A 72,089-nucleotide genomic window follows, 5' to 3' on the forward strand; every position below is an offset into this window, starting at 1 on the left:
ATCTCTGCAAGACTCGATCAAGGTTGTTGAGGCAATCATCAAAGGAAGACCCGTAAACGGAGAAGTCATCCATGAAAACCTCAACAATCTTTTCACAAAAGTCAGAGAATATAGCCATCATACATCTTTGAAAGGTGGAGGTGCATTGCATAAGCCAAAAGGCATACGTCTATAAGCAAAGGGACCGAAAGGGCAGGTGAAAGTGGTTTTCTCCTGATCAGCTTGTGCAACAGGTATTTGGGAGAAACCAGAATAACCGTCTAGAAAGGAGAAGTGTGTATGTTTAGATAGTCTTTCTAGCATTTGGTCGATAAAAGGCAAAGGGTAATGATATTTCCTAGTGGCTTTATTCAATTTCCTAAAATCTATCACCATCCTATAGCCAGTGATAATCCTCTGTGGAATCAGTTCATCCTTATCATTGGGGACAACGGTAATACCTCCCTTCTTAGGGACGCAATGCACCAGACTCACCCAATCACTATGAGCAACAGGATAGATAATACCAGCCTCCAGGAGTTTTCGGATTTCGTTTCTTACTACCTCTTTCATCTTAGGATTTAATCTCCTTTGATGATCGGCAACTAGTTTGGAATCAAGATCAGTCTGAATCTTGTGCTAGCATAGAGTGGGACTAATGCCCTTAAGATCATCAAGAGTATATCCAATAGCAGCACGGTGCTTCCTCAGAGTTTTTAGTAACTTCTTTTCTTCATGCCCTCAGAGGCTAGCACTAATTATAACAGGATATATCTCTTTTTCATCAAGATAAGCATACTTAAGGGTATATGGCAACTGTTTAAGCTCGAACACAGGATCACCTTTGGGTGGGGGTGGATCCTCAAGAAGTTCAACAAGCAAATTATTCTTAAGGATAGGATATTGTTCTAGGACAACTCTATCTATCTCATTCCTTTCATCCATATGCATATCATTTTCATGCTCAAGCAAGTATTGCTCTAAGGGATTGATACGTCCATTTTGCATCATCCTTTTATGTTGATATTTATCGCTTCTTGGGCTGTTACTTCACTTCACGGTACAATTCTTATGCCTTTTCTCTCTTATTTTGCAAGGTTTACATGAAGAGGGAGAATGCCGGCAGCTGGAATTCTGGCCTGAAATTGGACCAAGTTTGAGACACCTATTCTGCGCAACTCCAAACGCCGTAAAAATCAACGAGGATTTTTTCTGGATTTAGAAAATATACTGGGTAGAAGAAGTGCCAGAGGAGCTCAACTAGGGAGCCACAAGCCAGGTAGGCGCGGCCACCCCTTGGCCGCGCCTAGGGGGCTTGTGGGCTCCTTGCTGGCCCACTGCCCCCCCCCCCTCTTCTACTATATGAAGGGTTTCGTCCGGAAAAAAAATCAAGAGGAGGCTTTTTCATGGATTCGCCGCGGCCACGAGGCGGAACTTGAGCAAGACCAATCTAGAGCTCCGGCAGGACGATCCTGCCGGGGAAACTTCCCTCCCAGAGGGAGAAATCGTCGCCATCGTCATCACCAACACTCCTCTCATCGGAGGGGACTCATCACCATCAACATCTTCATCAGCCCCATCTCATCTCCAAACCCTAGTTCATCTCTTGTAACTAATCTCCGTCTCGCGACTCCGATTGGTACTTGTAAGGTTTCTAGTAGTGTTAATTACTCTTCGTAGTTGATGCTAGTTGGATTATTTGGTGGAAGAGTTTATGTTCAGATCCTTGATGCTACTCATTACCTCTCTGGTCATGAATATGATTATGCTTTGTGAGTAGTTACTTTTGTTCCTGAGGACATGTGAATTTGGTATTCGTTCGATATTTTGATGCGTGGTATGTAGTTTTTCCTCTAGTGGTGTTATGTGAACGTCGACTACATAACACTTCACCATTATTTGGGCCTAGAGGAAGGCATTGGGAAGTAGTAAGTAGATGATGGGCTGCTAGAGTGACAGAAGCTTAACCCTAGTTTATACGTTGCTTCGTAAGGGGCTGATTTGGATCCACTAGTTTAATGCTATGGTTAGACTTTGTCTTAATTCTTCTTACGTAATTGTGGATGCTTGCGAGAGGGGTTAATCATAAGTGGGATGCTTGTCCAAGTAAGGGTAGTACCCAAGCGCCGGTCCACCCACATATCAAACTATCAAAGTAACGAACGCGAATCATATGAACATGATGAAAACTAGCATGACAGAAATTCCCGTGTGTCCTCGGGAGCGTTTTTCCTCCTATAAGACTTTGTCCAGGCTTGTCCGTTGCTACTTTTGTTACTTGTTGCTTGCTATAAATCATCTCACCACACAATCACTTGTTAACGATAATTTCAGGGCTTGCAGATATTTCCTTGCTGAAAACCACTTGTCAGATCCTTCTGCTCCTCGTTGGGTTCGACATTCTTACTTATCGAAAGGACTACGATAGATCCCCTATACTTGTGGGTCATCAAGACTCTTTTTTGGCGCCGGGGAGTGAAGCGCTTTTGGTAAGTGGAACTTGGTAAGGAAACATTCATATAGTGTGCTGAAATTTATTGTCACTTATCACTATGGATACTAATCCTTTAAGGGGCTTGTTCGGGGTATCTTCACCTCGAACGGAAGCACAAATAGTTGCTCCTCAACCTGCTGCACCTACTGAAAATATTTTCTTTGAATTTCCTTTGGGTATGCTTCAAAAACTGCTGGCTAATCCTTTTACAAGAGATGGAACATCACATCCAGACTTGCATCTAATCTATGTAGATGAAGTTTGTGGTTTATTTAAGCTTGCAGGTTTGCCCGAGGATGAGGTCAAGAGGAAGGTCTTTCCTTTATCTTTGAAGGATAAGGCTTTTACATGGTATAGGCTATGTGATGATACTAGATCATGGAACTACAATCGGTTGAAATTGGAATTTCATCAAAAGTTTTATCCTATACATTTAGTACATCGTGATCGGAATTACATTTATAATTTTTGGCCTCGTGTCAGAGAAAGCATCGCTCAAGCTTGGGGGAGGCTTAAATCAATGTTATATTCATGCCCCAACCATGAGCTCTCGAGAGATATTATCATTCAGAACTTCTATGCTCGGCTTTCTCATGATGATCGCACCATGCTTGACACTTCTTGTACCGGTTCTTTTATGAAGAGAGATATTGACTTCAAATGGAATTTATTGGAGAGAATTAAACGCAACTCTGAGATAGTAACTTCATTGTGTGAATCATTTGCTTCTCATATTGATCTCCCCAAAGAGAAGTGGTTTAAATATCATCCTCCTTTAGAAGTCAATGTAGTTAAACCCAATCCAGTTGAAGAGAAAGTCATTGCCTATAATGATTCTATTGTTCCCAGTGCTTACATTGAGAAACCACCTTTCCCTGTTAGGATAAAGGATCATTCTAAAGCTTCAACTGTGATACGTAGAGGCTACATTAGAACACCTACACCCCCTGAGCAAATTAGAGTTGAACCTAGCATTGCTATTATCAAAGATCTTCTGTCCGACCATGTTGAGGGACATAATATTCACTTCTGTGAAGATGCTGCTAGAATTGTTAAATCTCACGCTAGAGACAAACATAGGCGTGTTGTTGGCACGCGTGTTGTTTCTGTTAAGATAGGAGATCATTGCTATCATGGTTTATGTGATGTGGGTGCTAGTGTTAGTGCAATACCTCAATCCTTATATGATGAAATTAAAGATGAGATTGCACCTATTGAGATAGAGCATATTGATGTCACTATTCAGCTTGCCAATAGAGATACTATCTGCCCTGTGGGAATTGTTAGGGATGTTGAAGTCTTGTGTGGTAAAATGAAGTATCCTGCTGATTTCCTCGTTCTTGCTACCGCACAAGATAGCTTTTGTCTCATCATTTTTGGCAGACCTTTTCTCAGTACCGCCAATGCTCATATTGACTGTGAGAAGCAAACTGTCATTGTTGGCTTTGAAGGTGTGTCACATGAGTTCAATTTCTCCAAGTTTGGTAGACAACCTCATGAAAAAGAGCTGCCTAGTAAGGATGAAACTATTGCCTTAGCTTCTATTGTCGTGCCTCCTACTGATCCCTTAGAGCAATACTTGCTTGAGCATGAAAATGATATGCATATGGATGAAAGGGATGAGATAGATAGAGTTGTCTTAGAACAATATCCTATCCTTAAGAATAACTTGCATGTTGAATTGCTTGGGGATCCACCCCCACCAAAGGGTGATCCTGTATTCGAGCTTAAACAGTTGTCTGATACTCTTAAGTATGCTTATCTTGATGAAAAAGAGATATATCCTCTTATTATTAGTGCTAGCCTCTCAGAGCATGAAGAAAAGAAGTTACTAAAAACTCTGAGAAAGCACCGTGCTGCTATTGGATATACTCTTGATGATCTTAAGGGCATTAGTCCCACTCTATGCCAGCACAAGATTAAAATTGATCCTGATTTCAAACCAGTTGCTGATCATCAAAGGAGATTAAATCCTAAGATGAAAGAGGTAGTAAGAAAAGAAATACTAAAGCTCCTCGAAGCGGGAATTATCTATCATGTTGCTCGTAGTGATTGGGTGAGTCTGGTGCATTGCGTCCCTAAGAAGGGAGGCATTACCGTTGTCCGTAATGATAAGGATGAATTGATCCCACAGAGGATTATTACTAGCTATATGATGGTGATCGATTTTAGGAAATCGAATAAAGCCACTAGGAAAGATCATTACCCTTTGCCTTTCATCGACCAAATGCTAGAAAGACTGTCTAAACACACACACTTCTGCTTTCTAGACAGTTATTCTGGTTTCTCCCAAATACCGGTTGCACAATCTGATCAGGAGAAAACAACTTTCACCTGCCCTTTCGGTACCTTTGCTTATAGACATATGCCTTTTGGCTTATGTAATGCACCTGCCACCTTTCAAAGATGTATGATGGCTATATTCTGTGACTTTTGTGAAAAGATTGTTGAGGTTTTCATGGATGACTTCTCCGTTTATGGGTCTTCCTTTGATGATTGCCTCAGCAACCTTGATCGAGTATTGCAGAGATGTAAAGACACCAATCTTGTCTTGAATTGGGAGAAGTGCCACTTTATGGTTAATGAAGGCATCGTCTTAGGACATAAAATTTCTGAAAGAGGTATTGAAGTCGATAAGGCTAAGGTTGATGCGATCGAGAAAATGCCATACCCCACAGATATCAAAGGTATAAGAAGTTTCCTTGGTCATGCTGGTTTCTATAAAAGGTTCATTAAAGACTTCTCTAAGATTTCTAGGCCTCTTACCAATCTCTTGCAAAAGGATATTCCTTTTGTCTTCGATGATGATTGTGAGGAAGCGTTCGAAATACTTAAGAGGGCTTTGATAACTGCACCTATTGTTCAACCACCTGATTGGAACTTACCTTTTGAGATCATGTGTGATGCTAGTGATTATGTTGTTGGAGCTGTCCTAGGGCAAAGAGTTGATAAGAAGTTGAATGTTATTCACTATGCTAGTAAAACTCTAGACAGTGCCCAAATAAACTATGCTACTACGGAAAATGAGTTTTTAGCAGTCGTGTTTGCATGTGAAAAGTTCAGGTCTTACATAGTTGATTCCAAAGTCACTATTCACACTGATCACGCTGCTATTAAGTACCTCATGGAGAAGAAAGACGCTAAACCTAGACTTATCAGATGGGTTCTCTTGCTACAAGAGTTTGATTTGCACGTTGTCGACGGGAAGGGTGCTGATAATCCCGTAGGAGATAACTTGTCTAGGTTGGAGAACGTTCTTGATGACCCACAACCTATTGATGATAGCTTTCCCGATGAGCAATTGAATGTCATCAATGCTTCACGTAGTGCACCGTGGTATGCTGATTATGCAAACAATATCGTTGCCCAATATATACCACCTAGTTTCACATACCAGCAAAAGAAGAAATTCTTCTTTGACTTGAGACCTTACTTTTGGGATGATACTCACCTTTATAAGGAAGGAGTAGATGGTGCTATTAGACTTTGTGTACCTGAACATGAACAGGGACAGATCCTACAGAAGTGTCACTCCGAGGCCTATGGAGGACACCATGTGGGAGATAGATCTGCACACAAGGTATTGCAATCAGGTTTCTATTGGCCCACTCTCTTCAAGGATGCCCGTAAGTTTGTCTTGTCTTGTGACAAATTTCAAAGAGTAGGTAATATCCGTAAACGTCAGGAAATGCCTATGAACTATTCACTTGTCATTGAACCATTTGATGTTTGGGGCTTTGATTATATGGGACCTTTTCCAAAATCAAACGGGTATACTCACATCTTAGTTGTTGTTGATTACGTCACTAAGTGGGTAGAAGCTATCCCCACTAGTAGTGCTGATCACAACACCTCTATCATGATGCTTAAAGAAGTTATTATCCCTAGATTTGGAGTCCCTAGATATCTAATGACCGGCGGTGGTTCAAATTTCATTCATGAAGCTTTCCGTAAAACGCTTGCTAAGTACGATGTCAACCATAGAATTGCGTCTCCCTATCACCCTCAGTCCAGTGGTCAAGTAGAGCTAAGAAACATATAGATTAAACTGATTCTGCAAAATACTATCAACAGGTCTAGAAAGAATTGGTCTAAGAAGCTCGATGATGCACTTTGGGCTTATAGAACTGCCTATAAGAATCCCATGGCCATGTCTCCGTACAAAATGGTGTACGGTAAGCATGTCATTTACCTCTTGAGCTAGAGCATAAAGCTTATTGGGCAATCAAAGAGATCAACTTTGATTTCAATCTGGCTGGTGAGAAGAGGTTATTTGACATTAGCTCGCTTGATGAATGGAGAACTCAGGCATATGAGAATGCCAAGTTGTTCAAAGAGAAGGTTAAGAGGCGGCATGATAAGAGGATACAAAAGCGTGAGTTCAATGTAGGTGATTATGTCTTGCTATATAATTCTCGTTAAAGATTTTTTGCTGGCAAGCTTCTCTCTAAATAGGAAGGTCCCTATATTGTTGAGGAAGTATATCATTCCGGTGCTATCAAGATCAACAACACGGAAGGTAATTGTCCGAGAGTTGTAAATGGGCAGAGAATCAAGCATTATATCTCACACACTCCCATAAATGTTGAAAGCAATATTATCAATACCATAACTCCGGAAGAATACCTAAGGGATATTTATCAGCCTATTTCAGACTCCGAAAATGAAGAGGTATGTGATTCGGTAAGAAAACAGACTCCAAAACTTTTCCAATAGGAATTTTTCTCCGTTTTGGAATATTTGAAAAAATAGAAAAATTGGAAGTAGTCCGGAAAGCGCGCGAGGAGGCGACAAGCCTGCCAGGCGTGGGCCCACCCCCTGGCCGCGCGTGGGGGGCTTGTGGCCACCTCGTGTGCATCCCGGACTCCGTTTTTGTGCAGAGTACTCCTTCTGGTCTAGAAAAAAATCATTATATATTCTCCCGAAAGGTCTGACCCTCGTATCACGCAGATTTCCTCTGTTTTCGTTTCGAGCCTGTTTTCTGCCGCAGATTTAGAGCAAGATGTCGTCCCAGGAATCTGTAGGGGAGAACAATCTCCCTCAAGTGTATGGAGAAGTACATGCTGATCTGAAAAGGATGGAGGTCATGGAGGCTAAGGAAAGGCTACCTAAAGAAACCAAGGGCAAAGCTAAGGAGAAGAATCACGCATGGGATGAAGTGCAATCTGTGCTCAACAAGGAAGAAGTTGAAGAAGTGAATTTCCTCCAACCCTACCTCCACCTACTGCCTCCATCCTTGACTGAACTCTTGAGGTTTTGTGAAACAACTCGTGCTCGCAATACTTATCTCACTCGTGAAGTTGTTTTGCTCGAGAAACATATCACATATCTCCAATGTATAAATCAAAGATTGATGGCCCTCTTGGAATCAAAGGTTGCAACAACTCCACCACCATCACCTCCAAAGGAAGACAACTAAGTGTGGGTATGGGCAATCCCCTTGGCTTGTGCCAAGCTTGGGGGAGTTGCCCCGGTATCGTATCACCATCACATCTTTTGCCTTTACCTTTGTTTTAGTTTGTTCCTTTTAAGTTTTCTTTTTCTCTAGTAGATTAAAAGTCTTAGTGTTTTAGTCTTGAGTTTTGCTTTGTGTCACCCCCGATGTATTTGAGCTCGTGAGCCATATAATAAAGAGTGTCTTAGTTGAAGGGCTTTGCCTCTTGTCATGATCAAAAGAGTGAAAAAAGAACAAAAGCATGAAAGATCATGTAATGATCTTATGGGAAGTGATGGCTTCACATATAAAAAGAATGTTGATTGAAACTTGTTGAGGGTAGACAAATGTAGACCTTGGTCATTGTTGCAATTAATAGGAAGTGATAAAGAAGGAGAGGTTCACATATAAATATATCATCTTTGACACCATCTATGATTGTGAACACTCACTAAACTATTGCATGCCTAGAAGTAGATGTTGGACAAGGAAGACAACATAATGAATTGTGTTTGCTTGGTTCCAAACAATGTTATATGATTAGAGATCCCTTAGCATGTGACAATTGCTTCCACTTCATATTAGCCAAAACTCCCGCACCAAGTAGAGATACTACTTGTGCATCCACAAACCTTCAACCTAGTTTTGCCATGATAGTCCACCATACCTACATATGGATTGAATAAGATCCCTCAAGTAAGTTGTCATCGGTGCAAGCAATAAAAATTGCCCTCTAATATGTATGATCTATTAGTGTGTGGAAAATAAGCTTTGTACGAACCTGTGATGAGGAAGACATAAAAGCGACAGACTGCATAATAAAGATCTTTATCACAGGAGGCAATATAAAGTGACGTTCCTCCACACTAAGAGGACACGCATCCAAACCTCAAAAGCGCATGACAACCTCTGCTTCCCTCTGCGAAGGGCCTATCTGGTACCTTTAATTTCTGCCCTTGAAAGAGTCATGGTGATCTTCACCAATTCCTTTTTTTCGCCTTTATCTTGGCTAATGTCATATGCTAGGGAAAGATCTATATTCATATGTCAACTTGGAGGTAAGAATTAATGAATTATTATTGTTGACATTACCTTTGAGGTAAGCAGTTGGGAGGCAAAACTATAAGCCCCTATCTTTCTCTATGTCCAGCTCAAACTTTGATCTCATGAGTACCACGTGAGTTGTAGCAATTGTAGAGAACGAAAGGATGATTGAGTATGCGGATTTGCTTTACAAGCTCTTATTGACTCTTTCTGATGTTGTGATAAATTGCAATTGCTTCAATGACTAAAGGCTATCAGTTGTTACTTCTCGGTAAGGTTCTTGATCCATGGTTTACTTTGTGAAGGATTTGTCACTTTCGCATGAGAGATTATATGGTCATGATGCATGCATGTTCGTATCTTGTTTTGTCGACACCTCTCTCCCTAAACATGTGGACATATTTATTGAGCTAGGCTTTCGCTTGAGGACAAGCGAGGTCTAAGCTTGGGGGGTTGATACGTTGCTACTGCAACAAAAGACCTTCCAACCGCGCCATAAATAGGAGTGTTGCTTGATACTCCTCAGCAACGGCACCAGGAATCCTTCTCCTACGGCTACGCCTTAAGGGACTTCCTAGGCAAATATGCAAAGGATTTCCCCCCGTGGCCTTGGAGCCTTGCGTTGGTGTTCCCTCGAAGCGGAAAGGGTGATGTAGCATAGCGGTGGTAAGTATTTCCCTCAGTTTGAGAACCAAGGTATCAATTCAGTGGAGGAGTATCACAAGATCCCGCACAAACACAAAAGCTTGCTCCCAACGCTATGAAGGGGTTGTCATTCCCTTATAGATTGTTTGCCAAGTGAGAACTGAAAGCAACAAAGTAACAAAGCAAAGTAAAAGCGGAGGTGTAAACGATGGATGTGAATAGACCCGGGGGTCGTAGTGTTTACTAGTGGCTTCTCTCATGAAAGCAAGTAGACGGTGGGTGAACAAATTACTGTCGAGAAATTGATAGAACCGCGCAAAGTCGTGACGATATCTATGGCAATGATTATATCTATAGGCATCACCTCCAAAACAAGTAGACCGATACTTTGTGCATCTACTACTATTACTCCACACGTCGACCGCTATCCAGCATGCATCTAGTGTATTAAGTCCAAAAGAACAGAGTAACGCCTTAAGCAAGATGACATGATGTAGACGGACAATCTCATATCAACGACAGAGCCCATCTTGTTACCCTTGATGGCAACTACTTAATGTGTGCCTTGCTGCCCCTACTGTCACTGGGAAAGGTCACCACATGGTAGAACCCAAAACCAAGCACTTCTCCCATTGCAAGAATCATAGATCTAGTTGGCCAAACAAAACCCAAGACTCGGAGAGACTTACAAGGATATCAAATCATGCATATAAGAAATCAGCAAAGACTCAAATATATATCATAGATAATCTGATCACAAATCCACAATTCATCACATCTCGACAAACACACCGCCAAAGAAGATTACATTGGATGGATCTCCATGAAGATCATGAAGAACTTTGTATTGAAGATCCAAGAGAGAGAAGAAGCCATCTGGCTACTAACTACGGACTCGTAGGTCTGAAGTGAACTACTCACAAGTCATTGGAGGGGCGATGATGATGATGAAGAAGCCCTCCAAATCCAAAGTCCCCTCCGGCAGGGTGCCGGGAACGGTCTCGAGATGAGATCTCGCGGAAACGGAAGCTTGCTGCGGCGGAAAAGTATTTTCGAGGCTCCCCTGATTTTTTGCTGAATTTTTGGGAATATATAGGCCAAGGATCTAGGTCACGGGGCGGCCAGGGAGGCCACAAGACCTGACACCGCCGCCTCCCCCTGGTGGCGGAGTGGGAGCTTGTGGGCTCCCTGGAGCCCACCTGGCTTGGCCCAGAGGCCCCCTGATCTTCTTCCGTTCGGGAAAAATCATTTCAGGATTTTTATTCCGTTTGGACTCCGTTCCAAAATCAGATCTGAAAAGAGTCAAAAACACAAAAAAATAGGAATTGGCACTCGGCACTGAATTAATAAGTTAGTCCCAAAAAAAGATATAAAAGGTACATAAAACATCCAAAGATGACAAGATAACAGCGTGAAACCATCAAAAATTATAGATACGTTTGAGACGTATCATACGTCCATTTTGCATCATGCTTTTATGTTGATATTTATCGCTTCTTGGGTTGTTACTTCACTTCACGGTACAATTCTTATGCCTTTTCTCTCTTATTTTGCAAGGTTTACATGAAGAGGGAGAATGCCGGCAGCTGGAATTCTGGCCTCAAATTGGAGCAAGTTTGAGATACCTATTCTGCGCAACTCCAAACGCCGTAAAAATCAACGAGGATTTTTTTCCGAATTTATAAAAAATACTGGGCCGAAGAAGTGCGAGAGGAGCGCAACCAGGGATCCACAAGCCTGGTAGGCGCGGCCACCCCCGCTGGCCGCGCCTAGGGGGCTTGTGGGCTCCCTGCTGGCCCACTTGCCCCCCTCTTCTGCTATATGAAGGGTTTAGTCCAGAAAAAAATCAAGAGGAGGCTTTTTTGTGGATTCGCCGCCGCCACGAGGCGGAACTTGAGCAGAACCAATGTAGAGCTCCGATAGGACGATCCAGCCGGGGAAACTTCCCTCCCGGAAGGGGAAATCGTCGCCATCGTCATCACCAACACTCCTCTCATCGGAGGGGACTCATCACCATCAACATTTTCAGCAGCACCATCTCATCTCCAAACCCTAGTTCATCTCTTGTAACCAATCTCCGTCCCGCGACTCCGATTGGTACTTGTAATGTTGCTAGTAGTGTTAATTACTCTTTGTAGTTGATGCTAGTTGGATTATTTGGTGAAATAGTTTATGTTCAGATCCTTGATGCTACTCATTACCTCTCTGGTCATGAATATGATTATGCTTTGTGAGTAGTTACTTGTGTTCCTGAGGACATGGGATAAGTCATACTAATAATAGTCATGTGAATTTGGTATTAGTTCGATATTTTGATGTTATGTGTGTTGTTTTTACTCTAGTGGTGTTATGTGAACGTCGACTACATAACACTTCACCATTATTTGGGCCTAGAGGAAGGCATTGGGAAGTAGTAAGTAGATGATGGGTTGCTAGAGCGACAGAAGCTTAAACCCTAGTTTATGTGTTGCTTCGTAAGGGGCTGATTTGGATCCACTAGTTTAATGTTATGGTTATACTTTGTCTTAATTTTTCTTTCGTAGTTGCGGATGCTTGCGAGAGGGGTTAATCATAAGTGGGATGCTTGTCCAAGTAAAGGCAGTACCCAAGCGCCGGTCCACCCACATAACAAACTATCAAAGTAACAAACGCGAATCATATGAACATGATGAAAACTAGCATGACAGAAATTCCCGTGTGTCCTCGGGAGCGTTTTTCCTCCTATAAGACTTTGTCCAGGCTTGTCCCTTGCAACAAAAGGGATTGGGCCACTTTGCTGCACCGTTGCTACTTTTTTTACTTGTTGCTTGCTAAGAATCATCTCACCACACAATCACTTGTTACCGATAATTTCAGTGCTTGCAGATATTTCCTTGTTGAAAACCACTTGTCAGATCCTTCTGCTCCTCGTTGGGTTCGACACTCTTACTTATCGAAAGGACTATGATTGATCCCCTATACTTGTGGGTCATCAGGGTTCAGTAGGAGGCACGACAATAGAAGCTAAGGCAATAGTTTCATCCTTACTAGGCAACTCTTTTTCATGAGGTTGTCTACCAAACTTGGAGAAATTGAACTCGTGTGACACACCTTCAAAGCCAAGAGTGACAGTTTGCTTCTCACAGTCAATATGAGCATTGACGGTATTGAGGAAGGGTTTGCCAAATATGATGGGACAAAAGCTATCTTGGGTGGTAGCAAGAACGAGGAAATCAGCAGGATACTTCGTTTTACCACACAAGACTTCAACATCCCTAACAATTCCCACAGGGCAGATAGTATCTCTATTGGCAAGCTGAATAGTGACATCAATAGGTTCTATCTCAACAGGTGCAATCTCGTCTTTGATTTCATCGTATAAGGATTGAGGTATTGCACTAACACTAGCACCCACGTCACATAAACCATGATAGCAATGATCTCCTATCTTAACAGAAACAACAGGCGTGCCAACAACATGCCTATGTTTGTCTCTAGCGTGAGGTTTAGCAATCCTAGCAGCATCTTCACAGAAGTGAATATTATGTCCCTCAACATCGTCGGACAGGAGATCTTTGATAATAGCAATGCTAGGTTCAACTCTAATTTGCTCAGGGGGTGTAGGTGTTCTAATGTAGCCTCTACGTATCACAGTTGAAGCTTTAGAATGATCCTTTATCCTAACAGGGAAAGGTGGTTTCTCAATGTAAGCACTGGGAACAATAGGATCATTATAGGCAATGACTTTCTCTTCAAATGGATTGCGTTTAACTACATTAACTTCTAAGGGAGGATGATATTTAAACCACTTCTCTTTGGGTACATCAATATGAGCAGCAAATGATTCACACAATGAAGCTACTATCTCAGAGTCAAGTCCATACTTAGCACTAAAATCACAAAAGGTATTTGTTTCAACAAAGGATTTAACGCAATCAACCTTGAAATTCACACCTGACTCCTTACCTTCTTCAAGCTCCCAATCTTCAAAGTTGCGTTTAATTCTCTCCAATAAATTCCATTTGAAGTCAATATCTCTCTTCATAAAAGAACCGGTACAAGAAGTGTCAAGCATGGTGCGATCATCATGAGAAAGCCGAGCATAGAAGTTATGAATGATAATTTCTCTCGAGAGCTCATGATTGGGGCATGAATATAACATTGACTTAAGCCTCCCCCAAGCTTGAGCGATGCTTTCTCTGTCACGAGGCCAAAAATTGTAAATATAATTCCGATCACAATGTACTAAATGCATAGGATAAAACTTTTGATGAAATTCCAATTTCAACCGATTGTAGTTCCATGATCGAGTATCATCACATAGCCTATACCATGTCAACGCCTTATCCCTCAAAGATAAGGGAAAGACCTTCTTGTTTACCTCATCCTCGGGCAAACCTGCAAGCTTAAATAAACCACAAACTTCATCTACATAGATTAGATGCAAGTCTGGATGTGATGTTCCATCTCCTGTAAAAGGATTAGCCAACAGTTTCTCAAGCATACCCGAAGGAAATTCAAAGCAAAAAATTTCATTAGGTGCAGCAGATTGAGGAACAACTATTTGTGCTTCCGTTCGAGGTGAAGATACCCCAAACAAGCCCCTCAAAGGATTAGTTTCCATAGTGACAAGTGACAATAAATTTCAGCACACTATATGAACGTTTCCTTACCAAGTTCTACTTACCAAAGGCGCTTCACTCCTCGGCAACGGCGCCAGAAAAGAGTCTTGATGACCCACAAGTATAGGGGATCTATCATAGTACTTTCAATAAGTAAGAGTGTCGAACCCAACGAGGAGCATAAGGATCTGACAAGTGGTTTTCAGCAAGGTAATATCTGCACGCACTGAAATTATCAGTAACAAGTGGTTGTGTGGTGAGATGATTCATAGCAAGCAACAAGTAACAAAAGTAACAACGGTGCAGCAAAGTGGCCCAATCCCTTTTGTAGCAAGGGACAAGCCTGGACAAACTCTTATAGGAGGAAAAACACTCCCGAGGACACACGGGAATTTCTGTCATGCTAGTTTTCATCATGTTCATATGAATCACGTTCGTTACTTTGATAGTTCGATATGTGGGTGGACCGGTGCTTCAGTACTGCCCTTACTTGGACAAGCATCCCACTTATGATTAACCCCTCTTGCAAGCATCCGCAACTACGAAAGAAGAATTAATACAAATTCTAACCATAGCATTAAACTAGTGGATCCAAATCAGCCCCTTACAAAGCAACACATAAACTAGGGTTTAAGCTTCTGTCACTCTAGCAACCCATCATCTACTTACTACTTCCCAATGCCTTCCTCTAGGCCCAAATAATGGTGAAGTGTTATGTAGTCGACGTTCACATAACATCACTAGAGGAAAAACAACATACAACACATCAAAATATCGAATGAATACCAAATTCACATGACTACTTATAGCATGACTTATCCCATGTCCCGAGGAACAAAAGTAACTACTCACAAAGCATAATCATATTCATGACCATAGATGTAATGAGTAGCATAAAGGATCTGAACATAAACTCTTCCACCAAGTAATCCAACTAGCATCAACTACAAAGAGTAATTAACACTACTAGCAACCTTACAAGTACCAATCGGAGTCGTGAGACGGAGATTGGTTACAAGTGATGAACTAGGGTTTGGAGATGAGATGGTGCTGATGAATATGTTGATGGTGATGAGTCCCCTCCGATGAGAGGAGTGGTGGTGATGATGATGGCGACGATTTCCCCCTCCGGGAGGGAAGTTTCCCCGACAGGATCGTCATGCCGGAGCTCTAGATTGGTTCTGCTCAAGTTCCGCCTCGTGGCGGCGGCGAATCCTCCGAAAAGCCTCCTCCTGAATTTTTTCGGAACGAAACCCTTCATATAGCAGAAGAGGGGGGCAGTGGGCCAACAGGGAGCCCACAAGCCCCCTAGGCGTGGCCAGGGGGTGGCCGCGCCTAGCAGGCTTGTGGCCACCTGCTGGCGCCCCTTTGGCACTTCTTCGGCCCAGTATTTTTTTATATTCCCAAAAAAATCCACGTTGATTTTCATAGCTTTTGGAGTCGCGCAGAATAGGCATCTCAAACTTTCTCCTTTTTCAGGCTAGAATTCCAGCTGCCGGCATTCTCCCTCTTCATGTAAACCTTGCAAAATAAGAGAGAAAAGGCATAAGTATTGTGCCGTGAAGTGAAATAACAGCCCAAGAAGTGATAAATATCAACATGAAAGCATGATGCAAAATGGACGTATCATTCTACGACATCTATTACCTTTTGGAGGGTGGTGCCTCCTAGATTGGTTAGGTGTTGCTTGGGAGCCTCCTACTTCATGTTGTGGAGTTGAACAAAGAAGTTTGTACGAGAAAGGAGATCGCCTACTTCGTGAGGCCATGAGTCAGGTTAGTCATGTGTGGACGTAAGCGATGGTGGAATAGAAAAGGCCGGTTCTTCATGGACCCCTTGTGGGTGGAGCCCTCCGTCGACTCTCGCAGCCGTTATCATGCGTGGGTTGAAGTCTCCACTAACGTGGACGTACGATAGGACCATCTATCGGAACCACGTCAAAAATCGTCGTGTCAACCTTTGTGTTTGACCTTTCTCCCCTACCCTCTACATTACATTTGCATGTCTTTACATTCCGATGCTACACTCTTAGATATACATATGTAGGGTGAACTTGACTAGTCACATTTGGTAAAACTGGCCCACAACTAAAATTGAGAAAAGGCTAAGTTTTTAGTTGGTCAAGTAATCTAATCACCCCCTCTATGCATACTTCGGATCCTAAAAATTGTGATAAGAGGATAAGCCAAACTTTCTGAGGGCATCCTCCTTGCACTTGAAATACTTATCGTACGCCACCCCCCCCCCCTCTCACATAGAATTGAACACATGCCTAGCCATCTGGAAACGGTGCCAGAATATCTCGTGTTTGAAGAGTGGGTCATCGGACTCGAAGTAGTCCTTCTAGAGTAGGCAATGGCCACTCTCTCTGTTACAATTCAATGCATGAGTATGCCCCAGGATCGAGCCCCTAAATATCGTCCACTGCCTACTAATATGGTCATGACGACCAAAGTAACAACCACAATCTCCTCATTGTCGTCCGCCGAATCATCCGAATCACAAAATGAAATTGTTCAAATAGTACTTATCGCCACTATCCATTTGTACTTCGCGGGCAAAACATCAAACACCGTGCGGGCGTGGGCGAAGAAGTTGGTCGATGAACCCGTGCCTCATGAGATCACGCAGCAGGCCTACGAGTATGGAGGCAATCTTGGAAACGACGAGGGAGCGAGGTGGCCGTGCTTGGAACTTTGCTCATGATGGCAGAGGCGAGATGGTGTCATGGACGTTGGGGTGCTTTGGTGGCGGCGAAAGCCGGCCACCAGCACCGGCAAGAACTACGGCAAAAACCGCCCAACAACGTTGGCAACGACGCTCGGGGGCACGGGCAGCAGTTGGACGTCAGGACTGGCCGACGGTGGGGAGGGAGGGTGGGTGGGGTGTAATGGCTAGCGATGGAAAAGGAAAGAAATGGCTGTTGTGCCACCGATTGACGGACGAGGGAGGTAAGGATGGGTGTCGCGAGCGTCCTCTCCATATCCGCGCGGACGGAAACCGATCCAAATTTAGATCCAATTACGAACAAAAAAACAGACGCTCATCGATTTGTATCGACCCATTGGATTGAGATTTATGTCTATTTCAATCAAACACACAAGCGTAGGCACATTTCTCTTGTAAGCACACCCCATATGACGAGGATTGCTACGGTGTCATCATTTTAGATCCAAGATGGCAGTACTACGCTACAAAGATAAGACCACTGCAGAGGAGCCCTGTTTACACGGATTCAAATTATTTCAAGATAATTGGGAGACAGCTTAGAATTCAAGAGCAAGTACACAAGTAAACGAGGGGTGGTGGAGTGGAGTACAGCCCAAATCATTCAAAGAAACACGAAAACCAGCCCCTTTATACATAAACAAAAAAAAAATAAACTGAAAGAAAAGGTGGCCTCCATGACCAATCCAGGAAGAAAAAGGTCCCATCTTTTTTAATGCTTCAATTATGGCAGCAGTTTTGCCGTGCAGGCCAAAATTATTTCCTCCTCTCGCCCCCTACCAGCTTTTGCTCAACCTGCCTCCCACATGCAATTATTAATAAATATCTCCCCATTTTTTCTACCATCAAGGATTCCCTTCTTTATATGGAGTATCAAAGAAAAGAAGAAGGAAAAAGAAAAACAATATTTGCCACTTGCTACGGGTAAGCTGTCCCCGTGTGGTTCCCCATTCGCTGGCTATTTAAGGCCTCCCATCCCCTCCTTCCCTTTCCTTCCTCCCATCGGCACGCCCATCCCGCTCCTCTCATAATCTTGAGATTTTCTTCTTTTGTTTTATTTTTCTTTCTTGGTAGGAGTAACAATAGTTTTGGCTCTCCTCCTTTCTCTCTCCCTGTATCCAAGGAGAGAAATCCAGAGGCGAAGCTTCAGGTGAACATCAACCTTCATCTCTCTATTTACCTCTCTCTCTCTCTCGATTGTTTCTCATCTTCTGTTGGGGATCCGTGGTGTGTAGTCTGGGGTAGAGGTGAGGTTCGTTCCTTTTTTGTTTTCTTGATAGATTTTTTTACAGATCCTGGGAAACCACCACATGTTCTTGCAAAAAAGAGAGGGGAAAACCGAGGGGATTTGTTCATCTGTGACAAATCTTGTGGAAAGTTCCGGTTCATTTTGATTTCTTTCTCTGTGGGTGGCAAAAAGATACTAGTGGTATCAGATTTGTTAGCAGTTTTTCTGCGTGTCTCGTTTCATGCAAATTTTGTTGTGAAGATTCAACTTGGAACTGAGCAGTTTCTTTGGCTGTTGTTCTTGTTCTTGCAGGGTTTGTAAATTTTCCGGATCTAATCAACTAACCCAAAAAAGCAAAAAAAGAAACCATGAGCCACTTCGCCGCCATGAAGAGCCCCGTCCCGGTCGCCGCCGCCGCCGCCACCGACGCGAAGAGCCCACTCTTCTGCCCCAAGCCGCGCCGCCCGGTCGCACCCCTCCGGTGCCACCAGAGCAGCAACTCCGACGCGGGCGCCGGCATGGATCTGCTCGACCTACTCCTGTCAAAGGTGAGTTCTTTCTCTGCCTCGGCCCAAGATCCATGAGTTTTTCGCGTGGCTTTCTTCCAACGGGTCGCTGATGTTTCTGCTCCGGCTTTTGCAGGGCGACGAGAGCAATCTTTCGGCGGCGTCCCCGCAGCCGCCTCTGTTCTGCGGCTCGCCTCCGCGGCGGGCCTCGAACCCGGTGGTGCACGACAGCCGGTTCGGCATGGACTGTCCGTCCAGTCCCCTGCCGTGGTGGCCGGTGATGTCGCCAGCCACCCCAGCGCCGGTGGTGGTCCGTCCTACCCCACGCCCGGCGGGACCGCCGATGTCGCCCCGTTCCGCAGCAGGGTGCGCTCGCGTGTTCCAGCCAGCCGTCCGCGTTGAGGGTTTTGACTGCCTCGACGGCGGCCGTAGCGGCCGTGGCCATGGCATCGCCGCCATGGTCTAGATGCACATACAACATCGAATAACCAGGAAATCTTCTCCCCTCGGTAGTGGCAAAAAGCTTTGGAGGGAGAGAGATGAGAGTGAGGAGATGAGTGAGAGGAGCAAGCTTAAGTCCGAAATTTAACCCCTAAAAACTATATAATCCATCAATCAAATCCCATAAGTATAATGAGTCTAGGTAATTTTACCACAAATCTTTTTGTATGTAAATAAATTTCAGGTTCAGATGCAGGTGCCCTTCTTGTAAATTTGGGAGCTCTAGTTTGGGGGGATGGGGTAGAAATCTAGAGGGTTGGATGAGGGACACAGAGGGCACAAGAAACACAAAAGTTTAGCCCTCTTGTATGAATCAATTTTTTCATGAGTCCCTTTGCCTTCCTTGTGGATTAGTCAATTCAATTAGGTTGGAGGGAGGGGTTGGGAATTAGTTAGGTACCTGTCCTAGTTCATCTGTCATCATGCTTATTTTTGGTTTATGATGGAATTGTTTTTGTCCATGCAACCAAGAAATCCATGGCCAAGCAAAGGCCATGGAGATGTGTACAAAAGAGTGGCCACAAGAAGAGAAGAGAAGTGAAGAGAGAGCAGCTAGGTTTTAAGTCAAGTCAATGAGTGAGTTGTGTGAGAGGCATGAATGAATGATGTATCGTTTTCTCTGTATATGTAATATATCGTTTCATTGAAGCAATATGTGTAATATCTCACGCCATGATTATCGCCAGCCCTTGTGGTACCTTTCATTTTTGGATTTTTTTCTCACCTCTCAATCTCTTGGTGGTTGGTTGGTTGAATTGTATGTGTAGCCCCCATCACAACACATGGTTTCCATGTGCCCAAGCAACACGTAGGCGATAAGGATGGTGACTAGCCAATGACTCATGCTGAAGAGCCTGCCTGAGAGGCTGATAATCTCAACCTGGCTCATGTGGATTTGAAGGGCCGAAAATAAAATACACAATGTCTTTTTGGCCTTCTACCCATATGTCCTTTTCTTTGAGATGTAGATGTACTACCACTGAATCTTTTGAGTTTGAATCCACTGGATTTATTGTGTCAGTCAATCAATCCACCAAATTGTTGACGCAGATGCTCTGCCTGCTCCAACGGTGAACAAGCTGTACTATTTACCACCAGTAAAATACAGGAAGGAAAAAAGCAGCACACGTTGTTATCTTTACCACCTGCTGCGAGTCAAAACCCACATGCTTTGTGGCGTCTTGTGCCTGCCACAAGGTGAGACGTAGATGCAGTGATGATCTCACCTCAAAAGGCGTGAAGCCGAGAAGGAAAAGGAGACAGGGGGATGGATGGATGCGAGCAACGGGCATGGCAACTTGAGTGCGCTTGAGGACAGATTCAAACGTAGGGTTTCACTGGAAATAAAGTAATCTTTGTTTGGATCTCAGGCCATGTCTTTTCAAAAGGGAGAATATATAGTAGACCGTCAAGATGCTTGGGAAATTTTGTTTATGCCTCACCATTACTCAAATACAAAAATTAAAGGAGATGAAAACTCATTGACACGTATATTTTTGAACTTTTTTCTGTCTGTTTACTCTTCCCAGTTACTGCTAGTCTGATTTTTCCTCGCCATGTTTAAAGTAGGACACAGCATAAGATCCCGACTCTTGATAGCTACATTTTGCGCCCTAGTAGTTTTGTCAAATTGGTTGTCAACCTCACACTTTCGGCTGGAATTGGAGCACAATCAGTGGAGCAAGAACTAACCTAAAAGCACATGTCGACCCCACCCGTCAGTGCTGGTCTCTCCTTTTCAACAAAACAAGATTGTTTTTGCTTTGAAAATGCATGATGACCGTTCAGCCGTCCAACTGGCAAGCTCCAATGCGGGAGCAAAGGAAAAGGACTGCTACCCACACATCTGTATCAGTCCTCCTTTGATTTAGACGGTTGAGAAATTATAGGAATAGAGATGTCAGGGAAAATGAGATGACATGTATCTCAAATTCAATGAGTAAGAATGAAAAAAAGATGTTCCTTGATTCACATCATAGGATTTTATTTTTTTCATTGAGTCTAAACCAATGTCTATTTTCCTTTGAAGAATTCCTTCATAGGAATAAGATAAGCATTCTATGAAATTCCTCCAAACCAAAGGGGCCTAAAGGGCTCTAAAGGAATTTCTTCTATAAAACCCCTATCTTATGGAATTCTACTCCAAACCAAAGGGCTCTAAAGAAATTTCTCCAACAAAAATCATATCCTGTAGGATTCTATAAAATTCCTCCAAACCAAAGGAGGCCTTACTCCCTCCGGTCTTTTTTAATCTACATATAAGACTTTTCTTAAGATAAACTTCATAAAGTTTGGCTTATTTATATGAAAAATATCAACATCTATACAATACTAAAGTTAGAAGAAATGCATTTTAAATTCATGACGCATCACCGCGCATCCCTTGGCTAGTGGAACAGAAGACACTCAGTTAGGGTTCCCTTGCCTTCCGTCGGCGTTACCGTCGGTCTGCCTCATCCCCTTGTGTTCCTAGGACCATGGAGGTGCGGTGGATCTCGACCCTTCCTCGCGGGACGGCTCCGTTTTTGATGTTTTTTTGAATTTTGTTAGGGTTTGTGTCATGCTTAGAAAGACGAGACGACGACGGTTTCTTGAATATGAAATAAGGTTCTCCCCGCCTAGCCCTTGTCCCGATGGTGCTTCTAGTGTTGTCGAAGGGCGTGTTGAGGTGTGTATCCGACGGATCTCCTGGGATCCGGTTGCCGTTTGTCTTGGTGGATCCGCTTGGATGCGATCTCCTTCATCCGCGTCTATCTTTGTGTGTCTATAGGTCAGATCCTTTTAGTCTACACTTCTCTTCATCAGTGGTGGTTGTTGTTCTAGCGCGCTGGTCCAACAAGGCCTTAGTGGAAGGACGTGGATGTCACATAGAGAGGGGTGGGTGGGAAAGGCGCTTTAAATAATTAAGGTTTAGGATTGAACAAATGCGGAATAAAACTAGCATTTAATTTGTCAAGCACTGAACTAAAAACAATTAGGCTCACATATGTGCACCAACAACTTATGCTAAGCAAGATAAACAACTAAGTGATAGCAAGATATATAACATGAAACGATATGGCTATTATAAAGTAAAGTGCATAAGTAAAGGGCTCACGTAAGAGATAATCGAGGCACGCGGTGACGATGATGTATCCCGAAGTTCACACCCTTGTAGATGATAATCTCTGTTTGGAGCGGTGTGAAGGCACAATGCTCCCCAAAAAGCCACTAGGGACACCGTAATCTCCTCATGCCTCGCACAATGCAAGATGTCATGATTCCACTAAGCGACCCATGAGGACGGTCACTGAATCCGTACGAATGGAAACCCTTGGGGCGGTCACCGAACCCGTACACTTTGGCAACCCTTGGGGAAGGTCATGGGAACCCGTATAGATTGCTCGTTACAATCATCACAACCTAATTGAAGACCCCAATGCTTCCCCGAAGCTTTACACCACAATGATTAAGCTCCAAGGCACCACCAATTGTCTAGGGCACCAATGCACCCAAGAAGCACAAGCTCTAGAGTGCCTAAACACCCAAAAGTAATAAGCTTCTCAAACTTCACATTTCATGTATCACCGTGGAGAAGTCAAACCAATGCAACTAATGCAATGTAAAGAACACACAAAGTGGTCAAGTCCCTCACTCTCAAATCCCACCACAACAACAAAAGCTATGAAGGAATATGAGAGAAAGAACAAGGAGCTCACTAAGAACTCGAAATCTAGACCTAAGGGGCTCCCCTCGTATAAAGGAGTAAGTGATTGGTGGAAACATAGATTTAGATCTCCTCTCTCTCTTCCCTCAAGAACTAGCAAGAATCATTGGAGGGATTGAGAGTTAGCAATCTTGAAGAAGGTTAACAATGGGGGAAAACACGAGCTCCAAGGATATGGTTCATTGGGGAAGAAGACCCCCTTTTATAGGCCCCCCTAAATCCAACTGTTATGCGCACTCGACGCGCACAAGCTAGGGCGGAAGTTCCCAGAGTATAGTGCAACGGAGGAGCACCTTGAGGCGGGAGTGCCGTCGGAGGGGTACTATCGCTCGACCGAGCGATACTACTGTTGCGGTTGCAAAATACTAGGGAGAAGCGGAGGTAGAGCACAGTACGATGGCAATACCGCTTATAAGCAGTACTACCGCTCCCTTACTGCCGCCCTACAACCGCAAAGATGCAAACAAGTCGAGAGGCGATAAAATAAGCAGTAGTGAGAGGGCAGTACTATGGCTTATAAGCAGTACTACCGCATGCACTCTCGTTCAACTCCCGCGCAACCCGACACGAAAAGTTGACTCCCTAGAATCAGCGACAGTAGCCGCGGTACTGGTGAGCGGAAGCACCGCTTATAAGCAGTACTATCGCTTTCAAGAGCGATACTACCGCGGGAGTGCTACAGAGAAGCCCAAGCAAAACAGATGGATAGAGTGAAACCTGAACTATCATAACTTTCACATATGAGCTCCGAATTGAGCAAACTCAAACTTGTTGGATAGAGGACGACAAGAGCTATCCAACAACACCTGGTTATATTAAGAACAAGCAATGGATAATAAATTCCACCAGGATAAGGACGATGACCTTCCCAAATATGATCCGGCAAAATCTCCAACACCGAAAACACAAAGATGATGCATACAAAATCCGTTTTTGATGAACCTGGCTTATCACGATGAAGACCGTAAGCTCAAAAACTGACATAGCGAAAAGCCAAACAAGAACCAAGAAATATGATGATGCCAAGAGTGCAATGGTTTGAGATCTATACAAACAATACGATTAAACTACTCACTTGAGAGCCCCCCTTGATAGTACGACAATCGATCCTATAACCCGGTCTCCCAACTAAGAACATGAGACGGTAAAATAGAAACCTATCAAGGACAAACCTTTTCCTTGCGCATAGTCCACTTGAGCTAGATGATGACGATCTTGTCCTTCTCAAGATGGACCACCTTTATTGATTGCGCCGACTCGATGAAGACTGGTAGATTGCTCCCCTATACTCCACTATGGGTGAGCCTCTCTTTGGCGCATCTTCATGTGTCCATTATCACCATAATGGACGACAATCTTCAAGCATGTGATCTCTTCGTGATGCTCCACTTGAACTTGCACAACACAACCTTGATGTCGATCACTAATTGATGTCATCCTCCATGGGTTATATGAGATCTTCCTCTTGATGCAAGCCCATGGAAAAATACCTAACCCCTCATAGAACTACCACACAAAAAGATCATGGGTTAGTACACAAAGCATAATGGATAATGCTTACCATACCGTGAGATCACTTGACCCCACGCGATACATCTTCTATGCTTTGTGTGTTGATCAACTTGAATCCACTCTTTGTACCTATTTCTTGATCAACCTTGTCTCTTATATTCTCTTCATAAATATGATGTCGTGAAGGTAAACATGAATGCTCATACAATCTTCTTCTTCAAGACATACTTGCAATAAGCTCAACTTTCACATGACCAATCTTTGGATAAATCCTTGAATACCACCTTGGTCATCACATAAACTCTTTGAAACCAACAAATGGACTTCAATAAGTGCCTATGGACAAATCCTTCGAATATAACTCAAGGCAACCATTAGTCCATAGAGGATGTCATCAATTACTAAAACCACACATGGGGCACCATGCTCTTTCACTTAGCACGACAACTTCCCGGTTGTCTACTACAACAATGTTTACCCGACTCCAATGAGAGAGGGGCGATGACGCGGCGCGCCTTCGCCTCACTCCTGTTCTTGTAGTCGTCGGTAGGTGGTCTACGAATCTGGATGTAATTTTTTTACTTCTTTTGTTCTTTTTACTACCATGATAGTCGATGAACACCTCAGGAGTTTCCTTACAAACAAAAATCATGACACATCTATTGACATTGATTTCGTATTGTCAATGTTGACATCTTTCTCTATAAAAAATTTGGTCAAAATTTTAAAAGTCTGACTTCATGCAAATTTTATATACGAAGTAAAAAGAATCGTAGAGATTACCTCTCAAATCCTCCCTATACATCGTGATGGACGACCTCGTGAGTGTCCGGTCACGAAAACTCGGCCCAACCAAACCCTCAAACCGTCCCTAAACGTCTGGGCTATCGAGGAACCCTCAACCCGTAGCCCATATCTGAGGCGGATATGAGACGGACCAGACATGCCCGGATGCAACCACCACATAAGAACGACCAGGCTGACCCTCGTCGACCTCATCTCGTCCCCTTAGAAAACCCCCCCGGACCAAACCCTAGCCCCCACTCTCTCACTCCCCCTTTCGCTCCACTACTCGGCCCTTCCCCTACCCATGTCGTGCTATGTGGGCGCATTCGGTGACGGATCCGGCAGCATGGCGAATCCCATCAATTGGGACACCCTACTATGAGAGGACTCGAAGGAGGACGATAAGGACCTCACCCTCCGTGTTGCACTACATCGTTCATGGGTGGACAAATGCGGTATCTCGACCTCCACGACATCCTCAGTCGCCCGACATCACAATGCGGCCATCGGCGCCGGCCCATCGTGGTCCGTGTCGGTCCTAATCCACTACCCCTCCGCCCACTGCTCCTCATGCTCAAACGATGGGTTCGTCGAGCCCAAGCAGGAGGACAACTGAATCGGAGGCACAAGCCACACGCTTCGAGAGGCAGCGGGTTGTGGAGAGGACATCGACGGCCGATTCGTGCCACACCTGTTGTGGCTCGCATATGTCTACACCGCTCGATCTGGAGGAACAACTCATGCGCGACATCATCCATCGGCCGCCGACCTCGGCGAAGATGGACGCAAGCGCCATCCTCAAGGACCCAAAGGTGCTTCGGCTTAGCATCAAGGAGTCCTAGCGCCTCACGACGTAGAAGGTACACGCCGCGGTGACACTGGTGCCCCCATATCTGCCCTAGATTTGGACTAGATATGAGGCGTGCAGGTCAGCCCGTGCGTTTACGGCCCATTTGAGGAGCCCTTTTGGGTCGCGTTTTCGTGACTGAGCACTGATCAGACCGTCCGTCCGGACGTTCGAGGTGGGTTTGGGGTGCGCGGCCGTAGATGCTTTCAGTCGAGCTCCGACACGGAAACGACGATAGCGGCATGTTCTAACGACGGTAATGGTCGTTCTAAAGTTTAGGGCCTTCAATGTAATATTTATCATATTTGAGGTGCCTTTACTTTTGGTAAACATTTATAATGGATTCCCATCTTTTTTCGAAAAAGAAGGATGATCCAAAGTCAACCTTTATCCATGACATTTTTCCTTCTTCTTCTATATGTAGTTTTACGATACTTTGAGTAGACATTAGCATAGTCCCAGAAAAATCAAACCCATCTGGTTATCCAGCCCACAGGAGACCCCTAGATATCCAAACCCAGACAGGCAAAATGGACAAATTTAACCTCTTTGCTGTATGAATTTACAGAGTGAACCTAGTTTAAAAAAATTTCATCGAGCTGATCCTTTTGTGTGGCGCCCGACGCGTAGGCGCTACACTACACTGTGTGACGCCTAAGCCGTCGGCGCCACACAAAAGGACCACGCTGGCGCTGCAGGGCCCACCCCGGCCGTGTGACGCCTAAGCCTCGGACGTTGCACATGTTGCAGTGTGACGCGGAGCGCTTAGACGCCACACATGCACTTATGCATTATGCAGCCGGTCCTATCAGCAGAGGAAGAAGATGTCCTTCTCCTCGCGGACCTTGAAGCCGCCGCAGCCGAGCCCCTGCGTCGCCCGCCGGGCTTGCAACAGCTCGTAGTAGCTGAGCAGGACGCGACCGAAGCTGGCGTCGCCGCGTGCCGTGCGACGGACCTCAGCACGCGCACCGCCTGCTCGCTGGCCGCCTCCGACACCCGCAGTACCTTCTTGCCCACCACGGCCACGCCCGCCGCGTGCGCCACCAGCTTGGCGCGCCCCTCGGCGCACGTGCACAGCCGGTCCAGCACGGCCAGCGCGAGCTCGCAGACCCGCCTCTCGGGTTCGTCCAGAAGAAGCTCCACGAGCGTCGGCACCGCGCCCGCGCCGACGATCTTGACGCGGTTCCGACCATAGGGACAGAGCAAGGAGAGCGCGTGGAGCGCCGCCTTGGTGGCGCGCGTCGACACGCGGTCATGGACCACGCGGATCACCTCGGCGAGGAGCTCCTGGTTCAGCCCGATCACCCAGGTCGGCACAGAGACGTCGGCCAGCGACCTCACGAGCCGCATGGCCTGCGCCCTCGACTGCAGGTTGGACGAGCGGAGCACGGCCGTGAGGGACTCCGCGAGAGCTCGAAGGCCTTCTTGAAGAGCCCCGAGCGGCGCTTGGAGAAGCGCACCTGGCGGCTCGTCCGGTCCTCGATCCGCCGTAGCTCCACACGCCCGCGCCGCGCCATCGCCCACCGGAAAAGCTAGCCTCGTCCTCCTCCTCCTCCGGTCGTCGCTCGTCTCTCTCCTTTCTCGCTTCCTGCAGGGCTGCATAATGCATAAGTGCATGTGTGGCGCCTAAGCGTTCGGCGTCACACTGCAGCATGTGCAACGCCCGAGGCTTAGGCGTCACACGGTCGGAGGTGGGCCCTGCAGCGTCAGCGTGGCCCTTTTGTGTGGCGCCGACGGCTTAGGCGTCACACAATGTAGTGTGGCGCCTACGCGTCGGGCGTCATACAAAAGGGTCAGCTCGGTGAATTTTTTTTAAACTAGATTCAGTGTATGAATTCATTCAACAAATAAGTTAAATTTGTTCATTTTGCCACCCAGACACAACCCCTTGTTTTCCTTGGATTTCTCGTTTGAGACGTCGCGTCACCAGACCAGCTTGATGGGCACTGTAGTTGGTGGTTAGCACGTAGCAGCGGTACCGAGTACCCACAGCTTGGGGGCGATGGTGACAGGTGGGCCCCGGGTGACTAGATCACATCTCAGCGCATGCGGCCACCAGGCTTTGTGCGTGTGCGCGCCGGATAAACAAAGCCTTGTTGCAGCGCTTGGGCGGCAGCCCCCGAACCGAAAGGATGCTCCAGCTATTTTATTCCACCTTTCACATCTTTTCTGGACAGAGTTACACAGGAAACACATGTAGTAGGGCCACTTTAATTTGTAGTAGTATAAGAATGTTTTTTTATGCTAATGTAGTGTTAAAAACATTTTTATATTATGGGAAGGAGGGAGTACATTGTTGTTTCACGTTTTTCTTAAGGGTGATTCATGCATTTTTCATGTTCGGTTGTCAGAGGAAAATATATGAGTTTCTTTGTTAAGCCTATAGTGTGTGTGTTTTCCGATGAAATTTAGCGCAAGAATACTTCAAACAAAAAACTCGAATGTGTTGCAAATCTAAACATGGCCTTTTGTGGGTTGCCACCCAGGAAATATATGCAAATGGAAAATAAAATACTTGCTGCTTTACCATTTCCTGCGGTAATATGAACATGTTCAAGGACTCAAGGGGAATGAAATATTTCGATCAATAACGGCGCAAGTTGCTGTATGGACCATTCCTTGAATCATCACCAATGAGTTAACACATGATTTAATATAGAAAGTAGTTACATAACACATCAATAAGATGCTGTTTAATCATTGTAACACCAACACAACAAAGCTTCAAAGATGCAACTGAACCTTCTGTACAATTCAGTCTCACTACAATAAATAACAGTGACAAATTATAACAAAAACATCATGGCATATTTGCTGTTTTCCCTAATTTGGATCCTTTACGGGTTTGAACCTAAGGCTGGAAATGGCTTTCCCGAAACTGAAGCCAGAAGCCGTGTCAGAATATGCGGTGCACGCTGACAGTGAAGATCCCGGCATGCTTCGAGGAGACCAGAATTTGTTTACAGCCATCCCTCCTTAAACTATAACAGTTCGACGACCTTAATTTTGTGGCGGTGCTTGTCAGAATTACTATGGGATCATTTATACTTGACGGCGTTGCACGTAACCTGCGGGTTTCTGATCTCATCCTGGCTCTGTATCAGTCGGATCTCTAAGCTGCTGCTTGATGGGTCAAAGCCTGCTCTTTTATAGTCTTCAACTGTCCTCCTTAGGAGTGCCTGCAGAAGTTTCTGTATATGTTAAAGATTCTGAAGTAATGCATGCTAAGTGAACATCAAATAGCATATACTCTGTCGACAATATGACAAAGTAGAGCCCTAGGCAAGCAAAAAGGGTACTAAGCTGGCTCTGCGTTATGTGCTAACTTCTGCAAGAGCACGTACTGAGCTTAGAATGACACCTAAACTCGACCAGACTTAGAATGACACCTAAACTCGACCAGATTTAAACATGGTCGATGTGATAGTTGCCGGAGACAATAAGTTCACAAGACAGTGAGAACTGGGGCCAACATGTAAATTCAAATACCTTTCCTAGCTCTTTTATGTCACCGACATCCATGAAACACGTAACACAGGGTTGCTAACACATAATGCTGATAAGAACAGCGATCAAGACCTAAAAGTTAGATAATGTTGAATAGAAGCACGGACAAAATACCTGCAAACTGGATACTGCCAGTTCCGCCGCTTTCTCAAGGTTATCAGGGTATTTCTGAAAATTGCATCAAAGCAAGCATGTGTTAAAAATGGAGTAATCATAAAAAGACCATTCCACAACAATGAACTTTCCCTGGGACATACATTGCTCCATCCTAGTAGAAGAGCAGTTGTTAAATCTCCGGTCCCCTACAACATTATGGAGGCAGCAGAATTATACAATAACTGAAATAATTGATGACATATTCACAGGTAGCAATGCTAAAAACACCAAACTTTGCGGTGCAGAGTTTGTACAGGGAAACAGAGACATGTCACTTGCTTACTCCTAACGTGTACAAGTCTACACTTGTACGCTAGTCATGCACATCCTGACGTTGTGCTCTTGTCCTAGTCTTTAGGGCAACGCATGGACCCAAACGGACATGCAAAGTGTCCGTTTGGGTCAGCCAGGCAGACACCAAAGTAAGGCCGACGGCCCATAGGTGCGCCCAGCGCGCCAGGAAGCATTTCAGATTTTGGACCAATTTTTAAATAAAAATGTATACATTGCCGCCAAAAGTCCATCTGTACATTAATTAAAAGATAAAAACATAAGTAAAACCTAGATCTAGTGTCCGTCGCCGTTGTCCTCGTCGGTGAGGTCGATGTAGACCGGCGCCAGCCATGGATACAGCCCCGGTACTACCGCCGGCACTGGCTGCTGCAACTCAGGCTCCACGACCACGAGTGTCCCGCCAGTGGCCACCGCTCCTGTTCCGGCATGAGCGCGGGCAAGGGCACGGCGACCTGCACTCCGTCCGATTCGGCCAGCATTAGTGGCAGGTCAGGCCACCTAGCGAGTTCCTCGAGCTCAGAGACTTCGATGGCCTTCTTATAGGCCTTGTCATCCTCCTCCTCCCCTATTGGTCGCGGGCACGGGGCATTGGCGCATGACCCAAGAAGCATGACCAGCGGCGCTAGTCGTGCTCGTCGTTGAACCACGTGTCCTGGTGCTTGGAGTCTACCACGAACACCGGGTTGTTGCGAGTGTCGGCCGTGAGCTGAGCGCGACGGCGACGGATCTCCGCCTCCCACGTGCGACTTGTGACCGACACTGGAACCCTATCCGGGTTCAAATGCCACCTGTGTGGCAGGTTCACGTCCGGCCACGACATAGGGATGGCGTTCTCCCAGTGGTACCGGCAATGGTCGACGTGGATGCAATCGAGCTCCAGTGGTGCAGCCCCTGGTGCCGTGAAGGTCGCCACGTGGTGCCGCCCCGAGGAGGAGCCCGCCTTGTGGTTGTGGGCTCAGGGCGTGCGCTTCCACGGCATGGTGGGAGGTGGCACCGGCAAGGGTTGGGTTGACTGTCAAGCGGCTGGGGTAGAGAGAGGCGGATGGGGCAGAAAGAGGGAGAAGAGTGGGTGCGGTGGCCGGCCTCCCCGCACGTGCACATTTAGAAGGACCAACATGGGAGGTTGGGTGCCTGACACGTGGGGCCAGGGCGGATACCAAGTTGACATGCGGCGCATCCGTCTGCTGTCCATGTAGATGCAAACCCGGCCCAAATTCGTGGCGGATTTGCGTCCACGTGGACAGGAGACGGACACAAAATGGGTTTGCATTTGCGTGTCGAGCCACCACTTCTGCCCAAACGGACCCAAACGAACGAAATGCATCCATGTGTTGGAGTTGCCCTTAGGATCTAGCTCATGGTTAGCTGGTTAGTTACCTAAACAATGGGACTCTTCCCTGTACATGTGTATATTTATACGCCTCCAAGATAATTGTGTGGCAAATCTCCTTCCTGTCTTACATGGCATCAGCCTTCTATTTCTAAACACCCACGACCACAGCTTAGCTCCACACATCCATGGGCTCCTTCTCTGGCCACGGCGAAAATCCATTCGCCGGACCTTTTGCCCCTCCATCTACCAAGTTCCTATCCGGCAACACACCTCTGTCATCCTCGGTCTCCAGGCGTCGAACTAGTCTAGCACCCGGTGTTCATGACCGACTTCCACGTCTACGATGTGGTAGACACCGTCAATGCCCGCCAGCACCTCGACGACCTTGACTGGACTATGATTGACTCATGCATTGTCAATTGGGTCTACACCAGCGTCTTGTCGGAGATACTGTGATCATCGTCAAACTGAACGAGACGGCACACTCCGTGTGGACCGAGATCCACAATCTATTCCTCTCGAATACAGCTCACCGCTTTGTCTACACACTTCATGAGTTCCCCAATCTGTATTAAGGCGATCTTTCAATTACCGCCTATTGCAACCGACTCAAACAATTGGTGGACACACTCCAGGACACCGGGTATGTCATTATCGACGAAGGGCTCGTCCTCAGCGTCTTTCATGATCTCAAAGCGGACTTCAGCCAGTAAGTGTCGAGCATGTCGATCCACGGTCTGACATTCCTGAATTGTCCCTCGTTCCTCGAGCCAGAGGAGCACCGGATCGCCCACGCCACCACCATAAGGCCAACACCACCCTGCTTGCTCCCTCCAACGGCGGCTCCGACAACCAGCAGCAGGCCCCAACAACGGCGGCACCCCCTGCTGCTGCTGGGCCGAAGCCGCGGCCGCCATCACCGTTGGAGCGAGCGAGCAGGGCGGTGTTGGCCTCCATGGTGGGGCTGGCGGCGATCCTCTTGCTCGAGGAAGGAGCGACAATTCAGGAATATCGACAGGCCGTGGATCGACATGCTCATCATGAACTGGCTAAAGTCTGATTTGCAACCACGAAAAGCGTTGAGGATGAGCCCTTTTCGGTAATGGGATACCCAACGTCCCAGAGGGTGTCCATCAATTGTTTGAGCAGGCTAGAAAGAGCACCTTGGTGCAAATTGTAGAACTCATGGAATGCGTAAAGGGTGTTGTGAGCTCAAATCCTGAGGTATAGATTGTGGATCGCAAGCCACACGAAGTGCACCATCTTGTCTGGCTTGGCGATGATCACGAGTATCTTCTGCGAGACGGTAGTGTAAACCCAATTGACAATGCATGAGCCAATCACGGTCCAGTTGGGGTCGTCGAGACGTTGGCGGGCAATGACGGTGCCATCAATGTGGTCGAGGAGGGTGTTGGCGCAGAATACAGTCATGAACAGCGAGTGCTAGACCACTTGGTTTAACACCTGGAGATTGAGGACGACGGGGATGTGTTGCCGAATAGGAACCTGGTAGATGGAGGAGACACAAGGTCCGGCAAACGGATTTCCGCCGTCGCTAGAGTAGACGGAGGAGGAGTCCATGAGGTGGGGATCGGAAGCTGTGGAGCGGGGATCGTGGGTGTTCGTTGACACCATGTAAGACAAGAAGGAGATTTGCCACACAATTATCTTATATTGATTGGAGGCGTATAAATATACACATGTACAAGGAAGAGTCCCCTTGACTAGCTAACTAATCAGCTATCCATGAGCTAGATCCTAAAGACTAGGACAAGAGCACAACATGCACAACGTCAGGATGTGCATGACTACCATACAAGTGTACATGTGTGGCCCATTTCTCCCTCACTATCCAAAGACATAGTCCACAAGCACACAGCTAAAAGGCACCTTGCTGAGATTCTAGTTCTACAATCTACTTTCTAATCAGCCAAGAGAAATAAACTAATTGGTACAGTTATTCTTCATTTAGTCAGGAAACATGCAAGTGACCAATGTCAGAATGTTTTTTTTTAACTTTACAGGTAGCTCCATTGAAGTTCAGGAAATATGGTCATGTATCATACAACTTGGCCAAAATCAAAGTTGCACAAGGTAAACCTGAGATAGAAACAGCGGGCCATAAACCAATAAAATTGCCTCTCCTTGGATTTGATTACTGTTTGGTCGTGCAACATTTATTTGATATGATGTAGGATCGTTCTATGACATTGTTTATTTGAACAGACAATTACATACAGATCCCACATAAACAAAGCTACAACAGATTGAGCAATAATATGAATTAGTCCATACTGAATACTACAATCTAGGGATAAGCTATGCCAATATGTTCACTACACAATAAGTCAATAACCGACATGCAACAACAGATTCATAATTTTTTGGAATTGTATCAATATATAGGAAATGTTTCCTCTATTATCAGCCGCACATACCGTGAAATATGCAGGTATCTTCGGTATCTCAATCTTAAATTGTTCCGGCGGTTGTTCCTGAAATGAAGAGACAGTAAAAATCTATAAAATCAGCATTCTGACCATTAAGTCACTCAGCAATTATAACAGGGCTGGAGGCTGGATCCCTGGAAGGCTGGAATTGATTCATCGCAGGATTGGGGTTTAAGAATTGAATTGACCAATTTGTATATTTAAGGGTTTGTTTCCAACGCATTTTATTAAATTGTTAAATGTTCTATGAATTCACTCAAACTCAACCAAAGTTACTCAGAGCTAACACACGAATGCAATGGTTACTCATCCCCCTTTTTCTTTAACTTTTTGCTGAATAATATTGTAAAACCACTAACATCTATTTGCAGCTAGTACATTCATAGCATGTACATATAGGTATAATAAATCCAACAAACTTATCAGAAGGTTACCTCTGTTCTTTTGTAACTTCCAATGAGGAGCAACTTGTCTTCAATAAGTGCACTAGTTATTATCACCTGTAGGATGATAGCAGTCAAACACATCCATGAATTAGTAATTATATATTTGCATTAGCAGCATTTATTTTTAAATGAAGAAACATGGAACAAGGATCGTTGGTCATAGGGCCAACAGTGACTCAGTGTAGCACATCAATACTTTTATTGGTTTATCTAGCGATCTTATAAGCCTATGAGGGACAAACCTTCCGTGGTCCAGCACTGTGCAGGGTATTGCAAGCTTTCAAGCCATCTTGTTCGGAGTTAATTCTGCATTTACACATTCAAATAAGAAAGAAAACAAATATTTGACCAATGTATGAGAGTACCCAAAAAAATGATTTTGTCTCTGTATAGATTTATTGTTATGTCAAATAAGCATGAAAAATATATTTCATGCGGAAACTAAGCCATATGCCATCACCGAAGTATACCAGTTTACAGAATGCCCCTGTAAACAGTGGTCAGCTTGCAGAACGATGATGATACGACCCCCCTCCCCCACCCCGCCCACCCATCATTTAGTTCTTAGGTATCACCCGTATATAGGTCACCCAGTTGTGATTGCCTTTTCAAATCTTTGCACCCTAACCCACACATTAGCCCTTGAGTTAAAGATTAACTACAGAACCCACAAAATGGTATTAAAAATTGGACTAAGGCCAAAATTAGCAGTATGTGCCTTTTCATTTCTTTCCTGGAAGCGCTAAATTAGACTTTATATGGAATCTGATACAGAGCAAAAGTATGGCGTATTGACGGGGTATATGTACTGTTTTATTAAAAGGAGAATAGCTCTAATTTTCCTTCTCCAAAAAGAATAGAATGAATACCTTAATCCTGTGAGTAGTTCAACTTCAAACTGGTTTGGTGTAAGCATTGAAGCAACTGGGACGACCTAGAGATTATTTGATGAGAAAAAAATAATACATTGCGATGAGCACAGAGCATTATGAGCATTAAACACATTCGGAATGACACTGTCCTATCATATAATTTCCATGCCATGGCTCAATGAGTAAATGGGAGAAGTTAATTGAACGAAGCACGGAACACACTGCGCATGATTGTTCAACTAACTTCTAAAGGGGAAAGGAGATGTAGCTGCCTATATGTACTGTTTTATTAAAAAATGTAAACCTTCAGTCTAGGGAATGGATTTGCTTATTGAAGTCGTGAATAATGGATGCTTTTCGTAACATGCTAACTAGCCTTACAATAAGAAATTCCCAGCATTTGATATCATAAAAGATAACTTTAGCAGTTGAAATGGGCCAAATCACCTTCTTCTGATAAACAGATACTAAATCCTGAGGAACATATAGTTTGCCTTCATCGCCTAGAACCGGGTCGCAAACTGCAGAGAGGTTGTGGACATGTCATAGCAAATTCTATTTAGGATTTGTTTATGACATAATTCCCGATAAGATTTTGTACAACAGAACTGACCATATAGATAATGGAGGTGAGAAAAGGTTACCGTATATAAGATCAGGATTGACTGATCGTAATTTGTCGACGACTTGTAGCACTGTACTTAAAAAGGAAACAGAGCCGATGTAACCTGAATACCAATAAATAGCATGTTACTTCAAGAAAATAAATAAAAAGCATGCTTTTTTGTGTGCATAAAGCATTATGTTTGATTAAAAGGAGATGATGATTAATGGCTGCCATTGAACACCTATCAACTTGCTTTTGGCATGAAGGATGGGAAATCCCGAATTGAAGAAGTCGTAATGGTCATTCACCTGTTAACAAATGTGTATAGTGCAATAATTCATTTTCCTCCAGTCCTTCAATAAGATCCCACAGCTGATTGCCATTGAGAACCTGACCTCTAAATTTTGGGTATCCTGAGATAACACATATTGGAAAATATTTAGGCGTGCCAGACATATTGCACATTGTACCAAACAGACCAAATATATACCTGTATGATTAGAAAACTGTACAGAGTTTATCGGATCCACATCAAAACCAAGGAGTTGCAACGGAAAGACAGCAGATTTGTTGCCAACATAGCCCTAAATTAAGGAAAAGCAGCATGAGTAGAGGACATAAGTCAAATCAAACATAACATATTCAGTAATTTACTACGGGTGATTTCTGAAACAATGCTGTCAACAGTTATTATTGTACACTAAACAATCCCCAATCCAGTACATGATCATATGTGAGGCATACAACAACTGTATTCACCATTAAGCAACCACACGACTCTGGCGACACTACACAATGAGAGACAATCATGCTGACGGTGTGCAAGCAGCACAGCATGCACCCATGCTGATATGAATAAAAATAAAAATCTCGGTCATGGAGCACTTGCAAATGCCTTGAGTACAGTTGGTGTTCTCGGCCTAGCCGCCAAGATCTTAGAACCCGCAAAACTCTTGATTTGCTCCCAAACCCAGACTATCGTACCATACAGCCGCTAATTGCTTGTAGATGCAAGTAGCGAGGCAAGATCATGGCAGATGAACAGAGGAGAAAGAGGGTGGTGTGGCACCTGGACGGTGTGGGACTGGATGCTGAGCACGCGCCCCGTGTCAGACGGCAGTGCGACGGAGAGGATCGGCGGCCGCGCCATCGCCGGATGCACCGCCCCTCCGCTCGTCCCCCGCCGCCAACCAGGCCCCTCCCTGCGAAATCGCAGCAGCACGAAGGCAAGCAAAGCTGGTCAGGCACAGGAGGGAGAAGGAGAGGCCAAATTGTTCTCTTTTACTCCGATCTTCCACCATCAATCCAACCTAACCAATTGACTAATCGGCAGCGAAATATCCTCGGAGATTTGGAGGTGGACTACGCCACTACGGGTCTCCACAGCTACTAATTTTATATTGATAATTAATTAACCGACAAGTAGATTATCTTTACCCACCTGGAGGAGAAAGGGGTGGATGGGATCCACCGTCCCCACGAGGCGCACGAGCGGGGGAGCGGGGGGAGCGGCGGCACGGCGGAGGCGGCGAGCATGCGACGGTGAGGAGGGTGGAGGCGGAAGAAGAGTATGCGAGGGAGATAGACGGAGTGGACCAGCACCGGACGGCGATGGGATCGCACGGCTGACAGCTGACGCTATCGCGGCCGTCCGTGTGGCAAGCGAGGGATAGGATTCCTTCACTCACGATAGTGTCGTTTTTGTTTTTGTACACTATACCAGTAAGCCTACACGTACTTCGACAATACAATTAATTGAGAAATTTTTTTGAGCTGGAACCCACTTTTTATTCAACGAAAACTTCCAATATAGTACAAAGAACATCAGAAATAAAAAAAATACATTCAGGTTCATAGATCACCTAGCGACGACTACAAGCACTGAAACGAGCCGAAGGCGTGCCGCCGTCATCGCCCCTCCGTCATCGGAGCCGGCCAAACCTTATTGTACAGTAGTAGATAGTCGGGAAGTCGTCGTGCTAAGGCCCAATAAGACCAGCGCACCAGAACAGCAATAGGACCAACGCACCAGAACAGGAACCGTCGTCGATGAAGAGAAGATTAGATCGGAAGTATCCAACCCGTAGACACACAAACGCACACGAACGAAGACCGGATCCATATGGATCCACCAAAGACAAACGCTGACCGAATCCCATGAGATCCGCCGAAGATAAACCTCCACACACCCTCCGAAGATGCTATGAACACCATCGAAACGGGGGATAGGCGGGGATGACCTTATTCCATCTGCACAGAGCCGCCTCCGCCCTGCATCTCTGAGTAGGACACAAACTCTTAACAAAACTCAAGAAAACATCAGAAAACGGAGCCCTCCCATCGGCGAAGACCGGGATCCACCACGACTCCATGGCCCAAAGACCATAGAAGACAAGATAGACCGACGACGGTGCCGACGGGAGGCAGGGAAGACCCTAGCCTTTGTGCTAGGGTACGACCGGCCGGCCGATGTTGTCCGTGGTTTCCTTTTTTAAGGAAACCCTAACCCTCACACGATTTGACGAGCTGGAACCCACTTTATTCCCCCTAATTTAAAATACCCGAAACACGGTCCCTAAACTTAATAAGGGGTTCACCTACGGTTTTATATACTCCCTCCGTCACGATTTAGAAGGCACGGTTAAATTTACGTGCATTTTCATAATAGACAAGGTTTAGGGCGCATTGCATTTACTCTTAGAAGTTAATTAGTACTCCGTTGTACTACTCCTATATGCATGCCTAGTGTGAATGCTATTTTTTAGCCTATCTCACAACCAATCAATAACCACCTAGGTTCCAGAGAATTTTCAAGAACGTCTTCTAAACCATGGAGGGAGTATGATTTTGCTTTAGATTTAGGGCCCTAGTAGCTTAGGTTTTGGATCGTACAATGTCTTGGCTTCCGCGGTGATGATGGTGATGCTGAATAAAGAAGCTCTAGATTTTTCTCCGGTAAGATGATCGTCTCTATGGTCGGTGATGGATTTGGGAACCAGACTATTCAAGCAAGGATACTGTGACGGCGACGGAATCCTTGTGGTGTCCTCGGGTTCCGTCGTTGCGACAATGTCTGCTCCAGCTTCGACGCGGAGCTGGCGAGGTAGTCTAGGAGCTGATGCAGATTATGGTTTGCATCGACGATATCTGGAAGACGAAATGTGTGTTGGGTTCATGGTTGATGGATGACAGGTATGCGTTAGACTATTCCTTGGTTCACAAGTTTTCTAATCCTAGTGGGTTTGTAATACCTAGTCTAAGTCAGTTTGTACCAATATATATATAGCCATGTACCCTGTACCAAATATTAAATAAGAAATAGTTTTATTCATCTATCATGGTATCATTTTTTTATCCTAGGGTTTAGGGTATGGCTCCACCCACCCCACCACCACCACCGCCGCCGCCCGGCTACTTCCAGCGTCGGGCTGCTCTCATTCCCAAAGCCGCCGCCGCGGCGACATCTTATTCCTCTACTCTTTCCCTAGCACCACCAATACCTCCTACTACTCTCCTGGCTGCACCTATGTCGCTCGCCGACACCATCACCGATGTCAGCCCCTTCATCCCCATCGTCCTCGACCTTGCCGCCCACAACTATTATCATTAGCGACACCTCTTTGATCTACACCTGGGATGCTGCAACCTTCGGTCTGACGTCACCGCCAATAGTCCTCCTCGCCCTCATGATCCTCAATGGGTGAAAGACGATCTCGCGATTGTTCAGTAGTTCTACACCTGCATCACCAGAGAGATCTTCAACATGCTTGATCACGACGACGCCACCACCGCCAACATCTGGGGCTCTCTTCGCCAGCTTTTTCGGAGCAAGAGGGACGCTTAGAAAAACGCTCTGTGCATCGAGCATCGTAACCTGGCCCAAGGCGATGCCCCGATGAACCTCTTCTGTGAGCGTGTCAAGGCCATCGACGACGAGCTTCGTGAACTCGGCGATCCCGCCAGCGACCCGCAACTCATCAACATCATTGTCCTCAGTCTCAACGAGGATTTCGACAAGAAGGCATCATTCATCCTGGTGATGTGGCTGTAGGGTAACGTAGCATAAATTCAAAATTTTCCTACGCATATTCAGAACTTCCTATGGAGAGACCAACAACGAGAGAGGGGTAAGAGCATCTCCATACCTTTGAATATCGCTAAGCGGAAGCGTTGCTAGAACGCGGTTGATGGAGTCGTACTCGCAGCGATTCCGATCTAGTGCCGAACTACGGCACCTCCGCGTTCAACACACGTGCAGCCTGGTGACGTCTCCCGCACATTGATCCAGCAAGGAGGAGGGAGAGGTTGGGGAAGAACTCCAGTAGCACGACGGCGTGGTGTCGATGGAGAGACGAGGTCTCCCGGCAGGGCTTCGCCAAGCACCGGCAGAGAGGAGGAGGAAGAAGGGCAGGGCTGCACCGAGGGAGAGGGAGAAGTCTGTCTCCCAAGGGCCAAAACCCCACTCTATTTATAGGAGGAGGGAGAGGGGGTGCGCCACCCCTAGGGTTCCCCCTAGGTGGTGCGGCAGCCACCAGATGGGAAAGGGGGGCGGCGGCTAGGGTGGGAGGGGGTGGCGCACCACCTGGTGGGCCTAAGGCCCACCTGCGCCTAGGGTTGCCCCCTCTCCCCACCACTTGCGCATTGGGCTGGGTGTGGGAGGCGCACCAACCCACCTAGGGGCTGGTTCCCTCCCGCACTTGGCCCATCTAGCCTCTTGGGGTCGTTGCCCCCCTTCGGTGGAGAAGGTGGCCCCGGGGGTCCCGGTACGTTACCGGTGATGCCCGAAACACTTCCGGTGTCCAAAACCATCCATCCTATATATCAATCTTTACCTCCGGACCATTCCGGAGCTCCTCGTGACGTTCGGAATCTCATCCGGGACTCCTAACAACTTTCGGTAACCTCGTATAACAATTCCCTATAACCCTAGCGTCAACGAACCTTAAGTGTGTAGACCCTACGGGTTCGGGAGACAGGCAGACATGACCGAGACGCCTCTCCGGCCAATAACCATCAGCGGGGTCTGGATACCCATGGTGGCTCCCACTTGCTCCACGACGATCTCATCGGATGAACCACGATGTCAAGGATTCAATCAATCCCGTATATGATTCCCTTTGTCTGTCGGTATAGAACTTGCCCGAGATTCGATCGTCGGTATACCTATACCTTGTTCAATCTCGTTACCGGTAAGTCTCTTTACTCGTTTCGTAGCACGTCATCGTGTGACCAACTCCTTAGTCACATTGAGCTCATGATGATGTTCTACCGAGTGGGCCCAGAGATACCTCTCCGTCACACGGAGTGACAAATCCCGATCTCGATTTGTACCAACCCAACAGACACTTTCAGAGATACCCGTAGTGCACCTTTATAGTCACCCAGTTAAGTTGTGATGTTTGATACACCCAAAGCACTCCTACGGTATCCGGGAGTTGCACAATCTCACGGTCGAAGGAAAAGACACTTGACATTAGAAAAGCTTTAGCATACGAACAATACGATCTAGTGCTATGCTTAGGATTGGGTCTTGTCCATCACATCATTCTCCCAATGATGTGATCCCGTTATCAATGACATCTAATGCCCATGACCAGGAAACCATGATCATCTATTGACTAACGAGCTAGCCAACTAGAGGCTTGCTAGGGACACATTGTGATCTATTTATTCACACATGTATTACTGTTTCCTGTTAATACAATTATAGCATGAACAATAGACTATTATCATGAACAAGGAAATATGATAATAACCATTTTATTATTGCCTCTAGGGCATATTTCCAACAATGGCCTCCTCCAACCTTCGCTGAAGTCTGCTCCATGCTGCAGCTCGCGGCAAAAACTCAAGCTCGCAAGGACTCTCACCTAAAAGTCTTCCATGATGCGGCCTGTCCTCCTATGTCGTCTCCATCGGCGTCTCCCATGCCAGCTCCTGCCGCCGCTCCGCCCATGACGCCATCTGTGCAACCACCTCTCGGCTGGCGCCCCAGTCCCAACTACCGCGGCAAGAACCCTATCCACAGGCCGCCCTCGACGCGCTCGGCGCCTCCTTCGACATCGTCGTCTTCAAACACTACAACGGCTCCGGGTGCTCCACCGGCGGCTCCATCCTGGCATCCTTTGCATTATCGATGGAACGGGCTTGTCCAGGCATGACCTATGCCTTGGTCTGCCCCGTCCCTCCTTGGTGCTCCACCTGCCTATGCCGGTGCTTGGCAACCCAGCCTTTGTCCGCATACTGGTGTCCCTAGGTTGCTTACCCCTCGACAGCCGGCGAACGCATATCATGCCACTCCATCATATGGTCCATATGGTGCTCCATCGCCCTCCCCTGCTGATGGAAGTCTCTACTACATGCCCTCATCGGCTCTCCTGCCATCATCGGCATATCAGCCGGCACTGCTGCTAACACCAACCTCACCTGCACCGCCGAGCTGGGATCAAGTCACATTTCTCCACGACATGAACAACTTTGGTGCCCAAGGAAACTTAGGAACGAATTGGATTTTTTATTCTGGTGCCTCTAGTCATATGTTTGCGTCAAGTAATTTGCTCTCTTCTTGCACTCCTTCTCTGTTCCTTCCATTACTCTTGGTGATGGTTCATCTATTCCCATATACTGTGTTCGTCAGGCTCAAATTCCCTCTCCAACTAAACCACTTCTTCTTCGAGATGTTCTTGTTGCACCCGCCCTTATTAAAAACCTAATATTCGTTTGCCAATTTACTCGCGACAATCTAGTTTCTGTTGAGTTTGACCCTTTTGATTTGTCTGTGAAGGATTACCAGACCAAGGTCGAGATCACCCGCTTTAATAGCTCCGGTGAACTCTACTCTCTTCATGGTGTCCCTGCACCAGCTCCTCCTACATCCTTGGTGGCCTCTGACGACCTTTGGCATCGTCGTTTGGGTCATCCCAACCCTGCTGTTATAGCTTCTATGCTTCGTGATTTTTCCGTACCATGTAATCGAGATTCCCACAATTCTTCCTTTTGCGAGTCTTGTCAGTTAGGCAAACATGTGCGTCTCCCCTTTAGCTCTTCTAGCTCTTCTAGTACTTATCCTTTTGAATTAATACATTGTGATTTCTGGACCTCACCCGTTGCAAGTGTTACTGGTTTTAAATACTATCTTGTCATACTAGATGATTTTACTCACATTGTATGGACCTTTCCTCTCTGCAACAATCCGATGTTTACCCTTTTCCTAAATTTTCAGCGCTATGTTTCTATCCACTTATTCCTCCCCATTCGTTTTATTCAGTGTGACAATGGTCGTGAGTTTGACAACATTCAAAATCGTATCTTCTTCCTAAAACATGGCATCCTTCTTCGATTCTCTTGTCCCTAGACTTCTCCTCAGAATAGTAAATCCGAGCGTTCTCTTCGCACCATCAATGACATTGTTCGTACACTTCTTGTTTAGTCCTGCATGCCATCCAAATTCTGGGCCGAAGCACTCCACACGACCACCTTTCTTCTAAATATTCGCCCTTCCAAAATCAATCCAAATATCACTCCCTATTACTCTCTTTTCCTTTGCCATCCTAATTACTACAATGTTCGTGTTTTGGGCTGTCTTTGCTTTCCAAATGCCTATGCTACCTCTGAAAATAAGCTTTCTCCACGATCAATCCCATGTGTTCTTCTTGGTTTTTCGACGAACACAAAGGTTACCGTTGCCTTGACTTACACACCGGACATGTACACGTGTCTTGCCATGTTACATTCGCCGAACATATTTTTCCTTTTGCTCAATGCACCGACCCACCATAAATCATCCCTTCCTCCGCCACCACCTCTTCTCCATGTCCCTTCCAACTCTACACTCCTATCACGGCATCCCAACCTGCCAATCCGCCACGCCCCACCAGCCGTTGTCACGACAACACCACCCAATCCACCGCCACAAAACAATCCGCCACCACCCAACCCGCCGCCACCCAACCCGCCAGTCGAACCCAACCATGACCAAAACTCTCCCGCGACCACACCATCATCACCACAAACTTCTTCCCCATCCGCATCTTCTGCTGCGTCAAACACCCCCCCTTCCCATCCTACCAGCTCAATATGTTCCTACCATCGCCCTTGTCAATGATCATGGCATGCGTACTCATTCCAAATTAGGTTTTCGTCAGCCAAAAGTTTGCCTCAACCTGCATGCTACTACATCTATCTCTTCCATCCCAGTACTTACAAAATTGCTCTTCCTGATCCGAATTGGGCTACTGCCATGCAAGAAGAATACGATGCTTTAATTGAAAACAATACTTGGCAGTTAGTTCATTGCCCTTCCAATACAAATATCGTTTCTGAAAAGGATCGAGATGGACCTAGAGGGGGGTGAATAGGTACGGTTCCAAATTTTAATAATTACTTAGCAATTTTAGGCAAAAGTGCGGAATATGAGTGTAGGCCTAATAATTGCTACGACAAGGAGTAAGCTATTTAGAGTGAAGTAAGGCAAGCGGTAAACAATAATCAAATACAAGTACGTAATACAGATTAACACAAGTAGAGAGTTCGGGTTAGGAATAACCGAAACTCCAAGAGAGACAAGGATGTATCCCGATGTTCACTTCCTTGGAGGGAAGCTACGTCGCCGTTAGAGGGGCGGATGTTACCATGAAGGCACACCAACGCCACGAAGGCTCACCCTATTCTCCCATTGAGATAACTCCACGAAGGCGTTTCTCAACCACTAGTGGTAAGCCTTGAGGTGGCTTCCAAACCTTCACAAACTTTCCGAGGGAAATCACAATGGTTTGATTCCTCTCCGAAGACTCCTACCGCCTAGGAGTCTCCAACCTCCAAGAGTAACAAGATCACGGGGATTGCTCAAAACTTGCTCAAATCACAAATCACTTTGGTGGGAAGGAGGAGAGGTAGACGATCTATCTTTTGATTGGAACAACACTCGGGATCTAATATTTGGTGTAGACAAGAGTGAGTGAGAAGAAAGGTGTTCTTGGATGTGTTCTAGCTGTGTTGGACACCCTCTCACGAAGTGGGAGAGGGGTATATATAGTGGGGAGTGTAAAACAACCGTTGGGGACACTTTAAGTCACACAGGGTTCGGACGTCCGGCAGTTTACGGAAGTCCGGGCGTCCGCAAGGGGTCGGACGTCCGACAGGGGTCGGTCGTCCGAGAGCTGTAGATATGTCTGGAAACACCGTGAGTTGAACAGGGACCGGACGTCCGGAGAAGGCCGGAAATCCGAGTTATTCGACTCAACTTCTTCTGGTGCAAGGTTCCGGATTTCCGAAGGGGTCGGACGTCCGGAGGGAGCCGGAAATCCGAGTTATAGAGCTCTCGTTCTTCTGGTGCGGGGCTCCGGATTTCCGAAGCTGGTCGGTCAACCGGCCCTCGGATGTCCGGAGGGAGCCGGAAATCCAAGTTATAGGGCTCAATTTCTTGCCTGTCGGTCGTCCGACCGTTGACTGGCCCTCGGACGTCCGGAGGGAGCCGGAAGTCTGAGGCAATAGACCTGTTTTGAGATAGGAGCAGAGTAGAGAATATGTGGTATTGAGCAGAATAGTGAAGATGTGGTATGAGCAAGTTCATCACAAAACCTGTGATCCCCTCTTAATAGTGCGGGATCCCTATACTCAAGAATAGTGAACTCAAAAGGATAGTCTACAACATCTTTTCTCAATCCCGAGCCTTCTTGACATATAAATCCCGATCTTCTCAGACCACCTTTGGCACATAATTCTCAATCTACTAAAGTACTTGCCATCCTGAGATACACTCAACAAATAGGATTAGTTTCCCATGTATGTGTTGTCATTAACACCAAAAGTCGATTAGGGGCATAGCATGCACTTTCAATCTCCCCCTTTTTGGTAGTTGATGACAACATATACATAGGTCTCAAAAAGATTTAACATGCATTATAGCCTTGGAGAGATTTAGTACGGAGCTCCCCCTTAGTATGTGCATGATAAAATATCAGAGCTCCCTTTTAATGTGTGTATCGAACATATAATGGATCATCATGTAAAGATAATAGATCATCATAGAAAGACAATAGATCATCATAGAAGTAGTGGAGCAAAACATAATAGCCTATGATGATATCATAGCAATCCATAGCAATCACAACATTCATAAGTAGCCATACATGAGTTTATCCATTACGTTAAATCTCCAAAGACTAAAAACTACGATACATTACTCCCACTATGATACATTACTCCCCCTTTGGCACCAAGTACCAAAAAGGGAGGCACCAAAAGCATCAACCATGTGAGCGGGAATGACCCACTTGCGATGTGTGTGAGTGACAGCAACAGAGAAATCAGCAACATGATTAATAAGAGCCTGGATGAAGGGGGCATGAGGGAAAGCTCGCTTGTATTGAAAACTAGCAAGCCGAATCTCATGCCAGAGAAAGTGAGGCACATTAATTTTGCTCTTGGGGTGCTCGTACAAGTGTGACATGATGTCAATACATTAGCCACTGCAGGAGCCCTTATCACCCATCTTGGGATAGATGGTGCGGATAAGACACTAAAAGATGATAAAGTAAGGTGAACGCCAGATGGATACCCGGTTAAGATCCTTCATGTGTTCATCGGCATCAAGCTCACTGAGTGGTTTGAGGAGATACCCACACGCCTCAATGGACTTAGGTGCATGGTTAGGATGATTCCTATGTATTTTGAAGCCGGAGTTGGGGAAACCAAGTGCGGCAACAAATGTATCATAAGAAGCTGTGAAGCGAACGTCAGAGGTGGTCCAGCTAACAGTGTGGTTTGGAGCAAAGAAGCATGTGGCATAGAACTGGTGAATGGCAGCAGCGTTAAAATCGCGATGAAAAGCAAACGGGGCGGCAAGCCCCGATGCCTCAATAAGCTCAATGACACCCGGGTATTTCGCCGGGTGCATGCGAATATGCTCAAGATCTATGAAGTGATGAACAGAGAGACCCTTAGGAACTATGACTGTAGTAAAAATGTCCGCTTGGACGTGTGTGCGGAAACTTGAGTCCGTAGAGTCACGTACGACAGAGAATTGATCAATGTCGCGGCGGAAAGTGAGATATGAAGACTTGGCAAGTGTGGTGAAGTTCGTGACTTCATGACCTAAGGTAGCAGGGGGTTCAAGTGAGATGCGACGAGCTTCACGTGCGGGCTGAGCAGGAGGAGGTGGTGGCATATAGGACGCCCTGCGAGTCCCGGGCTTTGGCATGGACCTCCGATCGGCGGGCTGGTCAGCAAGGTCCTCGGCGGCAAGCTCATCCTCGAAGTCAGAGCCATCACCATCAGACGACGAGGGGAGCTGTGGAGACGGAGGACGCCAGACAGTCCGTTTGAAGGGACGACGTTGCCCTTCCGAGTCCGACCCCGTGCCAGTAGGGGCACAAGCGGATGAGCCAGCAACGTCCTTCCGGGCGGCGTGCTTAACCTTGGGCATGGTGCACAACAACCTACACGGATGGAAACCCCAAATGAGGAACGAACATGGTCAAACCTTACGAATGAACACGTGGACTTGGGAGAGAGGGAACCAAACACGAGGGGAACGAGGAGATACCTGTAGACAGACCCCGTGGAGGAAGAAGAGGAAGAAGAGAAGGATCCGCGGAGGAGATCAGGCAGATCTCGGGAGTGGCGGCGCGGGCGAGCGCTCCTGGTGCTGGCGGCGGCGACTGCAGGGGAAAAAGGGGGCGCGTGAGGGCTAGGGCAAAGCCCAGCCCCGCGCCCATCTATTTATAGGCCCCTATGTGTCGGACGTTCGACAGGCTTCGGACGTCCGGAGAGGATTTTGCCGTCGGACGACCGACACTGGTCGGACGTCCGGAATGAGGTTAGCCGCCGGACGTCCGAGACACGTCGGACGACCGAGAGAGAGGAGGAGGCAGAGGCTGATTCTGGAATTTTTGATGATGAGATGATGATTTTTCATGGTTTCTCACAAAAAGCACGAACATAGTTTCCTACAAGCATTACATATACTACTTGTGGACAGAAGTTGATTTATGCATACTTTGTAAGCTCAAAAACACAAAGTTATGACCCACTCCCCCTAAATGCATGCCCAGATCAAGACACAAACATAATGTGAGTGTGTGTATGTGTGCAAGGTTTCAAGTTATGTTATCAAGATCCAAGATACCAAGTTCACACCTAAGTTGGCAGAACCTAGCTACGCTAAGTGGCTTGGTGAAAATGTCGGCGAGCTGCATGTCGGTACCCACATGGGTAATATCAATGTCACCCTTTTGCACATGGTCTCTCAAGAAATGATACCTAATATCAATATTTTTTGTGCGAGGGTGATCAATGGGGTTCTCGGAGATCTTTATGGCACTTTCATTATCACAGAGAAGAGGAATGTGTCGATACGTGATACCATAATCCTTTAGGGTTTGCCTCATTCATAGCAGTTGGGTTGCACAGCTTGCGGCTGCAATATATTCGGCCTCGGCCGTGGAGAGAGAAACACAGTTCTACTTTTTCGAGGACCAACTTACCAAGGAGCATCCAAGAAACTGACATGCACCGGAAGTGGATTTCCGTCCCACTTTGTCACCGGCCCAATCCGCATCGAAGTACCCAATAAGATCGAACTTTGCATCCTTAGGGTACCATAAACCTAACTTTGGGGTGTGAACAAGGTATCTAAGAATATGCTTAACCGCTGTATGATGGCTTTCCCTAGGGGAAGCTTGAAATCTAGCACATATGCCTACACTTAACATGATGTCCGGTCTAGATGCGCAAAGATAAAGTAGCAAACCAATCATGGAGCGGTAAGTAGATGGGTCAAAAGGAATACCGTTGGTGTCTTCATTTAGAACTACATCTGTGGCCATGGGCGTCTTCATTGGTTTAGCATTTGTCATATCAAATTTTTCAAGAATGTCCTTGAGGTACTTAGTTTGAGACAAGAAAATCCCTTCTTGAAATTGTTGTATTTGAAACCCAAGAAAGAACTTCAAGTCCGTGTTGAGTGACATCTCAAAAGTCTTGGTCATGGAGGCCGCAAACTTCTTGCATAAATGGATGTTAGGAGAACCAAAAATGATGTCATCTACATAGATTTGGCATAAGATCAAGTCACCATTTTCCCTCTTAGTAAAAAGAGTGGGACCGATCACCCCCACCACAAAGCCATCATCTAGTAGGAACTTCTTAAGATGATCGTACCAAGCACGGGGTGCTTGTTTGAGGCCATACAAAGCCTTGTGAAGTTTGTATACATAGTCTTTGTGGTGAGGGTCAACAAACCCAGGTGGTTGTGATACATATACCTCTTCTTGTAGAGGACCGTTAAGAAAAGCACTTTTCACATCCATTTGATGCAAAGTAAAACCATTGAAAGCAGCATAGGCCAATAAAATGCGAATGGATTCAAGACGAGCAACAGGGGCGAAAGTCTCACCAAAGTCCAAACCTTCAACTTGGGAGTACCCGTGTGCTACTAACCTTGCCTTGTCGCGTAGGACAGTCCCATTCTCATCTTCCTTGTTCTTGAAAATCCATTTAGTTCCAATGACATTATGTTCCTCAGTTGGTCGTTCTACCAATGACCATACTTCGTTGCGTGTAAAACTGTTTAACTCTTCTTGCATAGCAAGGAGCCAGTCATTGTCACACAATGCATCCTGAACCCTGTGTGGCACGGTACTAGAGACAAATGAAAAGTGAGCACAAAAGTTTGTTAATTGTTTACGAGTCACTCTACCTTCCGACACGTCGGTGAGGATTTGATCAATATCAACACGACCGGCCACACGTGGCATGATGGAGGTCAGGGTTTCACGAGGTTCGACTTCGTTTCCATCATCAACGTCCTCAAAATATGGATCATTTATGTGCGGAGGAAGATATTCCTCTTCGCGTTGCACCTGTTGAGGTTCATCATCAAGCATATCCATACTTTGGTCTAGCTCTTGAAGATCAACTTGTTCTTGAGTGTGATCAGAGTGAGAGACATGTTCTCCCACTTGATCCTCAACAACTGGCATGATATGTGTGCTAGTATCTTGTGGAGGTACGGGCAGTGTACTGTCTTGAGGATGAGAAATACTCTCATCATCTTCATCATCATCATGGGGTCTTTGTTCCATGGGAAGAAGTGCACCTACACCCATGTTCAAGATATCTTGTGAGGAGTCTTCTTCACCTGCATCACTTAGACCAACTTGCTCCCCATGGGAGCAGTTAAATTCATCAAACGTCACGTCACAGGTTTCTATAACACATCTAGTGGATTTGTTGTAGACTCTATAGGCGTGAGAGTTTGATCCATAGCCAACAAAAATCCCTTCAGTTGTTTTGGATTGAAATTTTCCTAACCGTTCCCGTTTGTTGAGGATGAAACACTTGCATCCAAACACACGAAAGTACTTAACATTGGGCTTGTTCCCAGTTAGGAGCTCATATGGAGTATTCTCCAATATTGATCGAAGGAAGAGCCGGTTTGATGCATGACATGCTGTGTTGACGGCCTCAACCCAAAAACTATGTGGTGACTTGTATTCGTCTAACATGGACCTTGCCATTTCCACAAGTGTCTGGTTCTTCCTCTCTGCCCCACCATGTTGCTGAGGGGTGTAAGGTGCAGAGTACTGATGTTCAATTCCCTCATCACTCAGAAATTCTTCTAGGGTGTAGTTCTTGAACTCAGATCCATTATCACTTCTTACTGCCTTGATGTCCTTGTCAAACTTCCGCTGGTCTTGTTTGGCAAAATCAGTGAAGGTGATCTTCGTCTCGTCCTTGGACTTGAGAAAGAACACCCATGTATATCTTGAGTAATCATCAACAATGATTAGGCCATACTTTTTCCCTCCAAGACTTGCCCATGAAGGAGGCCCAAATAGATCCACATGAAGGAGCTCTAACGGCCTGAAGTGGATACAATGTTCTTGGGTGGATGTTTTGATTGATGTTGTTTCCCAGCCATGCATGCACTGCACACACGATCTTTCTGAAAAGATACATTTGTTAGTCCAAGGATGTGATTGCTGTTTAAGAGATTTTGAAGATTTCTCATGCCGACATGGGCGAGCCGGCGATGCCACAACCATCCCATGTAGGCCTTGGCCATTAGACAAGTTGTATGGAAGGTGCTCTCTTTCGAGAAATCAACCGTGTAAAGGTTGCCATCCAACTCTCCAACAAAGGCCACTTCGAGAGTGTCTCTCTTAAAGACTTTCACATCTGTTAGTCCGAATAATGTGTCATAACCAACGGAAGCCAATTGGCGAACTGAAAGTAAATGATATTGAAGAGATTGGACAAGCATGACATTTGCAATAGACATGTCATTAGTGATTGCCACCTTGCCCAACCCAATTACCTGCCCTTTCGACCCTCCACCAAATACAATGCTCATGTATGGTCGAATGGCTTGCATGAAGTCATAGAGCAAGTTACTATCTCCGGTCATATGATTGGTGCATCCACTGTCGATCACCCATTTGGCTCCTCCGGAGAAAACAACCTGTAACGAATTAAGACTTGGTTTGAGGTACCCATTTCGTCATGGGGCCTTTCACATTAGTTACAAGAGTCTTAGGGACCCAAATAGCATAAAATCAGAATGCATTACGGGGACCAACGAATTTAGCATAAACCTCTCCTTCTTTTGATTTGCGAAGTACATAGGATGGAGGCATGAATTCAGTTGTCTTGTTGAGAGTAGGCGAACCCCTAGTGGCCGACCCACTCACAACCTTACCTTTCTCCTTGTGTCCCTCTCGTACAAATATTTCTTTAAGCGGAGCGGTACACTTGAGAGGAGATGCACTTTTTCTTGGCGGTGCTTGGGTTGAACCCAAGCCCTTCCTTGTGCACATTGAGAGTCTTTTGTCCTTGTGCACATGTCATGAGACCTCTGTCTAGCTGTGCCTTTAGCGAACAGTTTTCCTCAAGGATAGATGTCAGTTCACTACTAGAGTTAGTAGTGCAGGTATCAACATTAATAATAGGTGAGGAGTAAGCCTTAGCTAAAGTGTCAAGATAAGTAACCTTGAGTGCCTCAAAGCTCTTTGTAAGAACAGTTAGTTTCTCTTCCTTGTCTTTGAGAGACAAGGATAGACGCTCACAGTCCTTAGAAAGGGAAGCATGAGAGTTCACTAGTCGGTTTTTATCATTTAGTAACTCTTTGCACACAGATTCAACCTTTTTCAAGGAGGCAAGATCATTAGCATGTTTATCAAGGTTTTCACCTACTTTTGAGCATAATGCATCATTTTGTGCTTCCTCATACAGGACTTTCTGCTCAAGGATTTCATTTCTTTCCTTCTCCTCAGTGACGAGGGTTTCGAGTTCCTTGATGGTATTGGTGTGCTTACTCACCATTTCCATAAGTATGTGAAACATAGTGAGCTTCTTTCCTTTAAGAGAGCACATAAATTTGTTTATTTTAGCAAACATGGGATGATCTAAGTCATTATACTCATAGTGATCTTCCGCATCAAGATACTCATCAGAAGGAGTAGAAGCTAGACTGAAGGAGTTTAACCGTGGAGTTACCTTAACCTTATCATGGGAGCTTTGGTCTTCCTCATCTCCCATGGCAGTCTTTGCCATCAAACACTTGTGGGCGTTGCCCTTGTAGTCTTTCATATAGTTGTAGTGAACAACATCACCACTTTTGTTGACTAGCCTCAAGGTGTTTTGTGTATCCTGAGCTACTCTGGCAACCCCACCAACGTCTTCTGGATCTGATTCTTCTTGTGCAACCATTGCTCTTCCATCTATCCTCTTGAGCTTGGAGTTCATAGGGTTTGGCAACTTCTTCTTTACAAAGGTCTTTGGAAACCTTGGTTTGTCTTCTCTCTTCTCGTAAGGGCAGTCATTGGAGAAGTGGTTGGTTTCCTCACAGTTGTAGCATTTCCTTATCTTCTTCTTTGGGAATCTTCCCTTGAATTTTCCTGCACTGAACTTCTTTACAAAGAGAGCAATGTCCTCATAAGATGGGCTTTCATCAGAGTCAACATCATCACCATCTTCGCAGTCATCATCACCCTCTTCTTCTTCACTTTCTTCGTCGTCACATTCATGCTTGGCTTTCAAAGCAAGATTGATCTTTGATGAAGTGCCATGCATGGAAAGGTGCTTTGTTGCATTTGCCTTTGACTCTTCAAATAATTGGAAAGTGGATATGATGTCATGTGGAGTCATTTCTTTGAACCCATGGTGCTGTCTCATGTCCCATACCATTTGATGGTGATACAGAGCAAGAGCATGAAGTAACTTGTCCACGAGAAATCTCTTGGTCAGATTGAAACCATCTTGTGTCTTGTCACAGTCACATGACTCAATGTCTGCGGCGAGAGTCATGAGCCGTTCTAGCAGTTGCTTGGGAGATTCACCCTTTTCCATACAGAAATTCTGTAATTGCCCCTTGGCAATTTCATATTGAGCAAGCCGAAGAGTGGAGGTACCGGTCTTGGTCCTTATAATGCTATCCCACAGTTCCTTGGCACTTGTGATGTGAATGTAAGGTCTCCATTGCTTGTCATTCATTCCTTTTCTTATGCACATGATCGCAGTGTCATTGAGATGCTTGTCATAAGTTTCTCTGGGAGTGAGGCAGCTTGGATCTACAGGATTGTACCCATGCTCGAGGATGTCCAACATCTCATCATTGGCGTACCTAAGATGATCCTGCATACCAACTCTCCACAAAGCAAAATCGTAATTGTCATCAAGCAAGGGAGGTTTTCCTCCAGGATTGTACTTAGGTTTCTCAATTTGAGATCTAGCATAAAGCCATGGAACACTGGTTTGGTTCCTTTCCGGAGGTTGTTGGCCAAATGAAGAACCGTGCACATGTGGCCCTGAGGCCCTCGGGGACGTGGCCGTCCCTGTGGTTAATGATGCCAATCTTATTTCGACCAAGGCCTCAAGAGAAGCATCATGCTCCTCTTTTTGCTTGGCAAGGGCCCGTTCCAGGTCCTCAGACGTGCAAGACTTGACTTCTGTGGAAGTCCCGTCCCTCTCCACTGGAGCTACCGTAGTTGGAATCCCGTCCATCTCGCTCTAGGGCGGTTAAGCCACAAGAATAGAGCACGAGGCTCTGATACCAATTGAAAAGGATCGAGATGGACCTAGAGGGGTGATGTCACACCCTTTTTTTCACCACAAGTATTTCATGTTGCAAAATCAGAGCTTGTTAAAACTTTTTCAAATAATGTTGTGAGTGCAATGTAAGCCCTTGTATGAGTGAATGCTTGCTTGCTTGATGACTCAAACCCATGAAAAACTTATTATTTTGCTCTCTTCAAAAACCCTTTTTCCTTTAAATCAAGATCACCTTCATCATGTTGGGATACACTACTAGCTCATGAAGCCAAGTGGCACTTCCAACCAAAGTTGGTGATCTGATCCAAATATTATTTTCATTCATTAAAAACATTAATTGGTGATTTAAAATATTATTTTCCTATTTTATATTTATGTCTATTTCTAAGGCCAGGAATGATATTCCCATAAGGAAAATTGCTTTCCTGCCTTAGAAACTTCTGAGTAAATTCATGGGAGCTCAGAAGGACATATATTTTCCATATATAAGATTTTCAACCCTATTTTATATTAATATTATTTGAGTAAAACCCTGAAAACCATTTCTGTCTGTTTTAGCTTTTTGAGTTGTTTCCAAAGGAAATAATCTCAATAAATTCCCATAAAATTACAGGAGCCCTCCCAAGCCATATTAGGTGCTCACATAAAATCTCACCTTGATCCAAGGTGGGGAAGTGCACCTAATGAGCCCAAAACCCTCTCTGTCTAGAGAAGAGTTGGAACAACTCTACATTGCGAAGTTTCTCCAATGGAGCTGAAACTTTGCGGAGGTGTTTGAAACCCCAAATGAGGAATCCACACCAAAGATGGGATTTGTGAGACTCTGATTGGCCACACTTCCTTTGTAAAGGACAGTACTGGTCATTTTGAAGCATTTCCAAGTTTACAAAGATAAACTTGTTCAATGAAGCTCAAATTCGGTGAAACCCCACGTTTTTACCCCAAGACCAAACCTGTTAAGTGTCAGTTCCAGTGGAGGAGTGGAAGCACCCCAAATCAGTGTCGAACACCTTCTGACAGGAAGGTAAAAACCCTCCTAGCCACTATTTTACCCAACGGCAAAGCCCCAAACTTGGTGAGTTAGAGCCCCAGAACACCCTGAGCACTCAGTCAACCAGCCCCTCCCCAACTCCAAGCACTAGTGACAAGATCATCAATTTGAGCCGCAGGCCACGGCTGGCAACACTGGGGTTCCTTGACTCCTTTGACCAGCTCGTGCTCCCACTAGCGCACAACAGCTAGGCACACTCCCAGCAACACTCAGGACATGGAGGACACGTCCGAAGTGCCCCAGAGCGCGCCAGCATGCCGTGGCATGCCAAAACTGCGCTCTGGGCGCGCTACAGAGAACCTCCGGCAAGGGGACGTCGCCCCAGCCAGTTCCAACCTCCCCAGTAGTGTCCAAACGCTCCCTCGAGAGCCACTCTATGCAAAGCTACCATCAGGGGGCCCCTCTCCTCGTGCAAGAGCTCAGGCGACGCGTGCTCGTGCACGCCCGACGCGGCCGAGCATGCACGGACGCTGCGCCTCGACCTCACTCGCTCTCCCTCTGCGGCCGATCTACCAGAAGGTCCTAAACCACGTCCCGAACCCGTGGTTTCGCGACCAGCACCTCACTGTGCACGCACGCGCGCCACGGTGAGTCACCGGCGCGCCCGAGTCGGCTCACCGTCGCTGGCCTATAAATAGGTCTCCCCGGCACCCCAATACCCCCCAGGCAGCTTCAGCACAACCACTAGACTCCCCCTAGCCGCCCAATCGAGCTCGCAGAGCCCCGATGCTCGAGATCGACCGAGGCCCCTCCGCCTCGGAGCTCCGGTCGATCTCCGGCTACACGCCGGCTCCTGCGCCGCCCGACCTCCCATTGCACTTCCCTTGATGCCAGGATCATTTCCCGCCGGAGCAGCTACCTCGCCGGAGTTCTTCCTCTCTGTCACCCATGGTGAGATTCACGAAATCCCGTATTGCAGTTTTTTCAGAAAATTGCAATCTTAGAAAATTCATATCTGTTAGTCCATAACTCCGAATTAGGTGATTCTTTTTGCGTTGGATCATAAATTTTATGTAGTTTCTGTAGATATATAATTTGTCTATGTTTGGATTTATAAAATTTGAATTAGATCAGATTTGATTTAAAGCTTGTTTTGCTTATACCGGAATTTTGAAAATAGCTTTTAAATTAATTCTTTTTGCTACTGTTTCCTATTGATCATATATTTCAGTAGTTTAAGTTTCAATTTTTTTTAAATATTTTTACTTAGGGTTTTAAGCAAAACAGATTCTGTTTTAGCCTTTTTTGTTTTCTTGCTATTTCTTTTGTATTAATTGTTCTTAATTTGTTTTTTTGTAATTGTGACAAGTTATATTTTGTTTTCTGATATTTACGAGTAACGTTTCAACAACAACAAATTTTATTTTATTTATTCTTATTTCTTTGCATGGAATCAATTCTAGTTCTATACTAACTTGCGAATTGATTGCATTGCTAGTTTGATTTCCTATTTTGAAAATACTTATAAAATAATATTGTTTTGTAAATTTTACTTCTGTTATCTTAGTTATTTTATATTTTGTTTTCTGTTATTTTTTCTATTTTAGTGTTTTATTTTCAGTTAGAACAAAAACTATATAGTGTTTGATGTAGTAGAAGGCTTCCTAGCTTCTTTGAAGTTTCCTTTGGATTTTTATCCGCTCTCTCTTATTGATTTTTGATTGCATCAACTTTTATTGCTGTTTGTTAATTGATTGCTAGAATGATTGCTAGTGTGAGTGCTTATGTGAATACTATGTTTGATTATATAGATTTCATCGGAGAGTGACGAATAGTTCTATCACGTATTTCCCGAGAACGAAAATTCTTCTTCGTCAACATCACCAGGCAAGTCATTTGATCATGTATCACCTATGTTTTATGCATCGTAGTTCTACCATCCTATGCCCAGTTGAATGCTGAGTAGGTACTTGGAAATTATGGTTACATATTATAGTATCATGTGGTAGGCACCCAACAACCCCGTTACTTGGCTCGGGACGACAAATTTCATATTGCTATGCTTGAGTAGACGGGATTCTGGTTGAGAGTTTATCACGAGTGATGCGAGAGTAATTTAATAACCAAGACCGGTTAAGTCAAGACTTTTCAAGACCTCGTGATGCAATGCAACTCTGGGTGAAGGACGGTTGATCGGCTCCCTGGAGAAACCAGTGGATGACCCGGGATGCTGGAGACGGCCATGACATCTTGCGGAAAGCTTCACCCAGGCTCAAAGAGACAGACGGATATTTTCAAGACCCAAGGCTTACCTGCACAACCACAAGTCATTATGGTCTCTGGCTTGGTTGGACAACGCGGCGACTCTGGACAAGCGGTGCTAGCAGATGTAGAAGAACGGTAGGATTGGATGGGCACCGACAGGGATTCAGAGGGACCCGTTGAAAGACCATGTTTTGATCATCCGGTCTTCAAACACCCTGAAGTGCGAGGACATACACGGAGGCGATCAAATCTTGTGGGGAACGTGTGCAAAACTCTACAGAGTACTCAAACCTAATCGATTAGCCGTGTCCACGGTCATGGACAACTTGAGCCAAAGGAACTGAAGTTATCTCAAATTCTCAACACCATTATAAATACTTGATGAGGGTAATATTGATAACTTGGGTATGAGAACTGGTTGGCGGAACCATCTCATTAACAACCAACAGCGTAGTAATATTTTGCTTTTAGCCCCTCTCTTGTTGTAGGAGAAAATTTGCTTTACGCTAAAACTTACACCACCACCTGCCATATATGCATATAGTATAGATGATATTTTACCCCCTCTCATATGTGACTTGCCGGCATATTCAATATGCTGACCTACACGGCTGCAACGTCTTATGTTGCAGATATTTTTCTTCGACGAGTAAGAGTACGATTCAGGGTTACGGTCTACACTCAACTTGCCGTTGGTGTTTATTGGAACTCCACTCCCTTGACTGCTTCCGCTGAGATATTTAAGGTATATATCAGTTTTACGCTATTTACATGTGATTGCACTTTGATATATACATTGGTGTACTGTGTGTGCCAGCATACTGATCCAGGGATGGCACAGATACACAGAGGCTTGACTCGTTTTGAGTCGGGTCACTACAGAAATGGTATCAGAGCACATGTTGACTGTAGGACGTGACCCTAGAAACTGGAAACTTCTTCGGATAGGATCTCTCAAAAAAAATCTTATTTTCGAGAACACCTTTCACTTCTCGTCTCTTCTAATTTCATCAAATGTTCTCTCTCACTTCAAATAGTTATACAATACCCTTACCCCTTTGACCTCATGAAGAATCAACGGAGTTCTACTTCAAAGTAAAGAGGATTTCACCATGCATTTGAAGAATAGAAGCTACACCTATTGAAGACCCTGAAGCGTTTGAATAATTATATGACCATTAGAAGTCCAAACCCCAATTATATACCCACGTTAGTTACGATGATTTGTGAGCTGTCATTGGTGTGTGTTTTCCGACAGCCACAACTAAAACCTATTCTCAAAAATATTGTTTGTATTGTGTGTATCTTCCTCCCTCTTTTACCCGTCTCATCCCCAAAACGTTGGACCCAATAGATGGCGCATGAAGATGGACTTGTAATCTCTGGACCAATGATCCAGCTGGAAGTTGAAATATGGATTCAGAACATGGAGAACTACTTCGAGAGCAATATGATTTCGAGGAAGTATGAAGTTGCACACGCTCTTCAGTACTTTACCCAAAGTGCCGCTATCTGGTGGAAAATGCATCATGCCATACAAGGATTTAGTGGAGGAGAAACTTGGGACGAATTCAAGAAGACTCTGTTAAGATCCCATCTTATCCAAAAGTGATATGATAGCCCGATGAAGAAGCCTTGTGCATGCAAGATCTGTGGAGAAATAGGACACACCCAGGTAGAAAACCAGGATGGATGCCCTCATTGTGAAGAAAATCACCCAGCGGAGGATTGCCCAAGTAGTCAGGTGACTTGTTTCTTGTGTGAAGGAACCACCCACCACCCAACGACGTGTCACATTTACCCCAAGTATGCCTGAAACCCACAGACCCCGGGACTAACAAGGACCAAGTACTATCTTTTTGGAGAAGGAAACATGGATCAGCAAACGTTTTCTTAGGAGCATACAAAGACCCGAGAGTTGTGAAGATACGATAGATGTTTTGTTGAGCTTGCAGAACCAATGGATTATCCGAACTTCGTTCGTGGACAAGAGATATTCTGCAATGCTTGTGAGGATGCCCAAGTGTTAGAATACGATATTCACTAAGCCTTATACAAGGTAATGATTTCAGTGCGACAAGGCTTGGCCACCATGACGACTTACTATTATCATTCTCTTGCTATTCGGAATGGTAAATCTGAGAGACTTACCCATAGTGAAAGGCAACGTTCTTTGAAGGTTTTCTTTAAGTCTTAGAATGGTATGATGAAAGCCCCATGTACATGGCAATCGTTATCACGCGTCGGACATTTTACGGTGAGGGTGAAGGCCAAGACCCTTCTCTCTGCAGGATAACCACAAATGGTAGACCAGCATGAGAATCATCGATAGGTTATTTAGAATGGTCACGAGACTTGTCAGTTAAGAAGACCCAGTGACGGAAGAATCTTATATCAACAGAAGGACCCTCGTTTTAATGGAAATGTTATGAATATAGCGGAAGATATGAAGACTGTGAGGAGTCAGATGTCAAACCTTGAGAGGATGTCTAAAATTTTGAGGGACCAGTAACCTTCATTTTAAGTGTGGTAGCATCCCACTTTGGAGGAGGTTGGAATTGTTAGAAGACCCCCAAACCCTAACCTTTCTTTCTAGCCTCTTCGAATCTCGAGGACGAGATTCATTTTAAGTGTGGTAGGTTTGTAACATCCCAAATTTTGGAATGTTAAAATAATTATTAGATTGTTTGTTTGTTTGATTGAGTGATTGAAACTTGAGTGGAGTTTGAAACTTTTCAAAAACTTTTGAATGAGAGGGAATGAAATGACTTTCCCCTTCTCCGGTAAATTCAAATTCATTCAATTAAAAGCAATGAGAGAAGATGACATGACCTCTTCAACTATAAAGAATTTGAATGGAGTTTTGCATTTGAATTCTTTCAAATATTTTCCCTTGCTTCTATATTTTTCTTCCCCGAGAAATACCCCGAAAATAATCCTTGCCGAGCAAGAAAGAGAGGAGGAACATGACCCTCCAAACCGGGGATATTCCTTTGAAATATTTGGACCATAAAACCCAAGGTTTATTTGAAAAATATTTGCAAACAGAAAATAAACCAATTTAGGGATTTTCTAAAAAAACATTTTTTTAAGTATTTATTTTGGTAGTGGAAAAATGCCCATCTTTTTGGATTTATTTTTCTGAAAATTTTAATATATTATACCTCTATATTCCGAGGATATTCTATTTCCTTTTAACCGTATTAATTCCTGTTTTAATAAAAAGGGAAAGAGATCTCTTATTTTAGGAATGTACTTGGGCCACGTTAGCAAACGCATCAGGCCCAGATACCCCTTCTTCTTCCTCCTCTCGTTCCCTTCCTTCCCACGCAATGGCAGAAGCATCCTGGAAGCTTCCCTCCCCCGATTCGCGAGATATGTTACCTCCCCTTGCCTCCCACCACCCCTATTAGAGAGCCCCGACTCTCCTCGTTCCATTTTCCCCATCACCTCGCCTTCTCCCTGCTCGTAGCCACGGCGCCACCATCCTCATCTTCCTGTCAAGAACGGAGTACAGTAGGTCTCGTGGCGCTTCCCCATCACCCCTGCCGAGCCTCTCCAGCGCCCCACCCCCTGCCGTGCTACTCCTCCGCTGATTCCTCACCTCGCCGGAGTTCTTCCTCTCTGTCACCCATTGTGAGATTCACGAAATCCCGTATTGCAGTTTTTTTCTTCAGAAAATTGCAATCTTAGTAAATTCATATCTATTAGTCTATTACTCCAAATTAGGTGATTCTTTTTGCGTCGGATCACAAATTTTATGTAGTTTCTGTAGATATATAATTTGTCTATGTTTGGATTCATAAAATTTGAATTAGATCAGATTTGATTTAAAGCTTGTTTTGCTTATACCGTGAGTTTAAAAATAGCTTTTAAATTAATTCTTTTTGCTACTCTTTCCTATTGATCATATATTTCAGTAGTTTAAGTTTCAATTTTTTTAAATATATTTACTTAGGGTTTTAAGCAAAACAGATTCTGTTTTAGCCTTTTTTGTTTTCTTGCTATTTCTTTTGTATTAATTGTTCTTAATTTGTTTTTTTGTAATTGTGACAAGTTATATTTTTTTTCCTGATATTTACCAGTAACGTTTCAACAACAACAAATTTTATTTCATTTATTCTTATTTGTTTGCATGGAATCAATTCTAGTTCTATACTAACTTGCGAATTGATTGCATTGCTAGTTTGATTTCCTATTTTGAAAATACTTATAAAATAATATTGTTTTGTAAATTTTACTTTTGTTATCTTACTTATATTATATTTTGTGTTCTGTTATTTGTTTCTATTTTAGTGTTTTATTTTCAGTTAGAACAAAAACTATATAGTGTTTGATGTAGTAGAAGGCTTCCTAGCTTCTTTGAAGTTTCCTTTGGATTTTTATCTGCTCTCTCTTATTGATTTTTGATTGCATCAACTTTTATTGCTGTTTGTTAATTGATTACTAGAATGATTGCTAGTGTGAGTGCTTATGTGAATACTATGTTTGATTATATAGATTTCATCGGAGAGTGACGAATATTTTTATCACGTATTTCCCGAGAACGAAAATTCTTCTTCGTCAACATCACCAGGCAAGTCATTTGATCATGTATCACCTATGTTTTATGCATCGTAGTTCTACCATCCTATGCCCAGTTGCATGCTGAGTAGGTACTTGGAAATTATGGTTACATATTGTAGTATCATGTGGTAGGCACCCAACAACCCCGTTACTTGGCCCGGGACGAAAAATTTCATATTGCTATGCTTGAGTAGACGGGATTCTGGTTGAGAGTTTATCACGAGTGATGTGAGAGTAATTTAATAACCAAGACCGGTTAAGTCAAGACTTTTCAAGACCTCGTGATGCAATGCAACTCTCGGTGAAGGACGGTTGATCGGCTCCCTGGAGAAACCAGTGGATGACCTGGGATGCTGGAGACGGCCATGACATCTTGCGGAAAGCTTCACCCAGGCTCAAAGAGACAGACGGATATTTTCAAGACCCAAGGCTTACCTGCACAACCACAAGTCATTATGGGCTCTGGCTTGGTTGGACAACGCGGCGACTCTGGACAGGCGGTGCTAGCAGATGTAGAAGAACGGTAGGATTGGATGGGCACCGACAGGGATTCAGAGGGGCCCGTTGAAAGACCATGTTTTGATCATCCGGTCTTCAAACACCCTGAAGTGCGAGGAAATACACGGAGGCGATCAAATCTTGTGGGGAACGTGTGCAAAACTCTACAGAGTACTCAAACCTAATCGATTAGCCGTGTCCACGGTCATGGACAACTTGAGCCAAATGAACTGAAGTTATCTGAAATTCTCAACACCATTATAAATACTTGATGAGGGTAATATTGATAACTTGGGTATGAGAACTGGTTGGCGGAACCATCTCATTAACAACTAACAGCGTAGTAATATTTTGCTTTTAGCCCCTCTATTCTTGTAGGAGAAAATTTGCTTTACGCTAAAACTTACAACACCACCTGCCATATATGCATATAGTATAAATGATATTTTACCCCCTCTCATATGTGACTTGCCGGCATATTCAATATGCTGACCTACACGGCTGCAACGTCTTATGTTGCAGATATTTTTCTTCGACGAGTAAGAGTACGATTCAGGGTTACGGTCTACACTCAACTTGCCGTTGGTGTTTATTGGGACTCCACTCCCTTGACTGCTTCCGCTGAGATATTTAAGGTATATATCAGTTTTACGCTATTTACATGTGATTGCACTTTGATATATACATTGATGTACTGTGTGTGCCAGCATACTGATCCAGGGATGGCACAGATACACAGAGGCTTGACTCGTTTTGAGTCGAGTCGCTACAGAAATGGTATCAGAGCACATTTTGACTGTAGGACATGACCCTAGAAACTTGAAACTTCTTAGGATAGGATCTCTCAAAAAAAATCTTATTTTCGAGAACACCTTTCACATCTCATCTATTCTAATTTCATCAAATGTTCTCTCTCACTTCAAATATTTATACAATACCCTTACCCCTTTGACCTCATGAAGAATCAACGGAGTTCTACTTCAAAGTAAAGAGGATTTCACCATGCATTTGAAGAATTGAAGCTACACCTATTGAAGACCCTGAAGCATTCGAATAATTTTATGACCATTAGAAGTCCAAACCCCAATTATATACCCACGTTAGTTACGATGATTTGTGAGCCGTCATTAGTGTGTGTTTTCCGACAGCGACAACTAAAACCTATTCTCAAAAATATTGTTTGTATTGTGTGTATCTTCCTCCCTCTTTTACCCGTCTCATCCCCAAAACGTTGGACCCGATAGATGGCGTATGAAGATGGACTTGTAATCTCTGGACCAATGACCCAGCTGGAAGTTGAAATATGGATTCAGAACATGGAGAACTACTTCGAGAGCAATCTGATTTCCAGGAAGTATGAAGTTGCACACGCTCTTCAGTACTTTACCCAAAGTGCTGCTATCTGGTGGAAAATGCATCATGCCATACAAGGATTTAGTGGAGGAGAAACTTGGGACGAATTCAAGAAGACTATGTTAAGATCCCATCTTATCCAAAAGTGATATGATAGCCCGATGAAGAAGCCTTGTGCATGCAAGATCTGTGGAGAAATAGGACACACCCAGGAAGAAAACCAGGATGGATGCCCTCATTGTGAAGAAAATCACCCAGCGGAGGATTGCCCAAGTAGTCAGGTGACTTGTTTCTTGTGTGAAGGAACCACCCACCACCCAGCGGCGTGTCACATTTACCCCAAGTATGCCTGAAACCCACAGACCCTGGGACTAACAAGGACCAAGTACTATCTTTTTGGAGAAGGAAACATGGATCAGCAAACGTTTTCTTATGAGCATACGAAAACCCGAGAGTTGTGAAGATACGATAGATGTTTTGTTGAGCTTGCAGAACCAATGGATTATCCAAACTTCGTTCGTGGACAAGAGATATTCTGCAATGCTTCTGAGGATGCCCAAGTGTTAGAATACGAGATTCACTAAGCCTTATACAAGGTAATGATTTTAGTGCGACATGGCTTGGCCACCATGACGACTTACTATTATCAGTCTCTTGCTATTCGGAATGGTGAATCTGAGAGACTTACCCATAGTGAAAGACGACATTCTTTGAAGCTTTTGTTTAAGCCTTTGAATGGTATGATGAAAGCCCCATGTACATGGCAATCGTTGTCACGCGTCGGACATTTTACGGTGAGGGTGAAGCCAAGACCCTTCTCTCTGCAGGATAACCACAAATGATAGACCACCATGAGAATCATCGATAGGTTATTTAGAATGGTCACGAGACTTGTCAGTTAAGAAGACCCAGTGACGGAAGAATCTTATATCAACAGAAGGACCCTCGTTTTAATGCAAATGTTATGAATATAGCGGAAGATATGAAGACTGTGAGGAGTCAGATGTCAAAACCCGAGAGGATGTCTAAAATTTTGAGGGACCAGTAACCTTCATTTTAAGTGTGGTAGCATCCCACTTTGGAGGAGGTTGGAATTGTTAGAAGACCCCCAAACCCTAACCTTTCTTTCTAGCCTCTTCGAATCTCGAGGACGAGATTCATTTTAAGTGTGGTAGGTTTGTAACATCCCAAATTTTGGAATGTTAAAATAATTATTAGATTGTTTGTTTGTTTGATTGAGTGATTGAAACTTGAGTGGAGTTTGAAACTTTTCAAAAACTTTTGAATGAGAGGGAATGAAATGACTTCCCCCTTCTCCGGTAAATTCAAATTCATCCAATTAAAAGCAATGAGAGAAGATGACATGACCTCTTCAACTATAAAGAATTTGAACGGAGTTTTGCATTTGAATTCTTTCAAATATTTTCCCTTGCTTCTATATTTTTCTTCCCCGAGAAATACCCCGAAAATAATCCTTGCCAAGCAAGAAAGAGAGGAGGAACATGACCCTCCAAACCGGGGATATTCCTTTGAAATATTTGGACCATAAAACCCAAGGTTTATTTGAAAAATATTTGCAAACAGAAAATAAACCAATTTAGGGATTTTCTAAAAAAACATTTTTTAAGTATTTATTTTGGTAGTGGAAAAATGCCCATCTTTTTGGATTTATTTTTCTGAAAATCTTAATATATTATACCTCTATATTCCGAGGATATTCTATTTCCTTTTAACCGTATTAATTCCTGTTTTAATAAAAAGGGAAAGAGATCTCTTATTTTAGGAATGTACTTGGGCCACGTTAGGAAACGCATCAGGCCCAAATACCCCTTCTTCTTCCTCCTCTCGTTCCCTTCCTTCCCACGCAATGGCAGAAGCTTCCTGGAAGCTTCCCTCCCCCGATTCGCGAGATATGTTACCTCCCCTCGCCTCCCACCACCCTTATAAGAGAGCCCCGACTCTCCTCGTTCCATTTTCCCCATCACCTCGCCTTCTCCCTGCTCGTAGCCACGGCGCCACCATCCTCATCTTCCTGTCAAGAACGGAGTACAATAGGTCTCATGGCGCTTCCCCATCACCCCTGCCGAGCCTCTCCAGCGCCCCACCCCCTGCCGTGCTACTCCTCCGCTGATTCCTCACCTCGCCGGAGTAGCTACCTCGCCGGAGTTCTTCCTCTCTGTCACCCATTGTGAGATTCACGAAATCCCGTATTGCAGTTTTTTTCAGAAAATTGCAATCTTAGAAAATTCATATCTATTAGTCTATAACTCCAAATTAGGTGATTCTTTTTGCCTTCGATCACAAATGTTATGTAGTTTCTGTAGATATATAATTTGTCTATGTTTGGATTTATAAAATTTGAATTAGATCAGATTTGATTTAAAGCTTGTTTTTCTTATACCGGGAGTTTAAAAATAGCTTTTAAATTAATTCTTTTTGCTACTCTTTCCTATTGATCATATATTTCAGTAGTTTAAGTTTAAATTTTTTTTAAATATTTTTACTTAGGGTTTTAAGCAAAACAGATCCTGTTTTAGCCTTTTTTGTTTTCTTGCTATTTCTTTTGTATTAATTGTGCTTAATTTGTTTTTTTGTAATTGTGACAAGTTATATTTTGTTTTCTGATATTTACGAGTAACATTTCAACAACAACATATTTTATTTTATTCATTCTTATTTGTTTGCATGGATCCAATTCTAGTTCTATACTAACTTGTGAATTGATTGCATTGCTAGTTTGATTTCCTATTTTGAAAATACTTATAAAATAATATTGTTTTGTAAATTTTACTTCTGTTATCTTAGCTATTTTATATTTTGTTTTCTGTTATTTTCTATTTTAGTGTTTTATTTTCAGTTAGAACAAAAACTATATAGTGTTTGATGTAGTAGAAGGCTTCCTAGCTTCTTTGAAGTTTCCTTTGGATTTTTATCCGCTCTCTCTTATTGATTTTTGATTGCATCAACTTTTATTGCTGTTTGTTAATTGATTGCTAGAATGATTGCTAGTGTGAGTGCTTATGTGAACACTATGTTTGATTATATAGATTTCATCGGAGAGTAACGAATAGTTCTATCACGTATTTCCCGAGAACGAAAATTCTTCTTCGTCAACATCACCAGGCAAGTCATTTGATCATGTATCACCTATGTTTTATGCATCGTAGTTCTACCATCCTATGCCCAGTTGTATGCTGAGTAGGTACTTGGAAATTATGGTTACATATTGTAGTATCATGTGGTAGGCACCCAACAACCCCGTTACTTGGCCCGGGACGAAAAATTTCATATTGCTATGCTTGAGTAGACGGGATTCTGGTTGAGAGTTTATCACGAGTGATGCGAGAGTAATTTAATAACCAAGACCGGTTAAGTCAAGACTTTTCAAGACCTCGTGATGTAATGCAACTCTGGGTGAAGGACGGTTGATCGGCAACCTGGAGAAACCAGTGGATGACCCGGGATGCTAGAGACGGCCATGACATCTTGCGGAAAGCTTCAACCAGGCTCAAAGAGACGGACGGATATTTTCAAGACCCAAGGCTTACCTGCACAACCACAAGTCATTATGGGCTCTGGCTTGGTTGGACAACGCGGCGACTCTGGACAGGCGGTGCTAGCAGATGTAGAAGAACGGTAGGATTGGATGGGCACCGACAGGGATTCAGAGGGACCCGTTGAAAGACCATGTTTTGATCATCCGGTCTTCAAACACCCTGAAGTGCAAGGACATACACGGAGGCGATCAAATCTTGTGGGGAACGTGTGCAAAACTCTGCAGAGTACTCAAACCTAATTGATTAGTCGTGTCCACGGTCATGGACAACTTGAGCCAAATGAACTGAAGTTATCTGAAATTCTCAACACCATTATAAATACTTGATGAGGGTAATATTGATAACTTGGGTATGAGAACTGGTTGGCGAAACCATCTCATTAACAACCAACAATGTAGTAATATTTTGCTTTTAGCCCCTCTATTCTTGTAGGAGAAAATTTGCTTTACGCTAAAACTTACAACACCACCTGCCATATATGCATATAGTATAGATGATATTTTACCCCCTCTCATATGTGACTTGCCGGCATATTCAATATGCTGACCTACACGGCTGCAACGTCTTACGTTGCAGATATTTTTCTTCGACGAGTAAGAGTACGATTCAGGGTTACGGTCTACACTCAACTTGCCGTTGGTGTTTATTGGGACTCCACTCCCTTGACTGCTTGTGCTGAGATATTTAAGGTATATATCAGTTTTACGCTATTTACATGTGATTGCACTTTGATATATACATTGATGTACTGTGTGTGCCAGCATACTGATCCAGGGATGGCACAGATACACAGAGGCTTGACTCGTTTTGAGTCGGGTCGCTACACCAGCGCGCGCAGGCGCTGACGCTGACCCCAGGGGCCCGCATGTCAGGTTTGAACCTGGCACGCGCGCGCTTGGTGGCCGTTCTGCTGGCTGGGTCGGCTGGGTCTCCCCCCTGGCCTTTTCTTTTATTTTTAACTTGCAAGCTTAAATGATTTTCATAAAAATATTTAGCCAGTAGAAAAATATGATTCTTCCACCAACAATTTTCTAAAAATGTGTAGTAATTGATTCTGTAGAGTTTGACATTTTTCAAAAACAGAACTGTTTTGGTATAATAAAATGACATTAAAAGCATTTGTTTTCTCCTGTTTGCTTTTAAATAAATATGCTTAGCTAATAAAAACCATAGGAAACATTTTCCAAAATAATAAACTGAATTTATTCAAGCTTTGCAACATTTTTAAAAGCACCTTGTGATCTGTTTTGGTGTGAGCTATTATTTATTTATTCGTTTCTCGACGGTAGAGTTACAGAGTGACAGAGGATTCGGAGCGGAAGACCTCGAAGACCCCGGATACCTAGCTGACCAAGGCAAGCAGCTCTTTGACCATGACTTGATCATAAACATTGTTGCATGCTAGTATAGTTGGTATTTTCCCGTTGCATGTGATCACGATGCCGGTTCATCATTGTGGTGATGGTACCGAAGGCTTCTTTGAAGCACTTGCATGTTGATGATGTTATTCACATGGCTCCTTGGAGCATGAGTATGATGAGCTTGATCTTACCATCTATGAGGGTCACGCTACTATCATGCGGGTTACTAAAGTTAGATCATTGCATTGAGCTTGACCCTACCCCTTGAGGGTCATGCTAATACCATGTTCACAAGTAAAGATAGAGCATATTATCATGATCATGTTGATGATGTTATTCACATGGCTCCTCGGAGCATGAGTATGATGAGCTTGATCTTACCATCTATGAGGGTCACGCTACTATCATGCGGGTTACTAAAGTTAGATCATTGCATTGAGCTTGACCCTACCCCTTGAGGGTCATGCTAATACCATGTTCACAGGTAAAGATAGAGCATATTATCATGAGCATGTTGATGTCATAAAATAAAGAGTTTATGAAAACCCCATCGGGTGCCACTAATGCTCGAGGGTGATGATGAGTTGGTGGCCACTTTTGGAGAAGTGGTGCACCGGGTATTTTGCGTGTGTGGTTTCGGAAATGGGATTAGATTTATGATGTGTCGACCGTCCCAACCTTACCTGTACAACCACGTTACCCCTTTATGGGAGGGGGCTTTGTTGATTGCTCTGGTCGGTACTAGCAAAGAGCCACATTACTAGTGGTGGGAGTGATCGGTGTCACTCTCGTGATAGGGTCATGCCAGGTAGGACGACTATGCCATTATTATGAGTTCCAGGCACACCGTTGGTCCCCGCATGGTTGATACTGTCCAGAGTCGGTGCTCGTAAGACGTACAACATGTGGGCTGGGTACCAATCGAGTGGACCTCTTTGTCTAGTATCGTCAGGGGAAAGATGATGATCGGGTACTTACCTCGGGTATATGTGATATACCGCGAGTCGTGGATGACACGGAAGTTTCCCGTTTCTCGTGGGTCCAGCGTACTACCTCTGCAGAGTGTAAACTATTCGAATAGCCGTGTCCACGGTCAAGGACAGTTGGGTGGTGCTGCTTAAACTACGTCCAGCGTTTCCGCATAAACCAAGTGTGTGTGTGTGAGTTCGGTGAATGGTGTTAATTACCGGAGTTACTTAAGGAATTGTTATGACCAAGTTCGGTGACTTGGCATATAGGGTGAACCCGGTGTGTTCAACCCTTGTCAGATATGTCGATATCTGTAACCTGTTCTTCAAGAGTAATTCTTTAAGTTGTTGCATATACCCGATCATTCCACCAAATTGCATTCCACCAAAGATACATGTTACTGTTATTCTTCACTATCAATGTTCATATCATGGGCTGTTTGCGAGCACATTCAAAGTACTCATTGGCTTGCCACTGGTTATATTATTGACCAGACATGGAAGGACCGGAGTTTGGCGACGAGTACGCCGTCGGAGACGAACCTGCGATCTAGGACGCTTCCAAGTCAGAATGCCTGTCGGTGTAGGCTTGATGGCATGGGCATCGCTTAGCCCTTACGAGTTTCTGCTACCCGATGCATGTGTTTAATTGGCTTTAGGCCTCGCTCTTGAACCCGACCTTCTGGTCGTTTGATGTAATAATTTCGGTACTTGGATGTAAGACTCTATTATTCAGTATCTATGTTCAGTGAACATTGATCCTTGTGGTCACTGGGCACGGCGAACTCGACTTGCTAGTCGGGGTCTCCACAGGTGAATAGGTACAGTTCCAAATTTTAATAATTACTTAGCAATTTTAGGCAAAAGTGCAGAATATGAGTGTAGGCCTAATAATTGCTACGACAAGGAGTAAGCTATTTAGAGTGAAGTAAGGCAAGCGGTAAACAATAATCAAATACAAGTACGTAATAAGGATTAACACAAGTAGAGAGTTAGGGTTAGGAATAACCGAAACTCCAAGAGAGACAAGGATGTATCCCGATGTTCACTTCCTTGGAGGGAAGCTACGTCATCGTTAGAGGGGCGGATGTTACCACGAAGGCACACCAACGCCACGAAGGCTCACCCTATTCTCCCTTTGAGATAACTCGACGAAGGCATTTCTCAACCACTAGTGGTAAGCCTTGAGGTGGCTTCCAAACCTTCACAAACTTTCCGGGGGAAATCATAATGGTTTGATTCCTCTCGAAGACTCCTACCGCCTAGGAGTCTCCAACCTCCAAGAGTAACAAGATCACGGAGATTGCTCAAAACTTGCTCAAATCACAAATCACTTTGGTGGGAAGGAGGAGAGGTAGACGATCTATCTTTTGATTGGAACAGCACTCAAAGGGACTCACAAATGCTCTTGGGATCTAAGATTTGGTGTAGACAAGAGTGAGTGAGAAGAAAGGTGTTCTTGGATGTGTTCTAGCTGTGTTGGACACCCTCTCACGAAGTGGGAGAGGGGTATATATAGTGGGGAGTGTAAAACAGCCGTTGCGGACACTTTAAGTCACACAGGGTTCGGACGTCCGACAGTTTACGGAAGTCCGGGCGTCCGACAGGGGTCGGTCGTCCGAGAGCTGTAGATATGTCTGGAAACACCGTGAGTTGAACAGGGACCGGACGTCCGGAGAAGGCCGGAAATCCGAGTTATTCGACTCAACTTCTTCTGGTGCAAGGTTCCGGATTTCCGAAGGGGTCGGACGTCCGGCCCTCGGACGTCCGGAGGGAGCCGGAAATCCGAGTTATAGAGCTCTCGTTCTTCTGGTGCAGGGCTCCGGATTTTCGAAGCTGGTCGGTCGACCGGCCCTCAGATGTCCGGAGGGATACGGAAATCCGAGTTATAGGGCTCAATTTCTTCTGGTGCAGAGCTCCGGATTTCCGGAGCCTGTCGGTCGTCCGATCTTTGACTGGCCCTCGGACGTCCGGAGGGAGCCGGAAGTCCGAGGCAATAGACCTGTTTTGAGATAGGAGTAGAGTAGAGAATATGTGGTATTGAGCAGAATAGTGAAGATGTGGTATGAGCAAGTTCATCGCAAAACCTGTGATCCCCTCTTAATAGTGCGGGATCCCTATACTCAAGAATAGTAAACTCAAAAGGATAGTCTACAACATCTTTTCCGAATCCCGAGCCTTCTTGACATATAAATCCCGGTCTTCTTAGACCACCTTTGGCACATAATTCTCAATCTACTAAAGTACTTGCGATCCTGAGATACACTCAACAAATAGGATTAGTTTCCTATGTATGTGTTGTCATTAACACCAAAAGTCGATTAGGGGCATAGCATGCACTTTCAGTTTCTGGCAAATGGGTCTTTTGCCAAAAATTCCACTCTGATGGGAGCCTCTCATGCTATAAAGCCCGCTGGGTCTGTCGTGGTTACTCTCAACAACATGGCATTGATTATGATGAAACATTCCCTCCCGTTGTCAACCCTAGCACCATTCGTATCGTTCTTAGCATCATTGTCTCCTCCGCATCGCCCATCCATCAACTTGATGTAAAAAATACTTTCCTACATGGTTCTCTTCAAGAGACCGTCTATTGTCAACAACCTCCTGGTTTTGAAAATCCTTCCTATCCTAATCATGTTTATCTTCTCCAAAAATCTCTTTATGGTCTCAAACAAGCTCAACGAGCCTGGTTTCAATGTTTCTCTTCTGTCATACAAATGATAGGTTTCACTTCTTCCCTTTCTGACACTTCTATCTTTATGTACCACCACAATTCCGAAACTGCCTACCTCCTTCTCTAT

General features: G+C 44.7%; 2 protein-coding genes across 2 annotated transcripts; one reads left to right on the plus strand and one right to left on the minus strand.

Moving 5' to 3' along the window:
- The first annotated feature begins 17,903 nt into the window (after positions 1-17,903).
- On the plus strand, positions 17,904-19,832 carry LOC123451922 (unconventional myosin-XVI-like). The gene is made up of 3 exons (XM_045128479.1): positions 17,904-18,074; positions 18,465-18,700; positions 18,795-19,832. The coding sequence occupies exons 2-3, from the start codon at positions 18,521-18,523 to the stop codon at positions 19,122-19,124; spliced, it is 510 nt and encodes a 169-aa protein (XP_044984414.1). The 5' UTR covers positions 17,904-18,074; positions 18,465-18,520; the 3' UTR covers positions 19,125-19,832.
- An 8,812-nt stretch (positions 19,833-28,644) lies between these two features.
- LOC123452885 (pyridoxal kinase) lies at positions 28,645-37,314 on the minus strand. The gene is made up of 13 exons (XM_045129615.1): positions 37,117-37,314; positions 36,745-36,877; positions 36,166-36,259; positions 35,984-36,088; positions 35,713-35,796; positions 35,516-35,589; positions 35,066-35,130; positions 34,439-34,502; positions 34,185-34,250; positions 33,739-33,795; positions 29,775-29,819; positions 29,632-29,685; positions 28,645-29,189 (listed from the first exon to the last, which is right to left on the minus strand). Exons 1-13 carry the CDS (start codon positions 37,209-37,211, stop codon positions 29,049-29,051), a joined length of 1,077 nt encoding a protein of 358 aa, XP_044985550.1. The 5' UTR covers positions 37,212-37,314; the 3' UTR covers positions 28,645-29,048.
- Between the last annotated feature and the right edge of the window lie 34,775 nt (positions 37,315-72,089).

This window comes from Hordeum vulgare, chromosome 5H, assembly GCF_904849725.1.
Source record: "Hordeum vulgare subsp. vulgare chromosome 5H, MorexV3_pseudomolecules_assembly, whole genome shotgun sequence".
Classification (NCBI taxonomy): domain Eukaryota; kingdom Viridiplantae; phylum Streptophyta; class Magnoliopsida; order Poales; family Poaceae; genus Hordeum; species Hordeum vulgare.

What these genes read in the sequence shown, in the direction of transcription:
- LOC123451922 (XM_045128479.1), top strand. Translation starts at nt 18,521, where the DNA reads ATGAGCCACTTCGCCGCCATGAAGAGCCCCGTCCCGGTCGCCGCCGCC. An exon ending in TCGACCTACTCCTGTCAAAG is followed by an intron (nt 18,701 to 18,794) that starts GTGAGTTCTTTC and finishes CGGCTTTTGCAG; the next exon opens with GGCGACGAGAGCAATCTTTC.
- LOC123452885 (XM_045129615.1), bottom strand. Translation starts at nt 37,211, where the DNA reads ATGCTCGCCGCCTCCGCCGTGCCGCCGCTCCCCCCGCTCCCCCGCTCG. An exon ending in TATCTGTTTATCAGAAGAAG is followed by an intron (nt 35,131 to 35,515) that starts GTGATTTGGCCC and finishes AATAATCTCTAG; the next exon opens with GTCGTCCCAGTTGCTTCAAT. An exon ending in ACAGTGCTGGACCACGGAAG is followed by an intron (nt 34,251 to 34,438) that starts GTTTGTCCCTCA and finishes ATCATCCTACAG; the next exon opens with GTGATAATAACTAGTGCACT.